The 72,089-nt window shown below is 40.4% G+C and overlaps 4 protein-coding genes across 4 annotated transcripts; 2 read left to right on the top strand and 2 right to left on the bottom strand.

The window, feature by feature from the left end:
* Positions 1–5,837: 5,837 nt before the first annotated feature.
* Positions 5,838–13,082, bottom strand: LOC138896182 (kinesin-like protein KIN-14N). The gene is made up of 2 exons (XM_070180969.1): positions 12,942–13,082; positions 5,838–6,644 (listed from the first exon to the last, which is right to left on the bottom strand). The coding sequence occupies exons 1-2, from the start codon at positions 13,080–13,082 to the stop codon at positions 5,838–5,840; spliced, it is 948 nt and encodes a 315-aa protein (XP_070037070.1).
* Positions 13,083–35,611: 22,529 nt separating this feature from the next.
* Positions 35,612–36,673, bottom strand: LOC138896181 (uncharacterized). The gene is made up of 2 exons (XM_070180968.1): positions 36,008–36,673; positions 35,612–35,662 (listed from the first exon to the last, which is right to left on the bottom strand). The coding sequence occupies exons 1-2, from the start codon at positions 36,671–36,673 to the stop codon at positions 35,612–35,614; spliced, it is 717 nt and encodes a 238-aa protein (XP_070037069.1).
* A 3,960-nt stretch (positions 36,674–40,633) lies between these two features.
* Positions 40,634–41,593, top strand: LOC138896180 (uncharacterized). Its single transcript, XM_070180967.1, has 2 exons — positions 40,634–40,735; positions 41,234–41,593. Exons 1-2 carry the CDS (start codon positions 40,634–40,636, stop codon positions 41,591–41,593), a joined length of 462 nt encoding a protein of 153 aa, XP_070037068.1.
* Positions 41,594–61,455: 19,862 nt separating this feature from the next.
* Positions 61,456–65,136, top strand: LOC104096960 (wall-associated receptor kinase-like 20). Its single transcript, XM_009603420.4, has 3 exons — positions 61,456–62,383; positions 63,806–63,862; positions 64,061–65,136. Exons 1-3 carry the CDS (start codon positions 61,594–61,596, stop codon positions 65,122–65,124), a joined length of 1,911 nt encoding a protein of 636 aa, XP_009601715.1. The 5' UTR covers positions 61,456–61,593; the 3' UTR covers positions 65,125–65,136.
* Positions 65,137–72,089: the final 6,953 nt, after the last annotated feature.

Genomic DNA, 72,089 nt, shown 5'->3' with positions numbered 1-72,089 from the left:
GGGACTTATGAGCAAAAGTGGTTTCGACAAGTATGCAGATCCCACAGAGGCACCTCGGTTATCAGAATATAACTTTAGCATAAATGCATCGGGCATTTTTTCGGCAATCGGAAGGATCAGAGATACTAGGTGGCCCAAACCCATACAAACCGATCCTTCCCAAAGAAACCCAAATTTGATGTGCAAGTATCATGGCACGCACGGTCACAAGACCGAGGATTGCAGGCAATTAAGGGAGGAGGTAGCCCGTCTATCCAACGAGGGTTACCTTCGGGAGTTCCTCAGCGATCGAGCCAAGAATTATTTCAGAGAAAGGGACGTCAATAGGAAAAATGAATAGGAGGAACCCCAACGTGTCATTCATATGATCGTCGGTGGGGTCGATATCCCACAGGAACCCATATTCAAACGCAATAAGGTATCAATCACTAGGGAAAAACGAACCCGAGATTATGTGCCCGAAGGCACTTTATCATTCAACAACGAAGAAACAAAAGGAATTTCTCAGCCCCACAATGATGCTCTGGTAATTTCTATCTTATTAAATAAAGTTCAAGTTAAGCGTGTTTTAGTGGATCAAGGTAGCTCGGCAAATATCATCCAATCGAGGGTCGTGGAGCAGCTCGGCCTACAAAGTCAAATCGTACCTGCAACTCGAGTCTTAAACGGCTTCAATATGGCCAGTAAAACAACTAAAGGGGAGATTATTCTACCAGTAAACGTGGCTGGAACCATTTAAGATACCAAATTCCACGTAATCGATGGTGACATGAGGTACAATGCACTGCTCGGAAGGCCTTGGATCCATAATATGAGGGCAGTCCCTTCGATTCTCCACCAAATGATGAAATTTCCGACGTCGGATGGTGTAAAGATAGTATACGGGGAGCAGCATGCTGCAAAGGAAATATTTGCGGTCGATGAGGTGACCCCGATATCGACACTATCAACCTCAGAAAGGTCGAGAATCAAAGATAAACAGAAAGTCAAATAGCAATCACAGCCACCAGCCTCGACCAAATCAGGGAAGCGGGAGATAAAAGAAGAAGAGGAGAATTTTTTGACCCCTCGAACTTTTGTTATTCCCAAAGATACTGATGCCACCAAATCAACGGTCAAAGAGCTGGAACAGGTTATATTGATCGAGTACTTGCCCGAGTGAAAGGTATACCTGGGAATGAGATTAACCCCCGAACTCAGGAAAAAACTTATCCAATTTCTTGTTGATAACATAGATTGGTTTGCTTGGTCCCATTTAGACATGACAGGGATTCCACCGGAGTTAACGACATATCAGCTAAGCCTGGACCCTAGATTCAAATCGGTGAAGCAAAAGAGAAGACCCCAGTCCGAAGTAAAGCACGCATTCTTAAAGGACGAGGTAACTAAACTTCTCTAAATAGGATCCATTCGGGAGGTGAAATATCCCGAATGGTTAGCCAATGTAGTTGTAGTCCCTAAAAAATGGGACAAACTTAGAATGTGTGTGGATTATAAGGATTTAAACAAGGCGTGCCCCAAAGATTCTTTTCCACTGCCTAACATTGATCGCATGATCGATGCCACGGCCGGCCACGCGATCCTTACTTTTCTCGATGCCTATTCCGGGTACAATCAAATCCAAATGAACCCGGAAGGCCAAAAAAGACTTCATTTATCACCAAGTATGGAACATATTGTTATAATGTAATGCCCTTCGGGCTAAAAAAATGCAGGAGCTACTTATCAACGCCTAGTGAATAAAATGTTCGAAGAACAAATAGGTAAATCAATGGAGGTTTATATTGATGACATGCTAGTTAAGTCCCTGCACGCAGAGGACCATTTGGCTCATTTGCAGGAAACGTTCGAGATTTTAAGGAAATACAACATGAAGCTCAACCCCGAAAAATGTGCTTTCGGGGTTGGTTCAGGCAAGTTCCTTGGCTACATGGTATCAAATCGGGGGATCGATATCAACCCCGATAAACTCAAGGCCATCGAAGACATCACCATTATGGATAGTGTAAAAGCCGTACAGGGCTAACTACCTTATGCCGATTCATTTTGAGGTCATCGGATCGAAGCCGCAGATTTTTCTCTTTACTCAAAAAGAATAGTGATTTCGCATAGACCCCGGAATTCCAACAGGAATTGGAAGAGTTGAAGTGATACCCATCGAGTCCACCACTGCTTCACACTCCAAAGGCATATGAGAAACTTTACTTGTACTTGCAGTATCAGAAATCGCAGTTAGTGGTGTCCTGGTTCGGGAAGAGCAAGGTGCGCAATTTTTCGTTTATTATGTAAGTCGAACCTTAGAAGAAGCAGAAACTAGATATCCACTCTTAGAAAAATTGGCACTTGCACTAATAAGCGTCTCTAGAAAGTTAATAACATACTTTCAATGTCACCCCGTATACGTATTAACTACTTACCCACTTCGTAATATTTTGCACAAACCCGAACTGTCGGGCCGATTGGCTAAATGGGTCGTCGAACTCAGTGGGTACGACATCGAATATCAACCCCGAATGGCTATCAAGTCTCAAATTTTAGCGGACTTCGTGGCCGATTTCATGCCAACCCTCGTACCCGAAGTTGAAAAGGAAATCTTGTTAAAATGGGGTACGTCATCGGGGGTATGGACCCTTTACACAGACGGTGCTTCAAATGTGAAGGGGTCCGGGCTAGGCATCGTTTTGAAGCCGCCCACGGGTAGCACTATTAGGTAATCTATCAAAACTTCTAGGTTGACTAACAATGAGGCCGAGTACGAGGCCATGATTGCAGGTCTCGAGCTAGCTAAAAGCCTGGGGGCAGAAGTCATTGAAGCCAAGTGTGACTCTTTACTGGTGGTGAACCAAGTAAATAAAACCTTCGAAGTTTGAGAGGATATAATGCAAAGGTATTTGGACAAGATGCAGGTAACTTTGCACCGTTTCAAGGAATGGACTTTATAGCATGTACCTCGAGAACAAAATAGTGAGGCCGATGCACTTGCAAACTTGGGGTCGTCGGTCGAGGAAGATGAGATCAGCTCGGGGACTGTCGTTCAACTCTCGAGATCCGTGATCGAGGAAGGCCATGCCGAGGTAAACTCTACAAGCTTAAACTGGGATTGGAGGAATAAATATATTGAATACTTGAAGAATGGAAAGCTCCCATTGGACCCTAAAGAGTCGAAGACCTTACGAACCAAAGCTGCTCGATTCACATTGGCTGAAGATGGAACATTATACAGAAGAACATTCGATGGACCATTGGCAGTGTGCTTAGGGTTAGGAGGCACTGATTATGTTTTACGAGAGGTCCATGAAGGCACTTGTGGGAACCACTCCGGCGCCGAATCACTGATTCACAAAATCATTAGAGCAGGATACTACTGGGATAGTATGGAAAAAGATACTAAGGAGTTTGTTTGAAAATGTGATAAATGTCAAAGGTTTGCACCGACGATCCATCAGCCCGGAGAACAACTTCATTCAGTCCTATCTTCATGGCCATTCATAAAATAGGGGATGGATATCGTCGGCCCCTTTCCAGCGGCGCCAGGTAAATCTAAATTCATTTTATTTATGACTGACTATTTCTCTAAATGGGTTGAAGCATAGGCGTTCGAGAAAGTGAGAGAAAAAGAGGTTATAGACTTCATATGGGATCACATCGTGTATCGATTTGGGATACCCACAGAAATAGTATGCGACAATGGTAAGCAATTTATCGGCAGTAAAGTGAGGAAGTTTCTCGAAGACCATAAAATAAAAAGGATATTGTCAACACCGTATCACCCTAGTGGGAACGGACAGGCCGAATCGACGAACAAGACTATCATCCAAAACCTGAAGAAAAGGTTGAACGAAGCTAAAGGGAAATGGAGAGAAATTCTACCCGAAGTCATTTGGGCATATCGAACAACATCGAAGTCCAGTACAGGGGCAACTCCGTTTTCCTTAGTGTATGGTTCCGAAGCCTTAATTCCAGTCAAAGTCGGAGAACTCAGCGCAAGGTTTCGACATGCATCGGAGGAATCGAACCGCGAGGCTATGAATACTAGCCTTGAATTATTAGATGAAAAACGAGAAGCGACACTTATTCAAATGGCTGGACAAAAGCAATGAATCGAAAGGTACTACAATAGAAGAACCAACCTTCGCCACTTCAGGGTCGGGAACTTAGTCCTAAAGAAGGTCACCATCAACACTCGAGATCCTAATGAAGGGAAGCTCGGCCCGAATTGGGAAGGACCCTATCAAGTCCTCGATATAGTCGGAAAAAGGGTCTTATAAACTCGGAACGATGGACGGCGAACCATTACCAAACAACTGGAACATATCACTTCTCAAACGATATTATTGTTAAGGTATGACTTTCTCCCTTCTTTCGTCTATATATATTCGGCGCTAACTCATTGCAGGAGTTCGACCAAAGACATCGAGACCTCAGGTTTTAAAGTACGCGTTGCACTCTTTTTTCCTTAGATCGGTTTTTATCCCAACTGGGTTTTCCCGGCGAGGTTTTTAACGATGCAACAATTATGTGCTACCTGAGGACAATTCAATAGTATCCAAGGCTTCTTTGCAATCAACCTCGAATACTGGAGGGCATCACCCTCGGATGTTGTGTTCTCGAGAATAGTACTTCATGTCAAAGGGCCTCGATAGGGAAGCTTTGTAATGGACCAAACGGTCAAGTGAACTGTATCCATATAAATTAGTTGAGCCCCGATGGCATAACATGTGCGCATGTATAAACTATTCAAAGAAGCATTCTCTCTTCATTTAAACATTTTGTGTCTCGAAGAAAATTATCTACTATACAAACCTCATGCTTATGATATTACGAGAAATGGCTCAAGAGCCAAAGTGCAAATATACACTCGGGGACTACCATCGATGATAGGCTTATTCGAGTTTTCTAAACACAAATGCATAAGACCTCAAAGAGGCACCCCTCGATCTATAGGCCAAGGCCACCATTCTCGGGGACTGACATTTCAAACAAGTTTGAAATGTTATTGGGAAATAAGCCTAAGAGGCATACCCGAAGGCTACAGCCAAACTAAAGGCTACGGTCAAAATAAAGGCGACAGCCTAAATAACGCGGTTCGGAGACGTCCGAATTCCGCAATAATGATAGGCCATCAAATTCTCGTAAAAACCGGTTAAAAAAGGCTACCCTCGGTAAATAATCAAAAGGGCTTCAATAAAATCAGCCCTCGAAAAACCTTAAGAGGTATCAAATTATTTTTAATACAAATGTGCTAAGGCACAAAAAGTAAAAGGGTTTCAACCGACATTGGACCATCAAAAGACCCAATGGGTAATAAGCCGAAAAGGGAAAATAATAGCTGTCTTTTAGAGGCCATATTGGCCCAACCTAAAAGAGCCTAAGGGCCAATACGTTTAGAGTTCGAGACTTTGTTCTCACTCAACCCGGACCTAAGGGTTCCACTATTCCGAGTTCAAATAAAGTTGATTTGAACTTAGCTCAAGGATCCGCCATAAAACCTTAAGGGGTATGTTACTATAAGTTCGAAAATTACCCATTATTTGATAAAAAACCTAAGGGTTTATTCTATTCTAAGTTTGAAACATACTCGAACTCAGTTATAAAAATAGTGCAGTCATGGCATCGATCAAGCCATCCGAAATCTCGAATATATTATTGAGCTCGGGGACTCGCCCTTGCATGTCTAAAAAACCTAAGGGTTTTGTTCTAAGTTCGAACTAGTGTTCACAAGGCAAAAGCAAAAAACACGTTTGAACATAAAATTGAGAAGACATTCAAAAGAAGTTTTCTATTATATATTAATAGAAAAGGTTATGTACAAGCCTTACAAAAAGAGAAACTAAGTCCTAACTACGGCCGGTTTCGACCTCTTCTTCGGGAGCAACTTCTCCTTCAGGCCCCTCATCGGATCCACCTCGACTGCCTTCTTCATCTTCGTCTTCGTTGTCAAAGGTGGCAAGCTGCCTGGCTTCAGCCTCAAGCATCTTGGCTCGGGCTATCTCCCCGGAGAGGTCAAAATCTCGAGTATGGATTTCCTCGAGGGTTTCCCTCCAGGATTGACACTTTGCCGAGTCAATGATCGATTGCTCTCGGTCAGAAGCCTCCCTTACCTGCATTTGAATAGCCTCAGCATCGGCCCGGTACATGGCAATGGACTTGTCTGCCATGACTTTTGTCTTCTCGATCTCCGCCTTGGCCTTAGCAAGCCCGGTTTCAAGCTCCTCGATCCTCTTGGCTTGGGCCAAACTTTTCTCTTTGATGCCCCGAAGTTGAACCTCGGCCGATGACAGTTTGGCCGAGGTAGTTTCTTTTTCCACAGCCAGGAGGTCCATATTCTCCTTCCTCCGATCACAATCGACCTTTACTTGATCGTATTCTCCCCGAAGTAGCTCAATTTTTTCAACCTTTTGCTGCAGCTGAGATAATGAAGTATTAACCTCCATAATTGGGTTGAGTCCGTACTTTATCAAAAGGATGCTCACCTGCTTATCTAGCTCGGCCTCTTCCTCATGAGCCTTGGCCAAATCCACTTGAAGGTACTTTATAGTTTCGTCTCTTTGGCCGCAAAGAAGCTTCAAAGCGTTCCTCTCCCCCGAGACCCTTTGGAGCTCGATTTCACACTGGCTAAGGTCAGCTCGAAACTTGGCGAAGGCCTGTACAAAAAAGGAAAATACAAGTCAGATTTAGAGAAAAAGAAAAAGAAGAGTAAAGAAAAGAAGTGCAGTAAACTGATTCTTGCCCGAGATAAGAGATATTGGGCCTCTTCTAAAAGAATAGAAGTATCACCGATATCAGAGGCATCATCGACTCCAGTAAAGCAATCTCGAAAGGGCTCCCCTATACTATAGCCTCCGTCTATATCAGGAGTCTTCAACTTTCGAGCTTCCCTTAGTGCCTCCTTAGAAAAGGTCGGGAGAGAAGGCAAGTGACCTGCTGTCATGATCCCGAGCAAGTCGCTCGGGACGCTCTGATCGATCTTCGGGGTCTCAGAACTGGCCCCGTCCGGTAAAGTTACAGATGGCCAAGAAACGATCTCGACCTCTTGTAATTCGAGATCCTCACCCGATTTCATTTTGTAAGCCTCCTCAACACGAGGCTTGATTTTAGCAGTCACCGTCGGCTCAGAAGTTTTGGTGACCTCGGTGGCTTTCCTAGGTCGGACTGTCAGTGCCGATGCATTTTCCTCTTCTTTTCTTCTTCTTCTTCTTCTTCTTCTTCTTCTTCTTCTTCTTCTTCTTCTTCTTCTTCTTCTTCTTCTTCTTCTTCTTCTTCTTCGTCTCTCAGTTTTTGGACCGAGTCCATCGTGAGAGCGATTACTTTCCTCCTCACCCTTCGAGATTTGGGCTTGGGGTCCTCATATTGTGATGCAGTTTTCCTCTTCTTGTCTTCCCTCGGCTTCAGAACCGGGGATTTGGTTTCTTCCTCGCCACTTGAAGGCCTCAAAATGGCATCCTTAGTCAGGCCTGCTTGAAAGAAAATTAATGATGAATGAAGTATAAAAAGTGTTTCAGAACATGAAAAAGGAGATCATTACCGTGATTCTTGGTCTCCCATCTGCCCTTTGCCAAATCACGCCATGCACGTTCGGCATATGTGGAAGTTGAGGCTAACTTCCGAACCCAATCTTCGAGGTCAGGTACCGCTTAAGCATCCAAGGAACAGCTGCATATCGAAAGGGGATGTCAGGCGAAGTCGAAGAAGGTATGAAGGGCAAAGTTTAAAAGATCACTTATGGTTGAAGTTCCACTCCTCAGGGAACATCATCTTCTCTTCTGGGATAATGTCGCAGGTCCTCACCCGTATAAAACGGCTCTTCCAACCCCGATCCTTGTCCTCATCGATTCTCGAGATCATGGCCTTCGTTGCTCGGCGTTGAAGCCTGATTAGTCCTCGGTAAATTCGAGGCCGGTACAACCACATGAGGTGATTTAGAGTGAACTCTAGCCCCTCGGCCTTGCTAGAGAAGAAGCGCAGCATGATTATTATGCGCCATAGAGAGGGGTGGATTTGGCCGAGGGTGACGTGATATCTTTTACAGAGATCAATAATTACTGGGTCGAGGGGACCCAATGTGAAGGGGTAAGTGTAAATACTTAAGAACCCCTCCACGTAGGTGGTGATGTTCTCTTCGGGAGCAGAAATTCGCACCACGACCTCGAGACCCCCAGTTGCAGTCCCTCTTCATGGCCTCGAGGTGATTCTTCGATATTGAGCATATGTACATCGACACATGCTCACATCGGCCCGGGATCGATGAAGGGTTTTCGACCTTGAAGTCAAATTTTAGAGTACACGGACCGAGAACATATTTATGGGGAAGCGGCTCCGCTGGCGCCTTGCCGCCGGACGGCCAGGAAGAAGAGCAAGAAGCTTTCTCCTTTTGTGGTACAGTCTTTGAGGTTTTCGCCAAGTGTATAAGTAAAACAGAGCGAAGAAACATGAAAAACTAGTGGTTTCGGTGCTAACGACGGTGGTTCTACAGACGACAAAAAGGAGGAGATGAAAAGAGTGAGAATACTTAGATGTTTGATTAGAGCAAAAGTAAAGTTTGATTCAATGAAGGAGCAGGTATTTATAGGTTCACAGCGACGGTTCGGTGGCGTTAGTGGCCGACCACCAACTGACAAGCATTAATGATTTGGGAAACTGAACTGACGGGATATTTCGATCACATCCGTCACTTACGTCATAAGGACGACGTCATGATCGAGGTTTCGAAAAATCAAGGCTCAAACCATTCCTTTTCATTTTATTCCAAGAAATACGGGGACTATCTGTATACGCTCGAAATCGGGCATGTCAGATTTCATAGGCACGAGGAGCTGGCTCGAGAGTAAGCTCGTAATAAATCAGTCTCTAGCTCAATGGCAAAGTACAGAGCACGAAGATCGAAGTGCTCGCTGAAGATCGAGATCGAGCATGACCGACTTCGAGTAAGGCATAATAACGGAATGGCGAGACATTAGCAACCGACCGAATATCTCAGCAAAAATCTCGGAACAGATCAAATCAAGCGGTTATTAACGTCAATCATGGGAATTATTTTCGTGATTAGAATTGTACCTTATTTAGGATTCCTCTACTATATAAAGAGGGACCCTATTCATTTGTAAGGGGCATGGATTCACTGATAAAGATATATAAAAACGCTGCTCTCTATTTTACTTACTATCCATTACTGTTCATCATTGTTCTTTATTGTTCTTCTTACCCAACTTTGAGACCATCTCGAATCGAGGTCGAAAGCGCTGCCAGAACACTGGTTTGATTTATTTTACTATTCTGATTATCTATTTCAATTCCTTGTTTGTCAATTGGTAGTTGATTAAATCACGTATTCTTAAAACCACTGAACAAGTTTAATTGTTACTCAAATTTTAGGGTAAACAGGTAGATTTATCACAATTTCTAATTCTTCTTTTTTTACATCTATATACATAGTGTATCGCCAACATATTTTTTTACTATTGTGTTTATATATCTTTATATTTATATACCTATATACATAAAGATAGTATAATATTGATAAAAGTGTACAAGCGTCTCTAGACGCGATATTTCCTACGATTTTCAGTTGCAATTCTTGTTTAAATTAAGTCCAAATCTCAATCAAATGACTTCAAAATTTGTAGACAACCTCCTAAGATTGTTTCTAACAAGTCTAAACATTACCCATTACCAAATTCTCACAAAATTAGATTTAAAATTTAAACCTACTTATTTAAACTTGTTCAACAATTGTAGATTACCTTTAAAAACTAATTTTTACCACCCAAATAGATTTGGTTAGTCGAACTAATATTTGAGCCACAATTGTTGATTCGAAGAATGGGTTAGAAGCTTGAGCTTTTAAAGAAAATTTTAATAGCGATTTCGAGAATCTATTTGGAGTTAAATGTTAAATCTTAACTTTTTTTTGGGTTACACTTTGTAAAGTTGTATATAGGCCACCTAGTTGTAGTGTATGTGTGTAGATTGTACTTAGGGGAAGCAAGCTGGCAGGTTGGATTGGATCGGATATGAGCGGGTTGGAAACGGATAATGCAAAAACTGATAAAACATATGACCCGAACTTTATTTAACATGAACATAAAATGGATTAATCGGAAGATAAAATGGATGTCTATATTATCCACGACTTCTTGAATATGATCACTTTTGGAAGAATTTTTAGTTTTCTAAACTTGAGAAAATCTCCACTTTGAGTATTTGTAAATATAAAAGTTAAACTCATTGGTTATCCATTGGTTAAGTGGATAGTATGGATCTTATCCATATTTAAAAAATTCATTATCCAACCCATTTTTTAGTGGATAATATAGATGGCTAACTATTTCATTTATCTAATTTGCCACCACAAATTATACTAATGTATAAATCTATGTATTATAAATTAATTTTTTTATTTTTTTCCATGTCACTACTTTTTAATTTCCGTTATTGCATTCAATAAAATCACATCTTTTCAACCAATAAAGAATTTTATTAACTAATTTTTCGGATTGAGTTAAATCTAAAGTCCATTTTTATTATCACGATATAAGACTATCATACTGAAGGCACTTAAGAATATAATATTAAAAGGTAACCTTAAAAAATATAATAGTAAAAGGTAAAAGGCTAATAAACTGTCGCCAAGCATAATGATGCCCTCGGAAAGGAAGAGAGTTTTCATTTGCAATCTCCTCCTCAAATTGAATCTATGTGATGATTATCGAGAGTAAATATAAATTAAAAAATCATTTATTTTTTTAAATAATAAAAATCATAGTATTATATTTCTAAACTGTGTGAGAAGTACATGTAGAATATATATTTTACAGTTTATGTTAAAACTTAAGAGTATAATATCAAAAGTATTGGTTTTTATCAAATTAAGCCGTATTATGACGATAAGGGTTTGATATTGACCCCCGTATATTAATAATAATAAAAGTCTTGTTAAAGATGAATTAGTTAGGAGTTAAGAAGGGATTAATATAGGAGTCTAACTTTTCCCACTAGAGCATTAAAACTTGAACTAATGTATATCCCACAACTTTGATGGATCACGTTCATTCAACCGATTGAGCAAACTGGGCTACAATAAAAGAAAGAAAAGTCCCTGCAAAATCCATGAGATGTACATTTAAATAAACGAAACTTGAGACTTAATTACAAGTAAAATTAGAAGGTAACGATGCAATAGCTAGGAGCTCCTATATTTCATCTTACAAATATAAGGTGAGAATAACGACAGTAAGGAACACATTTTTCGGTGGCGGAGCCAGGATTTTCATTAAGGGGGGTCAAAATATAAAAAAAATAAACTCACCAAAAAATCAAGGGTGTCAATACATAGTATATATACATATTTAAAAAAAAAATTACCTAACTACACAATATAATTTTATGACGAAGAGGTGTCCGTTGATACGGAGTGCATGGGGCGCCGCCATGATGCTTTTGTATGGCTAGTTGGCAAATACCATAAATGATTGGGCACACTGCGAGGTGACTTTTTCTGAACAAAATAAGAGTACGAGCACTAAAGTTATATTGTTGCTGCTTTCTTTAGGGATTTTAATATTCAAGATCCAAATCTAGTTCACAAGGGGTGAGGTTGCTTGTGTTAATTAACTGGGCAATACTCGTACCAAAATCTCCAACGGGTTTGTGATTATTATAAGAAAAAAGGCAGATTGAGAACATGCCGAAAATGTACAGTCGCGCATCGATCCGAGACAATTAGGCGGTGTCAAATGGGTGAATTCGGATATTATTTGAACGGATCAATATAGGCCAAATCACTAAATAAGAGGGAAGTGCATTGAAGTCTTATTCACACTGTACAAAAATCTTGTCTGAAATCGGTATATCATGAGTTCAACCATTTTTTGCCTGAAATTTAATTATTTTTTATCTGAACTTTAGTCATTAATTATTACCTAGAAACAAGTCTGAAGTTAGCTTGATAATACTTACTTCAATATTCATGTTTGAAGTTAAGCTTTCTGAAAGTTGTTTATCCGTAAAATGGTACAGTTGAATTTATAACGTAGTCTATAGACAAGCGAATCGATTTGATCCTCAAATGATAAATAAATTAAATAAATAAAATGTAAGACTTAGCATTGAAATCGAGATAAAATAGCTAATAGCTTGGCTCCGGGAGTAAGATTTCCGAAAGCAGCAATAAGAGTGACGTTAGACAGAAAATAAAGTATTATTTAGCTTGGAATAATGTGTAGCATAAGTTTGTCAGAATTTTCGTGTGTTACAATGGCTGTTGAAGTCACTATTTATAGCTATACCTAATCAAGCCCCTCTTAAATGACAATAATGAGGTCATTGATGAATATGTAACGACAAATTATGAATGCCAAAATTCTCTGTAACAAATGTGTATTTAATACTGAGGAATATTCTTCATTGAATGTCATCTGGTGGCAAATATTTATTTGCCCTCGTTGATAATGTTCCCTTCGGGGTCTACCCGATGCCAACCGAAGTTGTTATCCTCGGTCTTGGTTTTCACTCGCTTCGTCTTCCGTCTGTCCCCAGTTCCACATGTCACTCTGTCATTCGAGTATTTAATGTGAACCGATTTTACCCTATACAGATAGTCCCCCTGCTTTCCGGTGGCACATCTTTGTGTCACTGAGAAGTTGGTGAAGATTCCTTTCTTGGCGAGAAATTTTCTGAACCCTTCTGAAAAGTTTCTGACGCTTGATAAGATGCACGTCTCTTCGCATTTAATACCCCGAACACGTGTTACTCCACGATTTAACAATATTTTTGCCAGTTCTCAAGGTAATTATGTCCACGATTTTAGCCGCCTATTCCTTTACTTATACGCCTCATTCTTTTTCTTTTACACTTAACAGTTTTACAAACTCTCTCAACTTCTTTGCATTCAACTCTTTGTTGCTTTCATCTTTCTTTAATTTTCTTCAAAGAACTCTTATCACCTTCTGCTGATCATGGCTTCTTTCACTAACTCTTCCAAGAACTCCAGTCTTCTCTTTAGTAGAGGCCCGAAGAAGAGCAAAGACAAAGAAATCGACATTAATGTTGATCCTCCCACGGTGAGCACCATTATCCCCACACATCTCAACACAGCCAAGGACTTTGAAGAGAAGTTCCCTACTTTAATCCCTCGCACTTGGGCTGTTGGCAAATTCCCCTCTTTTTATTCGCCCTTCCAGCATCCCTGATGTGAAGGAGGACTGCGATTGCTACGACCTCAACATTATTGCTCCCGATCTGGAGGAGCGAGTAACCTTCACTAAGAAGGGCTTCACGTACGTTTACACGTACCCATTCACTTTGGGTGCATTTTCTTTGAGTGGGGGACTTGACCCCATGATTTTAGAGCTGTGCCACCGATACTAGGTTTGTTTGGCACCCTTCGTTGTGGCGAACGGTAGCATGTCTACGGAGGCTGTGCCAGAAAATGAACAAGGAGCTCTCCTTGGCTCGTATGATGAATCTCTACTCCCCCAAGATTTTCTGTGGGGGAGTAATAAATTTCAGCAAACATGGCCACCATGCTTTGTTCACCAGCAATATGGATGACGACAACGACCGTGGATGGATGGAGCGGTTCGTCGTCATTACCACCAGGGACATCATCCCGGTTACAACTCCGTCTTTCCCTGAATCCTGGACTCGTACACGTAAGTTCAAAGTCTATCATTTTTTTCTGGAAAAAGGTTGTTTCGTGTCATTGCTAATCCTTTTTCTTTCATTATTTCAGCAGCTTGGTAGACACCACCAAAGGTTGAAGGCTTGGACCAGTGGGTTCAGAAGATTCTGGATATCACCCCTCCTGAGACTCGCCGGTGGAAAGAGATGGCCCCCAAATACGGATGGAAGGACAAGAATCATGGTAAGCTGACTCGTAAAACCGATTCTGCCTTCATTTTATCTTTGTATGTAAGAAAACTGGTTAACATTACCTTCTTATTAGATTCAGGTCTCCCGCATAGCTCTGTTTCCATCCCCGAGGAGGACGTTTTGGCTGATTCTGTAGAGGCTGCGAGGTTGTTGAAGGAGGCTCTCACCCGAACAGGCACCATTGGATCTGCTTCAGGTACGAGCGCTTCCTCTAGGAGTCCCCGACCAGAGAGCAAGCAACCAAAAAGGCGGCGTTCTTCCTCGGCCGAGGGCAAGAATAAAAAGGTGAAGAAAGTCGTGCCCGAGCCAGCCATAGTCACTTTGGTTATTGACGATGATAGGGAAGCCAGTGATGATGGGGCTTCCCTACAAAGGAGACAACGATCTTCATCAGCTCAACAGAATGCTCAATCTGAACAGCTTATAACCCCAACAGAGGACGATGCCCAAGCGCTTTAGGGAGAGTTTGACTTGGTGGAGAATGCCAATTCAAAAAGGTTCTCCCTTTTTGGTACCAGTTGCTGCTCCCGGTACTATAAGGCCGAGTACCGGGCCTCTTTCATCTTCGGTTGGTGAGCAACCAACAAACAACACTACCTCTACCGTAGCTGTTTCTCAACCCACAACACTATCAGCTTTATCTCCTTCCACACTGGTCATACCTTCATCATCAGCGACTTCTACATCACCCCCACCGGCCGCAGACGCCCGAGAGGAGGATGTTTCTCCTCCCCTATCCCCCGACCATGGGAATTTGGGGCACAACTACTCGCCTCCTTCCGCAGATCCCTGAGAAGGAGGAGTGTCTCCCTCTCGGTATCTACCGAGTGACACCTGTTGTCCCAGCCGGTAGAACTCGCCAATTATCTGAAGCCGCTGGCGTCAGAAAAAGATAAGAAAAAAATACACTTTCTTTCGGGAGAGTGTTTGTTAAATAACGCCATGCACAATGCGGCAGCGGTATAGTACTTGTTCTCTTTACTACTTGTTTCTTTTTGACTTGTTATGACATGGTTTCGAATTGGGGTTTTTGCTTCGCAGGTGATAAATGGGGATTTTGTCAGCCTGTTAGCACCTTTTAGAGTTTATTTTAGTCTGAAACTATTGAATTGTGTTCCCGAAACTAATGAAATTGTGCAAATTACAGGAATGCTGGAAGTTTGGTCTCCCGTGATGAAATCTGACTCAAAAAGGAGTGTTTTAAAGCACAAGGCAATACAAGGCGTAGAAGCAAAGATGTGCGGTCCGCAGAAGAAATTGCTGACCGCAAAATTCCATCTGCGGCCGCAACCCAAACAGCAGAACCTAATAGGCTTTTCATCAATTTGTCGACTGCACATGAATTGTGCGGCCGCAAAACTGTGCTTCCACTGACAAAGATTCATAGTTCAGAGAATATGCAAGAAGACCAAGTCCTGAAGCCTTTGTGAAGTGCGGACCACACAAGAAATGTGCGGCCGCAAAAGTTGCCTTGCAACTGCAATCCAGAAATGTGCGACCGCAAAATCCTCCTTCCTGCCAACTAAAGAAATCTGCGGACCGTGTGTAATCATTAAAGTTATTCTAGAAGTAGAAATTAAAACTCTGTTGTGGAAGTGCAATTTAGGTACTCCATTCACTTGCTTTATATATATACTCCTGACACCCCTTATAACTCCCAATGGATTTGATCCCGGCTCATAGTTGGGTAATTATAATTGCATACGACCGTATCATATCTCTTATTGAGGTGTGTTGTGGACGTCATCAATTTTTGGCACCGTTGTCGGGGAGTTGAAACGGTTTTAGCTATATATTTGGGTTTGTTTTTGGAATATCTTCTTTTCCTTCTATGTTACTAACTTGTGCGAGAAATTGTAGGTACAACCATGGCGAACAATGAGCTCGAAATTTGCCTTTGGTGGATGTGGACGTCGAGGATGAGCACGTTGATGATGTTCCTCTTGAACCTCAAGCCAATAGAAGAGGCCGAGTGCTTCATGACAATGTCCCCGCTCCACCCCCACCTCCATCATGAGAGGCTCCACACCAGATATTACCCAATGAAGGATATGCAAGTGCAATAGTCCCTCCCCGTATTAGGGCTGACAACTTTCAAAACACCAATGTGATGCTCTCTTTGCTTGAGCAACGGGGTTTCTTCACCGGTGCTCCAACTCAAAATGCGTACAAACAATTGAAGGGGTTTGTGGATACATGTTGGGAGAGCAAACAAACAAATGTCTCCGAGGATGCATAGAGGCTAAGGCTTTTTCCATTCTCTCTACGGGGGAAAGCTTTAGATCGGTTGGAACGATTGCCGAACCATTCCATTCACACTTGGGATGAGTTGGCGGAAAAGTTTATTTCTAAGTTCTTCTCTCCGGGGCATATGGCTACACTTCGAGATGAGATTTTGGCATTCAAGCAAGAGCTGAATGAACCACTACACTAGATATGGGAATGTTATAGAACAATGGTTAAGGAATGTCCCAACAACGATATGACGGAGAACATGATTCAACAAACTTTCTATTGTGGGATTAACACAACCAACCAATGTGTATTGAATCAACTTGCCGGTGGGAACTTCATGACTACGCCTTATGCGAAGGCATGTGAGATTTTGGATGAGATGGTGGAAATATCATCGGCTTGGCAATCCCGGGTCAATGTTCCACATGGTGATCCAAACATGATCCACCTTCACAAAGAGTCGCAAGATCATGGGCAAGCCATTACCGAGTTGATAACCACCATGACACAACTAGCAAAGGCCAACTAAATCAAGTGCAAAATCCCAAGCAAGTCAATGCCATAGAGGGAGTGAACATTATGGTGAACAAGAAGAGGACAAAGGGTCCACAAGTACAAAATCGAGTGGAGAATTATGTGCAAGAAGATAGTGGTTTTGACCAAGATTATTCCTACAATGAACAAGAGGAGGAAGTGCAATATGTGAACAACTTTCAAGGCCCAAACCAACAACAATTGCGACCTCAAAACAATCAAGGCAATTGGAATTCTAACAATCAAGGCAATTGGAGCGGAAACAACAATCAAGGGAATTGGAATAACAACAATAATCAAAGAAATTGGAGTGGAAATAATCAAGGAAATTTAGGGGGGCGGGGGGTAACAATCAAGGCGGATGGAACAACAATCAAGGCAACCAGGGGTAGGGTTTTCAAAGGCCCACGATGTATCAACAACCGAGCAACCCGCCTCCTTATCCTTCATATGGTTCAAGTTCTTCAAACAACGAGATGGGGAGTATTGAAAATACGTTCAAGCAAATAATGAAAAAGAATACCGATTCGGATGCCCAACTTGCCTCACACAACACATCAATCCGTACCCTAGAAGTTCAAATAGGGCAAATCTATCAAGCTCTAAATTCTCGTCCTAAGGGGGCACTACCAAGTGACACGGTAGTAAGCCCAAAGGGTGGAAACAACACGGGGCATACCATGGTCGTTACTACAAAAAGTGAAAGAGGTGGGAATGCACCCACCTCAAGTGAAAGGCAACTTATTGATAATGAGCAAATGGTGCAACAAGAAGAGATCCCAAACAATGTGGTGCAACCTAATGATGAAGTTCGGATTGATATTGATGATAGTGTTGAAGAGACTCAAGAGGAGGTGAACCCATCTAGGGATCACATTATTAGCATACCGGAGCCAGTAGTGGAAAAGGCTAAGGCACCATTACCTAAGCCTCCACCTCCACACCCTCAAAGACTTGCCAAGAAAAATTGTGAGAAGAAATTCAAGAAGTTCATTCAAATGATGAAGAGTCTCTCAATCAATGTGCCATTAGTTGAAGCTTTGGAACAAATGCCCGGTTATGCTAAGTTTATGAAGGATCTCGTGACAAAGAAGCGATCAATGAATTTTGAAACTATAAAAATCACTCATCAAGTGAGTGCAATTGTGCATTCAATGGCTCCTAAGTTGGAGGATCCCAGTGCTTTCATGATTCCTTGTACAATTGGAAGTGCCGAGTTTGCTAAAGCTCTTTGTGATCTTTGGGCAAGTATCAATTTGATTCCCTATTCGATTTTAAAGACTTTGGGGATTGGGAAACCAAGACCCACCTCTATGAGATTGCAAATGGCCGATCGTACTATGAAGAGGCCTTTGGGAGTGATTGAAGATGTCTTGGTTTGTGTTGATAAATTCATTCTTCTGACGTATTTTGTCATTCTATATTGTGAGGTTGATTATGAAGTGCCGATTATTCTTGGGAGACCTTTCCTTGCTACGGGGAAGGCTCTTTGTGATGTTGAAACCGGAGAACTTACATTCCGGGTTAGTGATGAAAAAGTGGTATTCCATGTGTGCAAGTCCATGCAGCAACCAAATAGCAATGAAGTGTGTTGTTTTGTGGACTTGGTGACCAATGTTATTGTTGATGAAACAAGTGCTACAATCAATGTTGGTGATATATTGGAGGCTATCTTGTTCAACTTTGATGATGACGAGATGGATTGTTTCATGGAATGTGTGAACTCTTTGCAAGGAATAGGGTCATATAACTATGCACCCCAAAAATTATCTTTGGATCTTGAAAATAGAACAACTCCTCCTAAAAGCCTTCTATTGAAGAGCCTCATACCTTGGAGTTGAAGCCATTGCCTCAACATCTTCGGTATGAATTTCCTGGCCCTTGTTCTACTTTACTGGTTATTCTTTCCTCTTGTTTGACTAACGTGTGGTAGATTCCATATTGACGGTGCTACAAAAGAGGAAGAAGGCTATTGGGTGGACATTGGTGGATATTCGTGGTATAAGCCCCGCCTTTTGCATGCATAAGATCAAGTTGGAGGATGGTGCCAAACCATTTATTGAACATCAAAAGAAACTCAATGAGGCTATGCAAGAAGTTGTCAAGAAGGAGATTATCAAGTGGTTAAATGATAGGGTTGTCTACCCCATCTTCGATAGTTCGTGGACTTCTCCGGTTCAATGTGTCCCAAAGAAGGGGGCATGACGGTGGTCACCAATGGCAAGAATGAGTTGATTCCTACAAGAACGGTGACCGGATGGAGGGTGTCTATGGACTATCGCAAGCTCAACAAAGTCACAAGGAAGGATCACTTTCCACTTCCTTTCTTAGATCAAATGCTTGATAGATTGGCCAGCCGTGCTTTTTATTTCTTTCTTGATGGGTATTCGGGCTACAACCAAATTCTTATTGCTCCGGAAGATCAAGAGAAAATAACCTTTACATGTCCCTATGGTACTTTCGCCTTCAAGCAGATGCCATTTTGTTTGTGCAATGCACCAACGACTTTTCAAAGGTGTATGCTGGCTATCTTTACGGACATGGTGGAGGACTACCTTGAAGTTTTCATGGATGACTTCTCGGTAGTTGGAGATTCTTTTGATGATTGTCTTGCAAATTTGGATAAAGTGTCGGCTAGATGTGAAGAAACAAATTTGGTGCTTAATTGGGAGAAATACCATTTCATTTTCAAGGAAGGCATTGTCCTTGGCCACAAAATCTCAAAGCATGGAATTGAAGTTGACAAGGCAAAAATTGAGGTGATTTCTAAACTTCCACCTCCAACTTCGGTAAAGGGTGTGCGGAGTTTCTTAGGCCACGCGGGTTTTTATTAGCATTTCATCAAAGATTTCTCTAAGGCGGTGAACCCGTTGTGCAAGCTTATTGAAAAGGATGCTAAGTTCAACTTCAATGATGATTGCATGAGGGCTTTTGAGTTGTTGAAGTTCAAGTTGACAACTACTCCCATAATCACCGCTCCAAATTAGAGTGTCCCTTTTGAACTCATGTGTAATGCAAGTGATGTAGCAGTTAGGGCTGTTTTGGGGCAACACATCAACAAAAATTTTCATCCGGTATACTATGCTAGTAAGACCATAAATAGTACCCAAGTCAACTATACTATTACGGAGAAAGAGCTCATTGCCATTGTGTTTGCAATTGAAAAGTTCTGCCCGTACTTGATAGGTGCAAAAGTCATTGTCCACACGGATCATGCGGTGCTTCGTTATCTTATGAGCAAGAAGGACTCCAAAGCTCGGTTGATAAGATGGGTGCTTTTGTTGCAAGAGTTTGATATTGACATCCCAGATAGAAAAGGGAGTGAAAACCAAGTGGCAGACCACTTGTCTTGTTTGGAGGAGGAGGGGAGGCCGCATGATGGCCTTGAAATCAATGACTCCTTCCCCGATGAGCAACTCTTGGCTATTTCAATGTAAGGGATGCCATGGTTTGTGGATCTAGCAAATTTTCTTGTGTGTGGAATCATTCCGGATGAGTTCTCTTCAAACCAAAAAAAGAAGCTCAAACTGGATTGTCAAGATTATTATTGGGATGCACCATACTTTTTTCGGATTTTTACGGATGGGGTGATTAGAAGATGTGTACCGGAATAAGAGCATGGTGAAATTCTTGGGGCTTGTCATTCATCGCCATATAGTGGTCATCATGGTGGCACAAGAATGGCGACCAAAGTGCTTAGTTGTAGCTTCTATTGGCCCACTCTTTACAAGGATGCAAGTAAGCTATGAAAAGATGTGATGAATGTCAACGGGCCATTGGAATCTCAAAGAAGAATGAAATTCCTCTCACAACCATTTTGGAGATTGACATTTTCGATGTGTGGGGTATTGACTTCATGGGCCCTTTTGTGAGTTCTTGTGGAAACACCTACATCTTGTTCGCGGTTGATTATGTGTCCAAATGGGTTAAGGCCATTTCTTTACCCAACAATGAGGCGAGAAGTGTGGTGGCTTTCTTGAAGAAGAATATTTTCACAAGGTTTGGTACTCCACATGCTATTATAAGCGATGGGGGTCATATTTTTGCAAAAAGGCTTTTGATACTTTGCTAAGCAAGTATGGTGTTACTCACAAAGTCATGACTCCTTATCACCCACAAGCAAGTGGGCAAGTGAAAGTCTCCAATCCGGAGATAAAGAGTATCTTGTCCAAAACAGTGAATGTTAATCGGATGGATTGGTCCAAGAAGTTTGATGATGTATTATGGGCTTATCCGATAGCTTACAAAACACCTATCGAAATGTCGCCATACCGGTTGGTGTTCAAAAAATCTTGTCATCTTTCAGTGGAACTAGAGCACAAGGCCACGTGGGCTCTAAAGAAGTTGAATCTTGATTGGGATGTAGCCGCTAACTTGAGGGTTGCACATTTATATGAAATGGATGAGTTCCGGTACCATACTTATGCAAGTTCATCCTTTTACAAAGAAAAGATGAAATATCTTCATGACAAATACATTTGGAACAAAGAGTTCAAGGTGGGCGATCTTGTATTATTGTTTAACTCAAGGTTGAGGATGTTTCCCGGGAAGCTATAGTTTAAATGGAGTGGTCCTTTTGAAATTGTGGGTGTGACACCTTTTGGTGCATTAGACTTGAAGAACAAAAACAATGAAGTATTCCAAGTCAATGGTCTCCGGGTGAAGAACTATTTGGGAAAGATTGGAGATAGCCACGTCGTGGCGGTCATTCATTTCAATTGAGGGTATTTTGCATTGTGTCGTGACGTTAAATCAGGCGCTTCTTTGGAGGCAACCCATGTTTCTTTCCCTTTTTCTTTTTGTAGTTAGGTGTTATTTTTGTTCTAACTTGATTTGAAGTGTGCTACAGGGCTGAGTGTGTCTTGCATGAATTGTGTACCAAAAATTTGGCTAAGTGCTCTAAGAATTGCGGACCGCAGTTGATTAGTGCAAACCACACAATTATGGTTGCTGTAGCAAAAGTGCAATGCGGCCGCACAATTATCTTGCGGACCGCACATATGAAAAGTTGAAAATACCCACTCTCCGAAGTTTAGCCTATCAGAAAAAGGGTGATGTGCGACCGCACATGAAAATCTGCGGCCGCATACAAATTTGTGCGGACTGCAGATGAGATGCTGAGATGGATTCACCAGGTAACAGAGTGTGGTCCACACATAAAAATGTGCGGCCGCACTCGCTCTTCTTTCCCTTAGCCAACCAACTGGTATAAATAGAGGAATAGGGCCATTTGTACATTTTTCACTCATTATAATCCATGTGGGGGTAAATTTGTAATGGGTTAACTAATACATGCTCTATGAGGACTGGGTTAACATATTTTCATGCTTCTATGATATTGCCATGTCAAATTGTGCACGAAATTGAAAAACCTAGATAAAAAAACTGAAATGTTCGTAATTTTTGAATTTTGCGGCCGCACCTGAATTTGTGCGGTCTGCAGATTTTGATTTTTGGGCAACATAGTGAAAGAAGGGATATGCGGCTCTAAGATAAAATGGGTAGACCACAGATTTTCCATCACGGCCGCAGAACAGCCCTTTTACTGTCATCCGAGAGTCCCTACCTTGAGACTCCAATGTGCGGCCACAAGTTTAATTGTTAGGTCTCAGAGGTGCAGCCGCAAATGAAATTGTGCGGACTTCACTTCACTTTTGCGACTGCAAAACAAAATTGTGAGGTCCACAAGTCCTCATCTGCGGCTTCAGGAAACATTGTGCGGACCACAGTTCTTATTCCCTGCAAGCATGCTTTGATTGAACACCCTCACTGTGTACTCTAGTTATCCTTTATTTGTACATCTCTTGTGTATGTCTGAACATTGAATTACAACTAACAATCGCCTTTGTTTGATACAGATAATGGTTCAATCTAGAGGACATGACGACACCAGTCCCTTGGTACTCACTGATGGATGCGAGCAACCTGAAGAAGAAGTTCAGCCTCCTACCACAACAGGCCAGTCTGATGAGCCAGCACCAATAGATCCTGAGACAGTTGTTGTTCCATCCACTTTGGCTGAGCCTTCCTCTAGTGCCGCAACTATTCCTCCACCATCATCTACAGCCCCTACTGTAGCTCATGCCACAGCTCCTACCTCGGCTTTGAAGCCAGTGCCCGTGCCTACTCACCCACTATCTGCACTGCGAGTATCCCAAACATTGGCGAGTCTCAACAACTGGATGCGGACAACCACTGTAAAGCTAACTGACTTATCCAGTACTGTTGCAGTGCAATCCACCTCACATGCATCATATGTTCCTTTTGACATTGAGGAGACATTGAAGAAAATTTTAGAGAATCAGAAACTATCATGGACACCTTGGTACAACATGGATCAGTGATTGAAGAGTTGGGAAAGGAAGTAAAAAAGATGAGAAAGTCTCAGGCCAACAAGAAGTCAGTGGACAAGCTCCAAAAAGTGGTGACCAGGATTGCTACATCCGGAGATCTCCCCTTTGATATATTGTTTGACCCACACCATTTCGCCCTAGATCCTTCAGCACCATCTGCGCTGGTGGCACCAGCTGGACAGTCTGAAGAGCCAGACCTTGCTGCAGACACTACTGAGGCAGTGCGTCAGATATTCGCCAACCCAGCCACACCTAGAGTTGAGGATGGTGATATTCAGTTGGTTGATCCTGAGGAAGATGACATTGCTGGGGACACAGAGATGTCCAAGGAGCCATAGGGAGTTTTCTTCACTCTTCCCACTTTTACTCTTATTTTTCTAAGCATTAGGGACAATGCTTACTTTTATTTGGGGGGTATTCGGGGAGGGGGTGGAGTTTATTTGACACATTTGGTACTTTGATACATTTGGCCTGTAATAATTTGATGATATTCTCTCTTTTCTTATTTGTATGTATATATCTTCTCTCTCTCTTACTATGTATATTCATTCTATCTTTAGTAGTTTTGCTCATTAGTTTTTTTTATCTTTGTTTTTGCTTATTAGCTTCTTTTTATGTTTTAGTACCGTATTAGCTCTTGTTTTGTTTAGTAGCTTCTTTTTATATTTTAGTAGATAATAAGCTTTTAATTTTTTTAATGCCACGGTTCTTTCCAAAGGTATTTGTGTGAATCGGGTGACTCGTCCCATAGATGGATGGTGTGACACCTTCTTAAGGGAATGAGTCCGTTTTTGTGTTTAGGTAATAATAGTAGTAATAATGAATTAAATGACATAATTAAATCATACTCGAAGAGCCAACCACACTTCAGTTGGCACCAACAAACTTAACTACGTGCTTATGATTAGAGACAAGGTTTTTGAAAGAAATAGCTCTAGTAATGACTTTGCGACTCTTGTGTTGACTTTGGCAATCATCAAGTGGTTTAGTTGGACCATAGTGATCTTTAAACTTGAATGTGGTCGTTGTGGGCCCTCAACTCTGTCCTCTTTTGCAATAGGTTGCGTGAGAGGTGAGATGAATTGTTGCTAGTCCAAGTATCCGTGCGAAGGGTCTAGAACTTGTCCCGAATGTGTTTCAAGGCGAAATCCTAAGTTTTGCTTTGAGAAGTGATTGTAGGCTCTCCTTAGCCCGTTTGAGTTTTCTATTGCCAACCAATGTCACTATCCCTAGTCAACCCCTTTGAGCCTCTAGCCTTTCTCATTTGATAACCATGTTACAAGCCTTTACCCGTTTTGTCGTTACCATCTCTTGGCACCCGAGCTTTCCTTCACACTCTTGTGAAACAAATGGCTTAAAACGTAAGTTTGGGGAAGAGATGAGGAACTTGAAAAAGGTATCAAGGAACAAAAAGAGAAAAGAAATGATCTCTATGAGAAGAGAAGGCAAGAAAAGAAAAGAACAAAAACAAAAATGCAAAAAGTGAATAAGTGGAAGGGTTGAATGGATTCTAAGGGCGGCAATGATCAAAAATGGAGAAAAAGAATGAAATGATCAAGAAAGAGTGATGCTAAGTCTCTCTAGTCCCCAATGAAAAGAAAGTGCATCTAAGAATTGGCAAAGTGAGAGCCGAAAAATAAAATATGGAGTGCTTAAGGAAAGGTGTAACCACTTACCCATACGGTATCCTACCCTAACTCAAAAGCCTTTATTACATCCCGAAAGAAGTCCTACTTGATTTCAAACCGAGTGAACTTACATTAGTGGCGATCTACATGAGGGGCAAGCCTATGGTACTTGACGCCGCACTTGTGACATTCTCTTGAGAGAGATGAGTGAAACTTTCGTAAATATTTGGATTGAGTGCTAAATTTCTTAAGTGAGATTGGCAAATGGAAAGTAGAGGAGGAAGAGTTTGGAGTCCACCATGTCCTACATGATAGAGCAAGAGTCTTTGATGAGTAAAGACAATTCTTGAAGCTGAAATGTCACAGTAGAACTATATGTGCATGAATGCTTAACTTGTCGCCTTGTTGATAATGCATGAGTAGTGTGGGTAATGTTTGATCCCAATTGATGTGTGAATGGATCACCTTTGACTTGCATAAATGACCCTTAACTTTTGGAGGTGGGAACTAATTTATTTGCTTGAGGACAAGCAAAGACTTAAGGTTGGGGAAGTTGATAAGTGGGGATTTTGACTACTTATTAGCACCTTTTAGCTTTTATTTTAGTCCGAAAGTATTGAATTATATTCCCGAAACTAATGAAATTGTGCAAATTGTAGGAATGCTGGAAGTTTGGTCTCACATAATGAAATCTGACTCAAAAAGGAGTGTGATGGAAGGCTAGAAACCCATGTTTTTGCCGCAGTATTGTACTCTAATTATTGCATTTTATGTGTGTTTGAGCTTAATTGATAGTAAATTATACTTATTATGTGTTTTATGCCTTGTAGGAAATGATTCTGAGCTATTTAGGTAATTTGGAGCAAAATCGAACAAGTTGGAGCTTTGAAGTATGAGTAGAAGCCTAACAAATTAAGCTGGGATCACGTTCGGGGGTCGAAGACCAAGTCCGGATATCAAAAAGTGAACACGTGAATTTACTCTAAGAAAAAGGCACTACCTCGCCGTATGGGGCGCGGCGAGGCGCGGCGCGGCAGTGCAAAAGTAGTATGACAAGCAAAATGCGAGCTCTCTGGATTTCCTCACTAGTGCGCAGCATGGGGCGGCGCGGCGTGCGGCGCGACTATGCAAAATTGTCAGAGTGATTTCCATGTTCGGCTAGGAAAGGGTAGTTTTTTCCGAGCTTGTTTTTACATGGTATAAATACTCCAAACACACGGTTGTGAAGGGACTTTTGACCTACGAAAGATTGGAGAACCAACCAAGGCAAGAAGTCTCAAGAATTCATCAATATTACAACCTGCAATCGGTGCAGTACAGGAGTTTGTATCAAAATCATTAGCTTTGATATTTTCTTTGTTCTTAAACTTATTTAAGATGTAGTACTCCATTGTTATGGAGTAATTTCCATTAGGGTGTTGACAGATGCGGTGTTTCGATAATGTGATTAGGGATTCGATTCTTAATAATTGTTAGAATTAATTGATGGAGCTTTAATTTGTATTGTGAGTTATTTGTTGTTTTGCTTAATCGAAAGAGGAGTTTGATACTGAATTTCTTCACATCTTATGCTCTAGTTTAAATTCGTGATTCAATTAGGTAATCGAAAGAGCCTCTTGAATTGTTAATCGAACTAGAAAATAGGGAAATATTCGTGAGAAGTTACCCTTTAGATCATAACCATCATTTGATTGTTGCAATTATTTACCGTGCTTCAATTGGATTAATTACTGAATTAACGTTTAATCGAAAGAGGAACATCAACTTCAAGTGCAATCTGATTATCGGTTGAATTCGTGAGAATCAACCATATTATAGAGTGAATTAACTCAAGAATTGGATCCCGAGTCAGTCATCTTTCACCTATCTAGTCGAATACCCTTATCCCTCTCATTGATATTTTGTTGTTGCTCATATGCTCTCTTTTGTGTTCATTTGTTAAATTGTTATTTGCTTAATTTTTAGTAGTTCACCGTAGTAACAGTTATCAAATCAAGTGTTAATTTTCCTAGATAGTAATCAACTGGAGATTATTTGAATACTGTTTAAATCCAATCCCTGCGGAGATGATAATAAATCTATACTTTTTTTGACTAGCGAGCAGTAATTTTGTGTTGGGTTTTGCGCTTGTCAAAGTTTGGCGTTGTTACCACGGATTGGCAATCAATAGTGTTTAAAATAGTTTTCACTACTAATTTTGGAACTAATTTTTACTTTAGTTATTTACGTTTCTTACTTGTGTGCAGGATACAGGTTTGATTTCTCTGGTGTATGACTCGATCGTCTTCAAAGGAAGTGATACCATACGAACCAGAGTTGGAGAAACACTTGCGACAATTGAGAAAAGAAAGAGACTTAACAGAAAAATTCTTGGGTCAAACTTCGACTCAAGATACCATGACGAACAAAGAGAATGATGGAGTAGACTTAGCTGCAAGAGAGGCAGCACAACTAGAAGCTACACGGAGAATTGCTGATGAGACCGTCAACGATGATGGGGGTCGAAGATTCAATCTAAACCGACCCTTAGTTGAAGACCAGTTCGAGAATGCAGCACCCAGGCCTGGAAGATCATTGGGTGACTATGCTAGTCCAGTCTATAATCAAGGATTGTCAAGTGTCAGACCCCCACCCATAGCAGCAAACGATCTCGTCCAAGTTCACACCTCAATTCAAGGTTATGAAACGGTCGATTGCAATAGTAATACCCAATAAGGAGTCGGGGTCAAATTCTATAGGGAGCTATACGTGGGATTTAGGAGTATAAAATGCAGTGTATGAGTATGAACTATCTCAAATTACACTTCCAAAAATTGATGCTTGTTCTATGTCTATATCAATTTAAGATTGCAAGATTAAGTAATGAAACAAAGAAATTGTTTTTGTAGTTTTTCAAGTGATAAAAAGACCTAGGGCTATGACCTTCATCTAGGTATTTGCTTAATGGGTTGTAAGACTTAAAGCTTATTTTATTGGTCGGGATGTGTTATAGTTTTCAACACTCAAGTACTTACTCAATACCTCTCGGTCAAAGAGTGATTTTGCCAAATTTGGATTTTTGAAGTCCAAATAGGTATTGAACAAAGCAGTTGATAATAAGCTCAAGTCGGGTTTTACTATCTCTAGGTTCGACCCTTCAATTGGCCTTATCAATCTCTCGATTGACCCAATTTCTTGCTAGCCAAGTTTTCCTATACTAAATCTCTTTTTCTCAAGTAGAGACCAAGGCAAATAGACATGAAATAATATTTGCAACCATTAATTCTTAAAATTAATGCAATAACTAGGCTAGATAATTAACATCCAACCATAAACAAGCAATAAATCAAACACCCGTTAAGTTCACACGCTAGGGTTGGGTCACAACCCTAGTGAAAATCTAGCTACTCATGCTTAAGACAGAAGAAATAGAAGAAGAAATGATAATTAAACCCATATTGATAATTAGAATAAAGAAATCTATGTTCAAAAAGCTCAAAATGGAAAAAACTACTAAAGAGAGTAAAGAAAAACGACTACTGTATCTACTGATGTCAAAACTTCACCTAAAAAAGTGAAACTCTTCTATTTATACAGAGCTGGAATTTTCAGACAAAAATGCCCTTTCGGAGGTTCTGCGGCCGCACAATTCCATGTGCGGTCCGCACTTTTTCTTCAACTTGACAGGATTGGAATATTGCAGCCACACAATTCTGAATTGCAACTACATCTCTCTCTTTTTGTGGTCCGTACATTTCTGAGTGCGGCCGCACATGGCTCTTTTGCTGACCGCACAAATGCAACTGCGGCCGCGTAGGTGATCTTCTATGCCGCACAATAATTGTGCGGTACGCACTTCCATTGACAGGTTCTCTGAACTTTTGCTCTTGCCTAGCTTCTTCGGCCGCACATTTCATGTGTGGACCGCACTTCTCACAGATCTCTGATAAGTTCTTCTGCACAATCTGCGGTCGCAGATGATATTCTGCGGTCCGCACTTTAAGCTTTTGTGTCTGTTTTTGTCCTTGAATTCAGATCACTCCTTCTTGAGTAGGATTTTATCTTTGAGCCTCATTTTCCAATATTCCCGCAATTAAGCATATTTCATTGGTTTTTGGGAACACGATTAAATGCTTTTGGACTAAAATGAAAGCTAAAAGGCGCTAATAAGTAGTCAAAATCCTCACTTATCAACTCCCCCAAACTTAAGCCTTTGCTTGTCCTCAAGCAAATAAAGTAATTCCCACCTCCACAAGTTAAGAGCTATTCTAGCTAATCAAAGATGCATCAATCACACATCAATTGTGACCAACAATTACCCACAACACTTATGAATTATCAACAAGGCGATGAATTGAGTTGTTAAGCGCAAATAGTTCTAATGTGACACTTGAGCATCAAGAGTTGACTTTATTCATCAAGGAAGCTCGCTCTTTCATGTAGGTCATTATGGATCCCAAACTCCTCCTCCTCTACTCTCAGTTAGCATAACTCACTAAAGAATGTAGCACTCAATTCAAAAATTTGTGAAAAGTTCGCTCATCTCTCTCAAAGGAATGTCACAAGTATGACTCTAAGTACCATATGTTTGCCCCTCATGTAAATCACCACTAATATAAGTTCGCACGTCTTGAAATCACGTAGGGCTTTTTCGAATGCAATGAAGGCTTTTGGACTAAGGTTGGATATGCTATGATAAAACGGGTTCATCTTTCCTTAAGCGCTCCATTTTCTCTTATCGGCTCATGCTTTGCCAACTTTTTGAGGCTTTTTCTTTTCCATAGGGGGATTGGAGAGACTTAGCTTCACTCCTTATCGGCAACCTACTGCAAGTATAATGAATGTACATAATGAGGGAGGAGAAGAGAAAATATATATACATCAATAGAGAGAGAAAGGGGAGAATCTATACATGATAAAAAGAAAAAGGAAAATGTTATCAGTTATTACAGACCAAATGTCAAATCATCCAAATATCCAATCAACTCCACCCCCCGAATAAAAGTAAACATTGTCAATGTCAAATCATCCAAATATCCAATCAACTCCACCCCCCGAATAAAAGTAAACATTGTCCCCAATGCTTAACAAAATAAGAATAAATAGGGGTAAGAGTGAAGTGGACTCCCTATGTGGCTGTGTCCATAGCAACGTAACCGTCCTCAGTCTCCTCTAACTCGATCTCATCATCCTCGGCTCTGGGAGTAACTGGCTGGGTGAACATCTATCGCACCGCCTCAGCAGTGTCGGCAGCCATGTCTGGCTCCTCAGACTGGCCAACTGGTACCATTGGAACAGATGGTGCTTCTGGAGCTGCTGATGCTGGTGGGTCTGACCCTATGAGCAAATCGAATGGAAGCTCACCAGCTGCTGCTATCTTGGTCACCTCTCTTCTCTACCTGTCAACTGATTTCTTGGACGCCTGGGATTTTCTCATTTTTTTTACCTGCTTCCCCAGCTCCTCAATCACTGATCCATATGCTACCAAGGTGTTCATGATGGTGGCTTGGTTTTCCAAGATCTTCGTTAATGTGTCCTCCACAAACGGAGGAATCAGGGGTGCCAGGGTATATGATTGTGTTGCAATAACACTGGATAAGTCAGACAGCTTTGCAGTAGCTGTCTGCATCCAGTTATTGAGGCTCGCCAGTGTCTGGGAGACTCGCAGCGTAGATAGTGGATGAGTGGGAATAGGTACCGGACTTAAGGTCGAGGTGGGGGGAACGGATATTGAAGGCTCTGAAGAAGGAGGTGGAGGCATGACAACTGCACTGGTAGAAGGCACTGCTGAAGTAGAAGGCATGTCGGCTGACTCTGCAGCTACCATCAAAGGCTCATCAGACTGGCTTACGGTAGTAGTCGGCTGACCCTTTTTCTTTGGGTTTCCACCACCCGTCAAAGAATACCATGAGAAGGTCTTCTTCGCCTGCACCTTGGTATCAAAATCCCTCGGCTCTACCCCCGCATCCGTAAGGTACTCAGTGATAGTGTTAGGATACAGGCAGGAGGTGTCACCTTGTCTGGCGTCCAAAGATATGTTGGCCGACATTACGGCACCCACATTGATTGGGTACCCGACCATGATAGAGGCGACTAGCACTGCCTGTGGGATTGGGAGATTTGTTTCATTTCGGCATGGGTCTATTCTGCTACACACAAACGTCTGCCATCCCTTTGCCTCCAAATTTAGGGTGTTCCGCTGAATAGGAACCCCTACTGTGATCCATGGTGTTGGTGGTCCCGGAGATGCCAGAATCTCAGCTAGCCATAGGCGAGCTGCATCGCCTATAGCTAGCCTTTCCAAGTATTGCACCGGCTCAATATCCTCTAACCCTAAATATGTGTTCAAGGTGCTCTGGTCAAACCTCACTTTCAGATTCCTCACTTTCGTCCAGGTACTTTTTGGCATCTACCACATTTTGAGTGAACCATGTCCCCCCCTTCGGCCCTCGGAATTGTCTCAACACCACCAGGTTGTATTTACCAAGATCTTTCAACAAGAAGTGATGCTCAAGAGTAAGCGATCCCGACGGCCACCACTCTCGGAAACCAATGAATGCAGTTAGACTAACGAACTTATCTTCCTAAATTGCTTTCTTCTTCGACCTCTCAAGGCCGGCAACTCTGGTATCACCCTCTCAGCCATCATCAGGGATCTCATCCACATCCACTGTAGTAGCTGGTGCATCAGGGGCATGTGTAGATGAAGGCTCTGAAGCCTGACTGTTACCTTCCGACCCCTTAGAAGTGCTCTCAGAAAAGGTAGGCTCGTTTCTTATTTGGTATCTGTCCTGAAGTAGCTGTGGCTGTGATTGCACAATAGGCCGCTCTTTCACTGGGTTGCCCTCCGATGCTTCCCTAGACGGGGAATATGAACTTGATTCGGAGGGCTCGGGTTGTCTTCGTCGGTCTGCTGTGTCTTTCTTACTGATAACTCTTTGGAGGGCGAGGGGTAAATTGTTTTTGCCTCTGCCTCTAGAAGGTTCACCCCTCCCCTTTGATATATCACCACAACCATGGGATCTAACCATTTTCTGCAACAAACAACAGCAGGAGTTAGTTCTAATTCAATTGCAGATAAATAGAAAGTCACAGAACAAAACATATTGCAGGGTGGGGAAATGCGGTCCGCACAATTGCTTGTGCGGCCACAGGTTGGGTTGTGCGGACCGCACAATTTGAAAGTGCGGTTGCACAGATGAAACTGCAGTCCGCACAATTTTTAGTGCGACCGCACATCTGAAGTGTGGACCGCACATTTTTGAGTGCGGCCGCACAGTGAATACCTTAAAAATGGCAACTCTCTGAAGACAGTGAATGCCCCGATCTGTGGCTGCACACACTTTTCTGCGGCCGCGATTGAATTTTTGCGGACTGCACAATTTCAAGTGCGGTCCGCACTTTTGCCTAACCAAATGACCTAAGCACATAATTCTATAGTAGCAATTAAACATGATAAACCAAATACCCATTCCCCAAATAGCAACTAGGAGTGGTGTTAAGGAAATTGACAAATGGCCTAAAATAACTAATAAATAGCCTAAAATGAAATTGACAAATGGCCTAAAATAACTAATATGAAATTGACAAATGGCCTAAAATGACTAATAAATTATAAACTAACTAAGAAAATTAAAGAATTTTAGAAATGATTTGAACGTACCAGTGATGAAGTGGTGTTAAGGATTGATCAAAGATGCTCAATTAAGTGGCAGATAATTGACTCAGTAGTGTGCAAGATTTTAGCCTTTATTTTAATTACTCAGAGAGTGTAAAGTTTCAACAGTAGCCTTAGGGCTACTATTTACACTATACGGGATTGGCTAAGGTTTCAAGAGACGAGTGCGGCCGCAGAATTCCTTCTGCGATCTGCACTTTGTTACCTGTTGTTCAATTTCCCTCCGTTGATCTGCGGTCCGTAAAATTATGTGTGCGACCGCAAGTTTTGGTACAGACTGTAGATTTCCTTGTGCGGCCGCACTTTGACTATTTCTCTGACAGACAAAATTCAGAGAGTTTGCAATTTTCCATCTCAGTTTGTGTGGTCCACACAAGAATTGTGCGACCATAGTTGACTTCTGCTATAACATTCAAAATTGTGCGGTTCGCACATGTGCGGTCCGCACTTTTTCCATACTTAGCCAATTTTTCTAAGCACAGTTCCTGCAACATACTTCAAAATCAGTTATCACAAAATAAGACCTATCTAAAGAAAAAGAAGCATGGGTTCCCTCCCAAGAAGCGCCTGATTTAACGTCGCGGCACGACGCAGATTACCATCATTTGAAACGAATTACTGCCACAACGTGGCCATCACTAACGTTTCCCAGATTATGCTTCACCTAGTGACCATTGACTCTAAACACCTCATCATTTTTATTCTTCAAGTCCAAAGCACCAAAGGGTGTCACACCCACAACCTCAAACGGGCCACTCCATTTAGACTTTAACTTTCCGGAAAACATCCTTAGTCGCGAATTGAACAACACAAGATAACCATCTTTAAACTCTTTGTTCCAAATGCACTTGTCATGAAGATATTTCATCTTCTCTTTGTATAAGGACGAACTTGTGTATGCATGATACCGGAACTCATCCAGCTCATTCAAATATGCCACCCTTAAGTTGGCGGCGATATCCCACTCAAGATTCAGCTTCTTTAAAGCCCACATGGCTTTGTGCTCAAGTTCCACCCGAAGTTGACATGCTTTTTCGACCACCGACTTGTATGGAGACATTCCGATAGTATTTTGTAAGCCGTCCTATAAGCCCATAAAGTATCATCAAGTTTCTTGGACCAATCCGTCTGGTTAGCATTCACAACTTTGGACAAAATACTCTTTATCTCCCGGTTGGAGACTTCCACTTGACCGCTAGCTTGAGGATGATAGGGAGTTGTGACTATATGAGTGACACCATACTTGCTAAGCAAGGTGTCAAAATCTTTGTTACAAAAATGCGACCCCCCATCGCTTATGATAGCCCACGGAGTACCAAATCTTGTGAAGATGTTCTTCTTCAAAAATGCCACCACACTTCTTGCTTCATTATTGGGTAGAGCAACGGCCTCAACACATTTAGACATATAATCAACTGCGACCAAGATGTAGGTGTTTCCACAAGAACTCACAAAAGGTCCCATGAAGTCAATACCCCACACATCAAAAATATCAATCTCCAAAATAGTGGTGAGGGGCATTTCATTTTTCTTTGAGATTCCACCGGCCCTTTGACATTCATCACAATACTTGACTAGATCACTTGCATCCTTGTAAAGAGTGGGCCAATAGAAACTGCAACTTAGCACTTTGGCCGCCGTTCTTGCTCCACTATGGTGACTACCATACGTCGAAGAATGACAAGCCCCAAGAATTTCAACTTGTTCCTCCTCTGGTACACATTTTCTAATAACTTGTACAAATCCAAAAAAGATACGATTCATCCCAATAATAGTCTTGACAATCCCGTTTGAGCTTCTTCCTTTGGTTTGAAGAGAACTCACCCGGGGTGATCCCACTTATAAGAAAATTTGCTAGATCCACGAACCATGGCACCTTTTTCCCTTGAAATGGCTAAGAGTTGCTCATCGGGGAAGGAGTCATTAATTTCAAGGCCATCATGCGGCCTCCCCTCCTCCTCCAAATGAGACAAGTGGTCCGCCACTTGGTTTTCACTTCCTTTTCAGTCTTGGATGTCAATGTCAAACTCTTACAACAAAAGCACCCATATCATCAACGGGCTTTGGAATATTTCTTGCTCATAAGGTAACGAAGTTCCGCATTATCCGTGTGGACAATCACTTTTGCACCCATCAAGTATGGGCGAAACTTCTCAATAGCAAACACAATGGCAATGAGCTCTTTTTCGGTCATAGTGTAATTGACTTGGGCATTATTCATGGTCTTACTAGAATAGTAGACCGGATGAAAGATCTTGTTGATACCTTTCCCCAAAACTGCTCCAACCGCCACATCACTAGCATTACACACGTGCTAAAAAAGAACGCTCCAATTCGTGGCGGTGATAATGGGAGTAGTTGTCAACTTGAACTTGAGCAATTCAAATGCTCTCATGCAATCATCATTAAAGTGAAATTTATCATCTTTCTCCAAAAGCTTGCACAAGGAGTTCACCACCTTGGAAAAAGCCTTTATGAAACGCCGGTAGAACCCTGCGTGACCCAAGAAACTTCTCACACCTTCACGGATGTTGGAGGTGGAAGTTTAGAAATCACCTCTATTTTCGCCTTGTCGACCTTTATTCCCTTCTTTGAATTTTTGTGGCCAAGGACAATACCCTCTTCGACCATGAAATGGTATTTCTCCTAATTCAACACCAAGTTCATTTCTTCACACCTTGCCAAAACATTATCCAAATTTGCCAAGCAATCATCAAAGGAATCCCCGACTACCGAAAATTTATCCATGAAGACTTCAAGGTAGTCCTCTACCAAATCCGTAAAGATCTCCATCATACACCGTTGAAAAGTTGCCGGTGCATTGCATAAGCCAAATGGCATCGGCTTGAAAGCAAAAGTGCCATAGGGACAAGTGAAGGTTGTTTTCTCTTGATCTTCCGGGGAAATAAGGATTTGATTGTAGCCCGAATATTCATCTAGAAAGAAATAGAACGCCCGGTCGGCCAACCTATCAAGCATTTGGTCAAGAAAGGGTAGTGAGAAATGGTCTTTCCTTATGACTTCGTTTAGCTTCTGATAGTCCATACACACTCTCCACACGATCATCGTTCTTATTGGAATCAACTCGTTCTTATCATTGGTGACCACAGTTATTCCCCCTTGTTCGGAACACATTGCACCGGAGTAGTCCACTAATTGTCAGAAATGGGGTAGATAACCCCGGCATCTAACCACTTTATGATCTCCTTTTTGACCACGTCTTGCATGGCTTCATTAAGTCTCCTTTGATGTTCAATGGAAGGTTTGGCATCCTCCTCCAAGTTAATCTTGTGCATGCAAAATGCGGGGCTTATTCCCCAAATATCCGCCAAAGTTCACCCAATAGCTTTTTTCCTTTTGTGGAGCACTGCCAATGTAGAGTCAACCTGCACATTAGTCAAAAAAGAAGAAAGAATAACCGGTAAAGTAGAGCAAGGGACAAGGAATTCATACCTGAGATGTGGATGCAATGGCTTCAACTCCAAGATAGGAGGCTCTTCAATTGAAGGCTTTGTTGGAGGAGATTTCCTATTTTCGAGATCCAAGGAAAGTTTTCGAGGTGCATAATTGTTTCACCACATCCCTTGCAAAATATTGACACTTTCCATGAAGCCATCCATTTCATCATCATCAAAATTTAGCAAAACGGCCTCCAACATATCACCCACATTAATCGTGTCACTTGTATCATCAATAATCACATCAGTCACTAAGTCCACGAACGAACACACTTCATTGCTATTTGGTTTCCTCATAGATTTGCACACGTGGAACACCACTTTTTCATCACCCACCCAAAAAGTGAGTTCACCGGCTTCCATATCAACTAGATCCTTCCCCGTAGCAAGAAAAGGTCTACCAAGAATAATAGGTACCTCATAATCAACCTCACAGTCAAGAATGACAAAATCTGTCGGAAGAATAAATTTATCAACACGAACCAATACATCTTCAATCACTCCCAATGGTGTCTTCATGGTACGGCCGGCCATTTGTAATCTCATAGATATGGGTCTTGGTTGCCCAATTTCCAAAGTCTTGAAAATTGAATAAGGCATCAAATTGATACTTACCCCAAGATCACAAAGAGCTTTTGCAAACTCGGCACTCCCAATGATACAAGGAATTGTGAAAGCGTCGGGATCCCCCAACTTGGGAGCAATTGAATGCACAATTGAACTCACTTGATGACTCATTTTTATAGTTTCAAAATTCATCGATCTCTTCTTTGTCACTAAGTCCTTCATAAACTTTGCATAACCGGGCATTTGCTCCAAGGCATCAACCAATGGCACATTGATAGATAGGCTTTTCATCATGTCAATGAACTTTTTGAATTGATTCTCGCCATTTTGCTTGGCGAGCCTTTGAGGATATGGAGGAGGAGGACTAGGCATTGGTTCCTTATCCTTTTGCACTACCGGTTCCGGTATGTCAATGATGTGATCCCTAGACGGGGTCACTTAATCTTGAGCTTCCTCCTCATTATCATTAATATCAATCCGCACTTCCTCATTTGCTTTCACCACATTGTCCGGGATCTCATCTTCTTGAACCACTTGCTCTTCATCTACAAGCTTCCATTGATTCGAGGTGGGTGCATCCCCACCTTTTCCACTCCTTGTAGTAATGTCCATGGCATGTCCCGTATTGTTTTCACCCTTTGAATTCACCACCGTGTCACATGGTAGTGCCCTCTTAGGACGAGTGTTTAGGGCTTGAGAGATTTGTCCCATTTGGACTTTCAAGTTTTGGATAGATATATTGTGATAGGCAAGTTGGGCATCAAAGTCGGCATTTTTCTCCATCATTTGCTTAAACATGTTCTCAATTCGTCCATGTCATTGTTGGAAGAATTTGGACCATGGGAAAGATAAGGAGGCGGGTTGCTCGGTTGTTGATACATCGGGGGCCTTTGAAAACCCGACCCCCGATTGCCTTGATTATTATTCCATCCCCCTTGGTTGTTGCCTCCCCAATATCCTTGATTATTGCCACTCCAATTGCCTTGGTTATTACCACCACTCCAATTTCCTTGAGTATTGTTACTATTACAATTCCCTTGATTGTTGCCACCATTCCAATTACCTTGGTTGTTAGAATTCCAATTCCCTTGATTACCTTGAGGTCGCCATTGTTGTTAATTCGAGCCTTGAGAGTTGTTTCTTTTCCCTTGAAAGTTGTTCACATATTACACCTCCTCCTCTTGTTCATTGTAAGATTCATCTTGATCAAACCCACTATCTTCTTGCACATAATTCTCCACTCGGTTTTGAACTTGTGGACCTTCGGGCCTTTTTTTGTTCACCATCATACTAACTCCCACCATGGCATTGACTTTCCTCGGGTTTTGCACTTTTTGAATTTGAGCTTTTGCTAATTGATTCATTGTGGTGGTCAACTTTGTAATGGCTTGCCCATGGTAATACAACTCTTTATGTAGGTGAATCACGTTCGGATCACCTTGAGGAACATTTTCTCTACTTTGCTATGCCGAAGAAGTATCCGCCATTTTATCTAAAACCTCACAAACTTCGGCATACAGCGTTGTCATGAAATTTCCACCGACAAGTTCATTAACCACGCACTGATTGGTAGTATTGATCCCTTGATATAAAGTTTGTTGAATCATAGCCTTCGTCATGTCATTATTTGGGCACTCTTTTACCATAGTTCGGTACCTCTCCCATATTTCATGCAACGGCTCATTGGGCTCTTGTTTGAATGCTAGAATCTCGTCTCTAAGAACTTGGAAATAAATTTCTCCGCCAATTCATCCCATGTATGGATGGAGTGATTTGGCAATCTTTCTAACCAATCCAAGGCTTTCCCCCGTAGAGAGAAAGGAAATAGCCTCAACCTTAAAGCATCCTCAGAGACGTTTGTCTATTTACTCCCCCAACAAGTATCCACAAACCCCTTCAAGTGTTTGTATGCATTTTGACTCAGAGCTCCAGTGAAGAATTCCCGTTGCTCTAACAATGTGATCATTACATTCGTGATTTGAAAGTTGCCTGCCCTAATGCAGGGCGGGACAATGGCACTTTCATTCCCTTCATTTGTCAACACTCGGTGTTGAGCTACTCTTGGTGGAGGTGGAGGTGGAACTGGACGTTGTCTTGAGGTGCCCGGACTCTTCTATTTTCTTGAGGTTCAAGAGGAACCTCTTCAACTTGGTCATCTTCAACGTCCACATCCCCCAAAGGCATGTTTCCGAGTTGATCGTTGTTATTTTCCATTATGGTACCTAAAGTTAATTCACACAAATCAATAACAAGGAAGGAAAAGAAGACAATTCACACACAAAACCAAATATATAGCTAAATCTGTTTTTTATGCTCCCCGGCAACGGCGCCAAAAATTGATCTCGTCGAAGTTCACACCTCAATTCAAGGTTATGAAACAGTCGATTGCAATAGTAATACCCAACATGGAGTCGGGGTCGAATTCCATAGGGAGCTATACGTGGGATTTAGGAGTATAAAATGCAGTGTATGAGTATGAACTATCTCAAATTACACTTCCACAAATTGATGCTTGTTCTATGTCTATTCCAATTTAAGATTGCAAGATTAAGTAATGAAACTAAGAAATTGTTTTTGTAGTTTTTCAAATGATAAAAAGACATAGGGCTATGACCTTCACCTAGGTGTTCGCTTAATAGGTTGTAAGCCTTAAAGCTTGTTTTATTGATCGGGATATATTATAGATATCAACACTCAAGTACTCACTCGATACCTCTCGGTCAAAGAGTGATTTTGCCCAATTTTGCTTTCTCAAGTCCAAATGGGTATTGAACAAAATAGTTGATAATAAGCTCAAGTCAAGTTTTAATATCTCTAGGTTCAACCCTTTAATTGGGCTTATCAATCTCTCGATTGACCCAATTTCTTGCTAGCCAAATTGTCCTAGACTAAATCTCTCTTTCTCTTATAGAGACCAAGTCAAATAGGCATAAAATAATGTTTGCAACCATTAATTCTTCAAATTAAAGCAAGAACTAGGCTAGATAATCAACACCCAACCAAAAATAAGCAATAAATCAAACACCCATTAAGTTCACATACTAGGGTTGGGTCACAACCCTAGTGAAAATCTAGCTACTCATACTTAAGACAGAAGAAATAGAAGAAGAAATGATAATTAAACCCATATTGATAATTAGAATAAAGAAATCTATGTTCAAAAAGCTCAAAATGGCAAAAACTACCAAAGAAAGTAATGAAAAACGGCTACTGTATCTGCTGATGTCAAAACTTCACCTAAAAAAGTGAAACTCTTCTATTTATACAGAGCTGGAATTTTCGGACAAAAATGCCCTTTCGGAGGTTCTGCGGCCGCATAATTCCATGTGCGATCTGCACTTTTGCTTCAACTTGACAGGATTGGAATCTTGCGGCTGCACAATTCTGAACAGCGGCCGCATCTCTCTCTTTCTGCGGTCCGCACATTTCTGAGTGCGGCTGCACATGGCTCTTTTGCGGACCGCACAAATGCAACTGTGGCCGCATAGCTGATCTTCTGCGGCCGCACAATAATTGTGCAGTTCGCAATTCCGTTGACAGGTTCTCTGAACTTTTGCTCTTTCCTAGCTTCTACGGTCGCACTTCTCACAGATCTCTGATAAGTTCTTCTGCATAATCTGTGGCCGCATATGATATTCTGCGGTCCTCATTTTAAGCTTATGTGTCTGTTTTTGTCCTTAAATTCAGATCACTCCTTCTTGAGTAGGATTTCATCTTTGAGGCTCATTTTCCAATATTCCTGCAATTAAGCATATTTTATCAGTTTCTGGGAACACAATTAAAGGCTTTTGGCTAAAACAAAAGCTAAAAGGAGCTAATAAGTAGTCAAAATCCCCACTTATCAGCAAACAACTTCGAATTGAAGCAAGGCTTGCTTCAAACTATCCAAAACAACTGCACTTTCAGAGGGAAGGTGAATGAAGATCCTAATACTCGCTTGATGGACTTTGAAGATATCGTGAACACCTTCCAATACAATGGAGTATCAAAGGATGCAGTCTATTTAAGGGCATTTCCCTTTTCATTGAAAGATGATGTGAAGAAATGGCTTCGTAGCTTAACCGCAGGTTCTATCAGGACATGGGAAGATATGGCCAAGAAGTTTCTTGACAAGTACTTCTCAGCTGCAAAAAACAGGGAAGTTGAGAAGAAAAATCCACAATTTTTGCCAGAAGGAGACAAACGGTTTTTGAAGCTTGGGAACGATGCAAGGAGATAGTCAGAAAGTAGCAGCATAATGGAATCGATTTGTGGATGCAACTCCGGGATTTTTGGGATGGACTGACACCGTCCTAGCGATGAACTCTGAATACTGCAGGTGGAGGTCCACTAATGAAGAAAACACCGGAGGAGGTTGTCTTAATCCTTGATGAATTATCTGAGGATGCTAATCAGTGGCTAACTGAGAGTAATGACAGAAGAAACTCAGTTGGGGTTCACTAGGTAGACTCTAACATATCCATGCAAGCCTAGCTAGACACCATGGCCAAGGAGATAAAAAAGCTGACATTGGACAAGGTACAGAATGAGCCGCAAACAACATGTGACTTTTGTGGATTGGGACACCCTATACATGAGTGTCAAGCATTAGCTAAGGAAGTCAACCCAGTGGGGAATTTTAATAGAAGAAACTACCAAGGTGGGAACAACTATAATGCTATGGATCAAAGACATCCAAGTTTTTTGTGGAGTTCACCTAGTGGGAGCTTGAATTCATGGTAGCAAAATAATTTGGGACCCCAGGGTCAAGGACTACCAGGTTTTTAGAACCAACAGAGGCAGCAATACTAGCCACAATAGTCAAATCAGTCTAGTATGGAAGACCTCATGAAGGCATTCATAAATAAATCAGATGAAAAATTTGAGACTTAGGGCACAACCATTAGAGAGTAGGGCACGTCCATCCGTAATTTAGAAAGAAAATTGGGACAGATTGCCAATTTGTTATGTGAGAGGGCTCCTAAAACTTTGCCCTCTGACATTGAAAAGAACCCAAATGAAACAATCAAAGTTGTATCTCTGAGAAGTGGCAAAACCTTGGCTGATCCAGTGGTGAAAGCTAGATTCGAGATGGTGAACAAAAAGGTAGAGACACCAGCAGAAAAAAAAGGTGAAGAGCAGAAAGGTCAGAGTAGTGGGGTACAAAAAGAGATTGAACAAAGTAGACATATGCCAGCTCTACCATTCCCTCAAAAGATGAAGTGGGAGAAACTTGACAAATGTTTTGGAAGATTCATGGAGATGCTCAAGCAGCTTTATGTAAATATTCCCTTCACAGAGATACTCACTTAGATGACGGCCTGTGCAAAGTTCATGAAGGAAATTCTTTCTAGCAATAGAAAAATAGAGGAAACAACAGTGGTCAAGCTAAATGCCCACTACAATGCCATATTACAAAATACAATTCCCCAAAAGTGTGGGGACCCAGGTAGCTTCACCATACCATGCTCTTTGGGGAGTGAAAAATTCGACAAGGCCCTCTATGATTTTGGTGCGTCGATAAATCTAATGCCTCTGTCTATATTCAGGAAACTGGAAGTTGAGCTCGGAGTAATCAGATTAATACCAGTGTCCCTACATCTGGCTAACCAAACCACCATTCTACCTGAGGGAATCATTGAGGATATTCTAGTGCGGGTGGACAAGTTTGTGTTCCCAGTGGACTTTATTGTGGTGGATATGGAGGTGAACAAGGCGGTGCCTCTAATTCTAGGGAGACCATTCTTATGTACAGGCAGAGTTATCCTTGATATCTATGAGGGGCAGCTTATGCTCAGAGTGAGCAACGAAAAAATGGTGTTCTAGATGAAAAGGACGATGAAATATCCCAGTGATGAGGCGTCCACCTACTCGTGTTTCAAGCTGGATGTTATTGGAGAATTGGCTGAAAAATACAAGTTTGACAAGCTTGTGGGGGATACTCTAGAGAGGTGTATTACCCAGTCTAGCACAGTAGAGGATGAAGATTCTGAAATAAAGAAAAAGGATGAAGCTCTTGAAACTGAGGATCAAGTAGTTGATGAGGAAAAACCAAAAGAGGAGGCTTCTAAGCCTAATGTGGAATTGAAAGTCCTACCTCACTCACTTAAAATATTCTTTTCTTGAAACTAATAATTTTTATGTGATTATTTCTGCTGACTTGACAGGTACACAGGAGCGAAAGCTGGTGGAGCTGCTAAAAAAACACAAGAAGGCCATTGGCTGGAGTATAGCTGATATTCAAGGAATCAGTGCAACTATTTGCATGCACAAAATTCTATTGGAAGAAAATAGCAAGCCAGTGGTGCAGCCCCAATGAAAGCTCAACAAAAATTTGGAGGAGGTAGTGAACAAGGAGATCATCAAATTGCTAGATATGAGAGTGATTTTTCCGATCTCTGATAGCCAGTGGATTAGTCCAGTACAAGTTATACCTAAGAAGGGGGGCATGACAGTAGTGAAAAATGAAGATAATGAATTGATCCCCACAAGAACACTCAATGGGCAAAGAATGTGCATTGACTATAGAAGGCTGAATGATGCAACAAGGAAGGACCACTTCCCACTCCCCTTTATTGATAAAATGCTAGAGAAAGTGGCTGGACATGGATGCTATTGCTTCTTGGATAAGTACTCAGGCTATAATCAGATACCCGTTACCCCAAAAGATGTTGAGAAGACCACATTCACTTGCCCGTCAGGTATTTTCGCTTACATGAGGATGTTGTTTGGGGTGTGTAATGCACCTACCATTTTTTAGAGGTGCATGGTGTCTATATTAACTGATTTAAATGGGAAGTGTCTAGAAGTATTCATGGATGATTTCACCCTCTTTGGTGATGACTTTGAGGACTGCTTGAAGAATTTGGAGTTCGTGCTTGAACGTTGCGAAGCCACGCACTTGTTTCTTAACTGGGAGAAGTGTCACTTCATGGTGAATGAGGGAATTGTCTTGGGCCACAAAGTAACTGCACATGGAATTGAAGTTGACAGAGCCAAGGTGGATGTAATTGTTAGACTCCCTCCACCAACTTTGGTGAAGAGCATAAGGAGTTTCTTGGGACATGCTGTGTTCTATAGGATGTTCATTAAAAACTTCTCCAACATTACCAAATCGTTGACTGCATTGCTAGTGAAGGATGTCAAGTTTGTTTTCAATGTGGAGTGCTTAAGAGCATTCGAATTGATAAAGAGAAAACTTGTAAGTGCTCCTATTATTATGACACCTGATTGGAGCTAGCCATTTGAGATAATGTGTGATGCCAGTGATGTAGCTGTGGGGGCAGTTCTGGGGCATAGAAAAGAGAAAATGTTTAGGCCCATTTACTATGCAAGCAGGATGTTGAATGATGCTCAAGTCAACTATGCCACTACTGAGAAAGAGTTCTTTGCCGTGGTCTTTGCTTTTGACAAGTTTAGATCATACCTGGTGGGAAGCAAAGTGATTGTACACACGGATCACTCAGCCTTGAAATATATGTTGAGTAAGAAGGAGTCCAAATCGCGTCTGATGCGGTGGGTGTTATTGCTCCAAGAGTTTGACTTGGAGATCAAAGATAGGAAGGGCACAGAAAATCAAGTTGTTGATCATCTATTTCGACTTGAGAGACCTCTGTTTGAAACAGTTGACGTAAGAGAAGAGTTACCTAATTAGCAGATTTTCTCCATTGCTGCAGTCTCCGAAAGACCGCCTTGGTATGATGATGTAGCCAACGTTTTTGCTAGTGGATAGTTGTCGCATGACCTCTCTCGTGATCAAAGAAGGAAGATTCAAGGTGAGGTAAAAAGTTATTTTTGGAATGACCCTTTCTTGTTTAAATTGTGTGCAGATGGTGTGATTCGAAGGAGAGATGGCAATCATTCTTTCTCATTGCCATGATGGAGCAACTAGAGGACACTATGGTGGAAATCGCACTCCATTCTGGTATGTGAAATTTTTGACGTTTCGGGCATTGACTTCATGGTTCTGTTCCCATTATCTTATTCATATGAGTATATCCTAGTAGTTGTTGATTACGTCTCTAAATGGGTCGAAGCAATCCCTACTAGGACCAATGATGCTCGGGTGGTCTGTGAGTTCTTACGGAAGAACATCTTTACCCGATTTGGAACGCCTCGAGTGATTATCAATGACAATGTGTCACACTTTGTAAACAAGCAATTTGCTGTACTGTTGTCCAAGTATGGGATCACACAGAAAATAGGAACCCCGTACCATGCCCAAACTAGTGGGCAAGTTGAAGTGGCTAACCATTAACTTAAACGAATTCTTGAAAAAATGGTTAGTGCTTCTCGTAAGGATTGGTCTACAAAGTTGGATGAAGCTCTATAGGAGTATAGAACTGCGTTCAAAACAATCATCGGGACGTCACCATTCATATTAGTGTACGGAAAATTGTGTCATCTACCTGTTGAGATATAACATAAAGCTTATTGGGCAATTAAGATGCTTATTCTTGATCTTAGTCTTGCAGGTAAACACAAGTTGGCGTAGATGAACGAATTAGAGGAGTTTAGACTGGATGCGCATGAAAATGCGCGAATTTTTAAGGAAAAGACAAAGAGGTGACATGATCATCTGATTAAGCCAAAGGAGTTTCATGAAGGGGACAGACTCTTACTATACAATAGTAGACTCAGGTTGTTCCCCGAAAAATTCAAATAAAGATGGACAGGTTCGTATGTGGTGAAACACGTCTTACCGTATGACGCCATTGAAATACAGGATGAAGAAGGGAATGAAAGTTTTAAGGTGAATGGGCACAAGTTTAAAAAGTACCTTGTTAGAGGATTTGACAAGTAATCCTCCAGCATCGTGATCAAATGAGACTAAATGACGGAGTCAAGCTGACGACTATAACTCAGAACTACTTCTAATCCTCTTTATTTCTTTTGTAGACTAGTTAGATAATGGTAGTTTAGGATTATTAGAGTTTAGGAGTTTTGATAATTGTTTGAATAGGTATGAGCATGAATCAAACACATAATAAGTACAAAATAGAGTCAGGGTGCGACCCGTAGGCTAAAAAGTGAAAACAAATCGGGACTCTGAGAAAAGTGGCCTACCGCGCCGCATACTGCGCCTCATGGGACGCCGCACTAGGCCAAACAGGCAAAATCTATCCGAATCGACTTTCTGGAAAACTCCACTACCGCGCCGCACGCAACGACGCGCAAATTTAAAAATAAAAAAATTAATTTTTTTCTTAATGTGAAACTCTAACACCCAGACCCCCTTCCTTCTTTTCCCCATTCTTTCATTTTACTGCTTTCATAATTATTCCCTCTCTCACCCCAAATCCCTTTCTTTTTCTTCAATTTACTTCCACTTCAACTCCCCACCTTTACCTCTCCAATTTCAAGGTAAGTTCTCCTTCTCTTTTTTTTAGTATTTAATTGTAGATTTTAGTTAATTTTAGTTTAAGTTCTCTAACCCTAGGTATTTTATTTTGTGCTAATCTTTTAGCTATTTTTTCTCCTATTTGGAGTTTTCATTGTTCTAATGATTATGGGTGATTCTTGGTGTGTTTTGATGGGTTGGAATTAATTTGTGTTGAAGCTCGGTGGGGGTGCCCAAGTGGCCAAAAATTAGTGAAGTTTGTGTAAAATTTATGCACTTGGTGCTATTGTAAAGATGTGGTGATGTTGTGGTTGTGGTGCGTGGTGTTTTTGATGTGGTTGTATGATGATTCTACACCCTCCCCCCCCCCCCGAATTGAAATAAGAAGGTGAAATTTATGCCCACAATATGTTTGTTGAAATACTTTAGTGACATAATTGTGCAGTGTTGCTAATTTTGAAGGGATGTGCTTTGTGGGATGTGATGCTAGATGATAAGTGTGGGGTGGGAGGTCATGTTCGTTTGTTGTGAAACTATAATTTGTTAGCCTCGAGTACTAATTGATTGACCACCCCATACTAATGTGTTGCTAGGTGCTAAATGGGGTGTCCGATTCATGCTATGTACTTGTGTAGTGTTGTATTGTATCTTAATTTTGTTAGTAGTGAATTAGACTAACTTCTTTTTCTTCTTTTCTAATTACTAGTTTAGCTTCTTAATTTTTTCTTTTACACTAGTGTAGTCCATGGTCATGTTGTTGTAATGTTATGTTGGTGGTCGAGTAGGTTGTTGATTACTCGTGGTGTGCTTTCAAAGGGGTAGTCGGAGTCCCCGATATACATTGTACTTGTGAACATGCCAATAACATAATTGTGGGGTGGTTACCCCGTTTGGTCCTGTTTATGTTTTAAGTGTTATGGCTAATATTGTTCGTCTTTTGCAGGTACAATGTCTTGCCGTCCTAGCAAACGTTCTAACACAGGTACCTCAGAGGTTGCCTCTAGTAGCCATCGAGGAGGTAGGCAGGCACCTCCCCCCGCCCCAGTGGAGGAGGAATAGGAGCGCATTGATCCTGATGCGGATGTAGTGCTAGGCTGCAAGTATGGCATTCGTGCTTTTCCAGCTCATGCTAGGATGTGGTACCGGACCTTTGTTCCGGCGGTGAGTCCCGACCCGGAAGTTGGCATTGATGATGGTAAGCTAGCCAGGAAATACTCGGGGATTTACAACAACATCAGATACATGGGTTTTGAAAGCTTGTTCCATCCCGATGAGTCGGTGAACGTGAACATGGTTAAGGAGTTTTATGCTAACTGGCAACCTGAGGCCAGTTTAGATGCAGTGTATGAAGTGGAGGTACGAGGCAAGATGATTCCATTTTCTTTCCGGGTAATAAATCAGATCATGGGATTCACGGAGCATTCGCATAAGTTGTTCTTGAGGTTGTTGCATTGGCCCCTCTATCCTGATATTAGATGCCAGCTGTGTGGCGCGAGGTCTCTTGCCACATGGATGCGAGATTCTAATAAGTTCCACAAGGACATGAAGAATTGCCATTTCCGGCATCCCTCCAGAGTCGTTCTTCATTTCATTAGTGCAAATATCATGCCTACCCAGAACGACACTGATGTCTCCCAGTTGAAGGTGTGTCTCATTTATTCTATTTTGACCCGGTTGAATTTTGATCTGGGTAAGATTATGCTTGAGCACATGTCTCGAGTATGACCACTTGGGGCATGCTGCCTATATTTCCCGAGTATGATCACGTGGCTTCTGAGGACCCACCAAATAGAGGAGGAGTTCCATTATGATCGGGAGATTTTGGTTTTGCGGCCTCTTAAGCCTTTTGATGTCACAGCTATGACAAACCCTCCTGTGGTTATTGTTTCTGTAGATCAGAGATTTGTTCATGTTGAGGAGACACTACAGCTGCTATTTGCTGATATGCGCCTTTGTGCTTCTCGGGGGGAGGTTGACTTGGCAGAGCTGCAGGAGGACCATCCACTCTCTGCAGTCACACAACAGTGGTTGGGCTTAGCTGCTAGAGTACATAGGCCTGCAGATGAGGACGCCAACTTTGTTCCCTCTAAGGATGAAGAGTACCTGCGCACTTTTGAGGGTATTGATGAGGAGTAGGCCATGGGCCTCAGGGAGTTACCTTTTCACTCTTGTTTTACTGTTTTGCATTGGGGACAATGCAATTTCGTAAGTGTGGGGTGCTCCTATTTGATTGTATTTGTACTTGTTTTCTATTTGCTAGTTAGTTTTGTTTGATTTGTTTCTTGCTTTCATAGACAATATGGTTTATAATCATAACTCTAAATTCTATCGGCCTATAATAGTTAGTAATTAACTGTTTACTTTCGACTCTTCCCGACGATGGATTTCGTCAACTGCTTCTTGAGGGATTTAAAGTCGAACGAGAAAAATACAAAAAAAAAAAAAAAATTTGAAAATCCAAAAATATTTCCTTTGTTTTATTTTATTCTATTTTATTTTACTTTCTTAGGTAGTGTAGTAATTCTCCCTTGGTTTTTCTTTGTGTCGCAGTTTATTTTCAAGGATTTTACTTGAACCGGGTTTAGTTAGTTTTTTTTGTTTTATAGGAATAAAGAATCTTGAGTCATAGTTCTAATTTGAATCAATTTCCCTTGACTACATATGCCTTGAGAGTGGTGGATGCCTTAGTTATGACGCCTAGGCTTAGTTCTTGACTCTTAGATAAGTGCCTTAAATTGCTTGATCGTAACTCTACTTAACTGCTTTGACTAGAGAGTCAGGAAAGATCTGCTCCTAAGTGAGTTATGTGCCAATATGTGAGTGAGGATTTTTTTGATATTATGTGCATGCCAGTTGATGTCTAGAATTTGCCATGTGTATTTGCAAAGTGAAATAGCAGTGTTGTTCAGTCTAGGAAGTGATATAGGCATTTCTTTGTTGAGCCAAATATATGCTTTTTTCCACCTAATTAATGTTTATCTTAAGCCCCTTTGAGCATGTAATCCTATTTCTTTGGCAACCACACTACAAGCCTGACCCCTTTGTTTGAATTGATTATCTGTTTGAACCGTTGACCTCTCTTGAGTACTTGAGTTTGTTATGAGCTTGTAAAAGCTAGGTGGAGGTATGGTTGGGTTTTGAGTGGAACTATAGAAAAGGGAAAGGTGCACTGATGGAAAAAAATTATGAGAACCACTTGTAGGGAATTAAAAAAAAAGAAGAAGAGAAAATTAGAATTTAGAAAAAGTAAAAATGTTGGTGTTTGTATATATTATAAAGAAAACTATTCCTTGCTAGTGGTAAATCTTGCTTTGTCTATGCTTAAATAAATTGAGAGCTTGATGTTAATATAATGTGAAGGTTGGGGTTTGGTTCAACATAAGTGTGAGGTTGGAATTATTAATGTATATGTATTAAAGTGCTTAGGGATGTGTAGTCACTATATCCAAATGTATCCTACCCATCCCGCAACCTACATTACAACCAATTAAGTCATACTTGATCCTTGACTGAATGAGCTAAATTAGTAGAGTATTACACTACGAGCAAGCATATGGTACGTCTTATGTGGCGCATGAATTTTATTTCTGAGAGTGAGTGAATTCTTTCTATCTTGAGTCCTAATTGCTCTTGAACTTTATTGTATATTGAACTGCTCTTTATTGTTTGTGTGAGGGCACATGACTTGTGAAGATAAGGTAAAGTCTTTGACCTCTGTGTTAGAGTAAGTGAACAGGTTGTGAAACATGCGTGGTGCTTTTGAGTCAAGCCCTGAGGTCACGATGTTATGATAGGGTGCTTAGCCGACTTTAAACATTCTTGGCATGATGTGTTAGGGATGTTGTTTAATGAAAAGGTCATCCCTAGGTGAAGTGCAGTTTGATTGCCCGAGGACGAGCAATAGTCTAAATGTGGGGTGTTGATGGTAGGCTAGAAACCTGTGTTTTAGCCATAGTATTGCACTCTAATTATTGTATTTTACGTGGGTTTGAACTTAATTGATAGTAAATTATACTTATTACGTGTTTTATGCCTTGTAGGAAATGATTCAGAGCTATTTAGGTAATTTGGAGCGAAATCGAACAAGCTGGAGCTTTGAAGTCTGAGTAGAAGCCCAAGAAATTAAGTCGGGATCACGTTCGGGGGTCGAGGAGCAAATCCAAATATCAAAAAGTGAACACATGAATTTACTATGAGAAAAAGGCACTATGGCACCGCATAGGGCGCCGCGAGCGTGGCACGGCAGTGCAAAAGTAGTCTGACAAGAAAAATGCGAGCTCTCTGGATTTCCTCACTAGCGTGCCGCATGGGGCGACGTGGCTGTGCAAAATTGTCAGAGTGATTTCCAAGTTTGGCTAGGAAAGGGTAGTTTCATCCGGGCTTGTTTCTACACGGTATAAATACACCAAAAACATGATTTTGAAGGGACTTTTGACCTACGAAAGATTGAAGAACCAACCAAGGCAAGAAGACTCAAGAACTTATCAATATTACAACCTGCAATCGGTGCAATATGGGAGGTTGTATCGAAAACATTAGCTTTTATATTTTCTTTGTTCTTAAACTTATTTGAGATGTATTACTCCATTGTTATGGAGTAATTTCCATTAGGGTGTTGACAGATACGGTGTTTCGATAACGTGATTAGGGATTCAATTCTTGATAATTGTTAGAATTAATTGATGGAGCTTTAATTTGTATTGTGAGTTATTTGTTGTTTTGCTTAATCGAAAGAGAAGTTTGATATTGAATTTCTTCACATCTTATGCTCTAGTTTAAATTCGTGATTCAATTAGGTAATCGAAAGAGCCTCTTGAATTGTTAATCGAACTAGAAAATAGGAAAATATTCGTGAGAAGTTACTCTTTAGATCATAACCATCATTTGATTGTTGCAATTGTTTACCATGCTTCAGTTGGACTAATTACTGAATTAATGTTTAATCGAAAGAGAAACATTAACTTCAAGTGCAATCTGATTATCGGTTGAATTCATGAGAATCAACCGTATTATAGAGTGAATTAACTCAATAATTGGATCCCGAATCGGTTTATCTTTCACCTATCTAGTCAAATACCCTTATCCCTCTCATTGATATTTCTTTGTTGCACATCTGCTGTCTTTTGTGATCAATTGTTAAATTGTTATTTGCTTAATTTTTAGTAGTTCACCGTAGTAACAGTTATCAAATCAAGTGTTAATTTTCCTGGATAGTAATAAACTGGAGATTATTCGAACACTGTTCAAATTCAATCCCTGTGGAGACGATAATAAATCTATACTATTTTTGACTAGCGAGCAATAATTTTGTGTTGTGTTTTGCGCTCGTTAGAGAGTTCCGAAACACAAGGCAATAAACGAATCAGAAGCAAAGATGTGCGGTCCACTGAAGGAATTCTGCGGCCACAACCCAAGTAGCAAAACCAAACAAGCTCTTCAGCAATGTGCGGACCGCACATGAATTGTGCCGTCATAGATTTGGTCTTTCACTGACAAAGATCAAAAGTTCAGAGAATGTGCAAGAAGATCATGTCCGAAAGCCTTTGTGAAGTGCGGACCAGACAAGAAATGTGCGGCCGCAATCCAGAAATATGCGGCCGCAGAATCCTCCTTCCTGCCAACTAAAGGCATCTGCGGACCGCACATGGAATCGTGCGGCCGCAGAACCTCCTGAGGGGCATTTTTGTCTGTAATGTTTGGCCATGTATAAATAGATGAGTTTCACAAAATTAGGTCAAGTTTGAACATTAAAAGCTGCTGTAGCCATTTCTTTTTACTACTTTAGGAAGTTTTATATTATTTTGGTGTATAAACATTAGATTTCATCATTTTAATCTTTCATTATGGGTTTAATTAGCTTTTCTTCTTTATTTTCTTCAAATCCCATTATGAGTAGCTAGAGTTTTACTAGGGTTGTGACCCAACCCTAGTGTGTAAACCTTATGGGTGATTAATTTTATGCTTGTTTATGATTGGGTGTTGATTATTTAGCTTAGTTCATGCTTCAATTTTAGAATTAATGGTTGCAAACATTGATTCATGCCTATTTGACTTAGTCTCTACTTGAGAAAGAGAGACCTAGTCTAGGATAACTTGGCTAACAAGGAATTGGGTTAATTGAGAGACTGATTTGACTAATTAAAAGGTTCAAACTAGAGATAGTTAGAACCCGACTTGAGCTCATATCAACTATTTTATTTGATACCCATTTGGACGTGAGAAAGCCAAATCGAGTAAAATTACTCTCTGACCGAGAGGTATTGAGTGGGTAACATAGAGTTAAAATCTATAATACACTCCAATCAACAAAACAAGTATTAACGCCTTTATCCCATTAGGCAAATACCTAGGTTATGGTCATAACCCTAGGCCTTTAAACTACTTGGAAAAATATCAAAACATTCATCTCTAGTTTATTTACCTTAGCTTGCAGTCATTAAAGTTATACTAGAAGTAGAAATCAAAACTCTGTTGTGGAAGTGCAATTTAGGTAGTCCATTCACTGGCATCATATATATACTCCTGACACCCCTTATAACTCCTAGTGGATTCGATCCCGACATATAGTTGGGTAATTATTACATACGATCGTATCATATCTCTTATTGAGGTGTGTTGTGGATGTCATCACCAGGCCAACTTCCTTGCTTCCCAGGGTCTTTAGAAATTGATCCTCGATAAAGAAGGACTCCAGTCCGAGCGGGACCAGTTATTGGCCGAGAGGGACTAAATTGTTGCTCACCTCCGGATGCTGGAAGCAAAAGTTGCTAAGGCGGGTAAGTTAGAGGCTCGGTTGCAATAGAGTGAGCAGGAAGTGATGGCCCTCAGCCAAGAAGCCTCTCAGCTAAATGTACAGTTTCAAGAAGCCAAGGCTAAATGGTCTGAGGTCTAAAATTACTCGCTGCTACCGAGTGTGAATCTGCCTCCTTTGAGAGAGCGAATAACTTGGAGGCAACCTTGAACTCCAAAGCTGAAGAGGCTACTGTTGGCGAGGAGAAACGTGCCCAGATGGAGGATAGGTATAAGAGTATTATGAAACATAATAAGGTTCATATAACCACTATCCGTGATCTTGATCTTACCCTTAGCGCTCCGAGATTTGAGCAGGATGGCCTTTTGACCGAGGTTGATCGGCTTAAGTTAAAACTCTAGCACCGAGCGGGCGTCATTGATATTGACGATGAAATCGCCAAGGCCCGAAAGATGGAGTTAACTGCTCGAAGATGCCTCATGGCTCAGCCTTATGCAACTGACTCTTCTGGTTTCGGTTTCGAGTTCTCAGGAACTGAGGAGGAACTTGAGGAGAATAATGATGAAGGCCATGATCCCAAGCTAACGGCAGATCCGCCTACTTTTCCCGGCGGCGCTGATGCTCTTCTTCCCCCGTGGGGGCAATATAGTTTAGCTTTTTTTCTTTCTTTTCCTTTGTTGTTTTCTTTTTGTATTTTTGTACTTGTGCTGCTTGGCACGTTTGATAAATAAAAGAGCTTTTTGTTTAAGCATTACGCAAAGTTTACTTTGTTGTGTCGAATTATGCAAGGCTTTGAGTGCATATTACCCCGATAGCATTTGGGATCCGGGCATAAACTCTTCCGGAACCAACCCTTTACTGTGAGGGTTTCATGAGAGAGGCCGCTTATATTTACAATGCTCTTGAAGAGGACGTCTCCTGTTCATTCCGGCACTAGCATTTGAAATACTTAGTTAACTTTCAAATGATAAAATCAATTCATCGTTTGGACAAGAAACAAGATAAAAATAAAAGGACTTTGTTTTATTCTTTCTATCTTCAAAAGTATATAAGCATTCATTTTTCTAAAAGAAAAGAAATTACCATTACATGTGGCTAATTTGTACAACTTGTTTCTACGGGGCTGGTTGTGCAGTCCCCAGTCCCGATGAGACATTTTTGTTCCCGGATTTTGTAGTCCCCGTTTCTGTGGCAATCAGGTTGTCGTATTCTCATATCATCCCCCCAGTGTTCGAATGCGAAGAATGCGAATTGGAACACTGGAAGTCTTGCTCCTTTGAGGATGCCACTAGTGAATAGTTGGAAAATCTTTGGTCCGATAGCAAGCTTTGTTCCCTGTTAGGAACTTTGTCATCGATCCAAAGATTATCTAACCACCCCCAGTGACTCATAGGTAAAACACTTGTAAATGGTTGAATAGCTTTGGTCCGGTGGCAAGTTTTTCTTCCCATTAGGAATTTGCCATCGAGCCAAAGACTATTTAACCATCTCGCAGTGGTTTGTCGTTTTGATGCCTTGTCGTTTAAAGGTCTTATTTTTGCTAATGGAGTTTCCTTAGTAGTATGCTTTCCATTGCTGCCTCATTAAAAACCTTGCCAGAAAAACCGAATTAGGACAAAAACTGGACGAAGGAAAAAATACAAATGCAGCACATACTTTCAGTATAAGCGGTGCTTATCAGCAATAATACCTTTTTAGGTAAGTCACGTTCCAGTTGCTCGGAAATTTTACCCCGTCTTGATTTTCTAGTTCATATGATTCTTTCCCGGTGATAACTGAAACCCGATAAGGGTCTTCCCACGTCGGACCCAATTTTCCTGCGTTGAGCTCCCAGGTGTTTTGAGTCACTTTTCTTAAAACCAAGTCTCCCGCTTTGAAATAACAGAGATTGGCTCTTTGATTGTAGTATCTTTCAATTCTTTGCTTTTGGGCCACCATCCTTATGTGCGCCAAGTCCCTGCGTTCGTCAAGCAGCTCCAATTTAACTAGCAATGCTTCGTTGTTTGTTTCTTCGTCCGCACGGAAGTACCTCAAGGTCGGTTCTCCTACTTCTATCGGGATCAGAGTTTCTACTCTGTACATGAGAGATAAAGGTGTCTCTCCCGTGCTTGACTTGGTCGTCGCCCGGTATGCCCATAACACTCCCGGTAACTCTTCAGGCTACTTGCCTTTGGCTGCTTCCAATCTCTTTTTGAGGTTTTGAATAATCACCTTATTTTTTGATTCTTCCTGCCCATTTGCGTTCGGATGGTATGGCGAAGATGTGATTCTTTTAAGTTTCAAGTCTTCAAGGAATTTTGTGACCTTTGAGCCTATAAACTATGGTCCGTTGTCGCATGCAATCTCCTTTGGTATTCCGAACCGGCAAATTATGTTATCCCATAGAAAATCGACCACTTCGCGCTCGCCGATTTTCTGAGAAGGACCTGCTTCAACCCACTTTATGAAATAATCAATTAAAATTAAAAGAAAACTTACCTTCCCGGGAGCTGGTGGCTGCGGCCCGACTATATCCATCCCCTATTTCATGAATAGCTTTGTGGATAATACCGAATGCAGCAGCTCTACCGGTTGGTGCACTAATGGTGCATGGAGTTGACACTTGTCGCATTTTTGAACGAACGCTTTAGCGTCTTGTTCCATCCGGGGCCAGTAGTATCCTACCCCAACTAATTTTAACACCAACGAATCTGCACCTGAATGATTCCACAAATTCCTTTGTGAACCTCTCTCATGACGTAATTAGCCTCGGTGACTCCTAAGCATCGGGTCAACAGGCCTTGGAAACACCTTCTGTATAACTGTCCTCCCCAGAAGCTGTAGCGAGCTGCTTTGGTGCGGAGTGCCCGAGATGCCTTCGGGTCTTCGGGCAGCATGTCGTGCTCAAGGTAGTCGATGATCTTACTCTCCTAGTCCCAGACTATATTGGTTGTATTTACTTCATAATAACTATCAACATCCAGTACCGAGTGCATGAGCTATACGACCGTACCGGAATTTGATCCCTTCATTTTTCTTGGACGAGCCCAAATTGGCCAATGCATCTGCTTCTGCATTTTCTTCTCTCGGGATGTGGGTGATGGACCATTCCCTGAACCATAACTTTCAGCACATATTGTTGCATGCATTCCTCCTTGGTGTCGAAGATTCCATATACTTGATTTACCACCAGTTGGGAATCACATTTGATTTCAATGACCTCGGAGTCTAGTCCCCCCGGCCAGTTCAAGTCCTGCAATCAAAGTTTCATACTCGGCTTCATTGTTAGTCAAGAGAACAATTTTTATGGCCTGCCGCAGGACTTCTTCCGAGGGCGTGATTAAGACTACCCCAAGCCCAGACCCTTTCACATTGGAAGCTCTGTCCGTGAACAAGGTCCAAACTCCTAATGTCATTTCCGACACCATCAACCCTTCCTTTATGGCCAAAGCCAACAGTTCGGGACTGAAATCTGTCAAAATTTATGATTTGATCGCAGTCCTTGGTTTATATTCAATATCAAATTCACTAATTTTGACTGCACATTTGTGAAGTCAACCTGACAACTCAGGTTTGTGAAGGACATTCCGCAGGGGAAAAGTTGTCACCACGGCTATCGCGTGGCATTGAAAATAACGCCTAAGCTTTCGAGCGGAGACTACGAGAGCTAAGGCCAATTTTTTGAGTTGCGGATAACGAGTTTCTACCCCCGACAAAATTCTGCTAATATAATAGATAGGAGATTGCGTACCTTCGTCTTCCCGGACCAGAACACCACTTACCGCTATCTCCAAGACCGCTAAGTATATTAGCAACTGTTTGCCTTCCTCCGATTTTGATAGTAACGGAGGGCTTGATAGATACTGTTTCAAGTCTTTTAGAGCCCGTTGACATTCTGGAGTTCGCTCGAAGTTGTTTTTTTCTTCAGAAGTGAGAAGAAGTGATGGCATTTTTTCGAGGACCGAGAAATGAACCTGCTTAGAGCGGTCAGTCTTCTGTTTAGTCTTTGGACTTTTTTTTATGTTTGTCAGCTGGTCTAGAATGACCTTGATGGCTTTAATCTTATCGGGATTGACTTTGAACCCCCTATGTGACACCAGGAAACCCAAAAGTTTTTCGGATCTGAGTCCAAATGCACATTTTTCGGGGTTACGCTTCATGTTATGCTTCCTTAGGATGTCAAAGGTTTTTTGGAGGTGTTTCTGATGGTCACCTGTGTTCAAAGACTTAACCATCATATAATCTATGTAAACTTCCATTGTTTTCGCTTTTTGCTTTTCGAACATTTTGTTCAGGAGCCTCTAATAAGTGGCTCCGACGTTCTTAAGCCTGAAGGGCATCACATTGTAGCAATATGTGCCAAAGTTCGTTATAAACGAAGTTTTTTTCCTGATCCTCCGGGTTCATCTTAATTTGGTTATATCCGGAATACGCATCGAGGAAAATCATCAACTTGTGTTCGGTTATCGCATCAATTATTTGATCAATGCTTGGTAGTTTTTTGGGCACGCCTTATTTAAATCCTTATAATCTACGCACATACAGAATTTATTATTCTTTTTTGGAATTATGACTATGTTAGCTAGCCAGTCGGGGTACTTTACCTCCCGAATTGAACCGATATCGAGCAATCAAGTTACTTCTTCTTTAACAAAATTGTTTCTGACCTCGGCAATTGGACGCTTCCTTTGCCTTACCGGTAGGATGCTTGGGTCCAGTCTTAGCTTGTGCATGGCCACCTCTAGCGGGATACCTATCATCCGCATGTGACCATGCAAAACAATCAATGTTAGTTTTAAGAAATTCAATAAATCCTGACCTAAGCTCGAGGTTTAGTCCTATCCCCAAGTGGAACTTCCTCTTAGAAACTTTTCGAACAATGTCACTTGTTTGAGTTCTTCCATCATGGACTTGGTCGTATCCGTTTCTTTCGGTACCTGAAAATACCTTGGTACCTGGTGGGATTCCGACGGCTCCTCCCCTTTGCCGGCTTCGTTTTATTTGGGAGAAGGCTTCGGTTCCTGTAATTGCTATGTTATGTGTTCCTTCCCTTTACTGCTGGAAACTGAGACTGCATTCATCTCCCTTTCCGCCGGTTGATCTTCTTTTATTTGTTTGATTCCCTCTGGAGTTGGGAATTTCAGCAGTTGGTGATATGTTGATGGTACGACCTTCATCTCATGTAGCCATGTTCTGCAAAGAATTATGTTGTAACCCATTTCCCTGTCTAATACATCAAATAAGGTAGTCTTCATGACCCATCCGGCATTATTGGGCAGCAAAATCTCCCCTCGGGTGGTCACACTTGCTAAGTTGAACCCGGCGAAGAGTTTTGTTGCCGGAATGATACTTTCGGTTAGCTTGGCTTGCTCCAGCACCATCCATTGAATAATGTTGGTTGAACTTTCTGGGTCCACCAAAATACGTTTAATTTTAAAATCTAGAATGTTAAGAGAAATTACCAGGGCACCGTTGTGCGGCACTAGAATTCCATCGACGTCCTCTTCTGTGAAGGTGATGTCGTCCTCGGCGACTGTCCGGAGTCTCTTGCTATGAGCCACCGATACTTTTATCATTTTTTCTACCGAGAAGGTTACACCATTGATCTCGTTTCCCCCAAAAATCATGTTGATGTTTTGCAGGAGAGAGTCTTCACCTATCTTCGAGGGCTCTGCATTGTCCTGGCTGTGGCTGTAATTGTTTTTAGCCCAGTCGCTTAAGAACTCTCTGAGATGGCCGTTTTTTAACAACGTTGCCACATCCTCGCATAGATTTTGGCAATCCACAGTCCGGTAGTCGTTAGTCCCATGATACTGGCACCATAGATTAGGATCCCTCTGCTAGGATAAGATCTCATCGACCTCAGGAACTGTGCTTCCTTGATGTTCCTCATCGTCGATACTAGCTCCATTACGCTGACATTAAATTTGTACTCGGACAGTCTGGGATAGGCAAAATCTCGGGAACCCGATACCTCTTTATCTTGCAATGACCTGCTATTCTAGTCGCGGTAGGTTTTTCTATCGGGCGTGAACCTATCTGCCGACCGAAACCCTATACAACGTCCTTCAGCCCTTTCGTAAGGAAAAAACCGACCTTTTGAAAATTGTCGTTCTACGTCAAAATCATCCTTTAACTTATCCCTATTCTTTTCTCGATCCCGACCCTCAGTTGATGCCGAGAACCCGAGTTGATCATTTTCTATTCTTATCTTTGATTCGTAACGGTTATGGACATCTACCCATATAGTTGCCTGGAACTTGAGCAGGCTTTCTTTCAGTTTTCGGAAGGCGTCGGAGCTCCGAGGGTTCAACCCTTTAGTAAACGCCTCAGCCACCCATTCATATGGCACAACCGGTAGCAGCATCCTTTCTTTCTGGAACCTAGTCACGAACTCACACAGCAACTCAAATTCTTCTTGCAAAATCCTGAATATGTCTGCATTCCGGGCCTGGACCTTCTTGGCCCCTGCATGGGCCTTAATGAAAGAGTCTGCGAGCATCTCAAAGTTATCTATTGAGTGTTCGGGTAAGAGTGAGTACCATGTTAGGACCCTCTTCATGAGGGTTTCTCTAAACTTCGTTAGCTGGACTGACTCAATCCCGTGTGAAGACAAGTTATTTCCCTTCACCGTTGTTATATAGGTGGTGATGTGTTTCTGAGCGTCTGAAGTCCCATCATATTTTGGTACATCTGGCATTTTGAACCGCTTCGAAATTAACTGTGGTGTTGCACTCAGTTTGAACGGCAACTGGGTGTATTTCTTCGAGTCTGGGCCCTTCGGCACTGGTGGTGCTCCTGGAATTTGGTCCATTTGAGCGTTTATTTCCCACATAAACCGCATGAGCTCGGTTCTGAAGGGATCATTACTGTTGTCGTTACCAGAGCCGTTATCGGTCGCCCCGGCCTTGTCGAAGCAGACCTCACCCCTCGGAGTGTTGTTATCAACCCTTTGTGCTGTTTGATTTGTGGGAGATCGGGAGGAACTGGGCCTCTTCCATTCGCGTTGTTGGAAGCACCCGACAGTGCTTGCCTTAGTTTTGTCATGGCCTGGTCTTGCCCTGAGAGATGGCCCATGATGGCCTTTTGCAGTTCTCTCAAGATCCTCATAGTTTTCGCAATGTGCTCATCTTCGGCATCATCAGGAGTCGCCTCCCGTACGTGCCGAAGATATCACACATCGTGAATCGGCATGGCTACATCCTCTTCGTTGCGAGTTTCGCTGATCGAATCCTCGTGTTGAGGTAGATTCTCTTGTGCCTCAACGTTATGTGTGATGATGACATCGTTAGCTGCCATTGTTTTATGATTTTTGCTAAGAAACAAAGAATCAAACAGATTAGTAATAGATGCAAGGATCAACTCAATTACGCAACTGTCTAAGTCCCAAGGTGGGCGCCAAAAAACGGTACAGTTAAATTTATAGTGTGGTTTATAGACAAGCAAATCGATTTGATCCCAAAATAATAAATAAATTAAGTAAAATGAAAGACTTAGCGTTGAAATCGAGATAAAATAGGAGACAACTTGGCTCTGGGAGCAAGGCTTCCGAAGGCAGCAATAAAAGTGATGTTAGACAGAAAATAAAATATTATTTAGCTTGGAATAATGTGTAACATAAGTTTGTCAGAATTTTCGTGTGTTACAATGGCTATTGAAGTAACTATTTATAGTTATACCTAGGGAACAAGGTCCTAGGATCAAGCCCCTCTTAAATGATAATAATGGGGGTCATTCATGAATATGTAACGATAGGTTATGGATACCAAAATTCACTGTAACGGATGTGTATTTAATACTGAGGAATATTCTTCATTGAATGTCATCTGGTGGCAAATATTTATTTTTCCTCGTTGATAATGTTCCCTTCGGAGTCTACCCGATGCCAATCGAAGTTGTTGTCCTCGGTCTTGGTTTTCACTCGCTTCGTCTTCCGTCTGTCCCCGGTTCCACGTGTCACTCTGTCATTCGAGTATTTAATGTGAACCGATTTTACCCTATACAAAAACCCAACTTCAGATGAACCTGGGCACCGGAAGCATCAGATGAGTACATCCATTACAAGTGCTAGAAAAAAGATAGAGAAACATCATGCCTTCTTTTAGGATTCGAAGAATATATGGAGGTTACTCTTACAATTGATTTTCTTCTTCTTCGATTGGTTTAATTATATACAAATATTTTTTGTTTAATATGTCTATGAGAACCAAAAGACTTTAAGTTAGTGTCTGCAGCATGTATGAAGTTCTCAAAAATTGGTATCAGTTAAAAGTTTTAGAAAAAATGGATTTGGGTTAAATTGGGTAGGCCAAGTAGGTTGCCCCGTAAATGTTTTGCATAAATAAGCAGTTAAAATTGGTTATTCGGGCTAAGATAAGTAGGGTCAAGAATAAGCTAAATAATGGATCTTGATCCAGCTCATACTCTAATCATATTATATATAATTTCTTTGTTTATAATTATCAAATAAGACTTTATTATATATCTAACATATCAAACAATAAATTTTTTAAGAAAAATATTTTGACAAGTTTTTTATGGATCAATTTTTGATACATATTTAGCCCAAATCAAATTGACTGACTTGAGTTGTGCCCAAACTGACACTGCCATAAAAATATGTCCAACCTATATTATGGGCTAATTTTTCTACCCACAGTATAATTTTCCAACTGGCAAGCCTCTCTATTTCTTTAGCCAAATCCCATCCTTCATTTCTCAACATGATATCAGATTTTGTACCTACCACTACTTATATGATACATCACAAAAGAAGAAGGGTTATCATAACTCCTTTGATGCTCATGTGAGAATAATAGATCACCCACTAACACCACAATAGATCACATGCATATGAAAGTTCCAATGCTGTTTTGAAGAATATACTAATGTACAATTATGCCATTATATAATGAAACTACCATATGTTAATGATCACATTCTGATCCTCCGATCTTCCTCAGAAATAGTTGTCCCGTTTGTAGGAAACCTAGACACAAAACTACTTCAACTTGACGATTTTCAGACCTATGTTATAAAACAAACTAGTGTACTTTTTACGTATGTCGGCCGTCTTGTTTTCGAGACATTGATATTCATAAACATACTCCTATTCCCCGCTTGTTAAGTAGTATACGACGTTAAATCTTGCCAGCTTCTATGTATGTCTAAATAACTCCCAATAAAAAGTCTATAGAATCACCAATATTTTTCACTCACATAATTCCTTCATTTTGCTCTTCAATGGAGAGAAACTCATTACTTATCATCACATTTTTCGTTATGATAATAAATACAGTACTCTCCTACAAAGGTACAACGCCTGGACTTATTTGTGGCAATTGTGGCAAAACTCCAGTGCCTTACCCGTTAAGCACGGGGCCTAATTGTGGCGATCAATCGTACAAAGTCCGGTGCAGTGCAGGGACACTGTGGTTCGATACTAAGGGAAATTCATCGTACGTTATTACATCCATTAGTCCACAAATCCAGAAAATGGTTGTTAAAACACCAACCCTATATCCCAACACATGTTTATCGTCCGATTTTTATTCTGAGGGTATCCAACTTGATCCAAATCTTCCTTTTAACATCACGGGGAGTAACACAATCTTGTTGCTAAATTGTACGTACAACATGTTGCACTTGCAAGCACCGATAAATTGTTCATCTACGTGTATTTGTCACCCTTATGTGAATAAAATTCAAGAATTTGCTGCATGTAGACGTCAAAGTTTGTGTTGTATTTTTAGGACAGGAGGGTCACAAAATGAGTATATGATTAGGTTAAATTCTAATGGGTGCATGGCTTACCAAAGTTTTGTGGGGTTGGATACTTCTTTGCCAGTTGAAAAATGGCCACAGCCTGGGCTGGAATTAATGTGGCAAATTCCAGATCCACCTGCTTGTAAGAATGAAGTGGATTGTAATGTCTTGCCATTTTCCAAGTGTTTAGGGGATCCTAAAAATCCTGGAAAGAAGAGGTGCGTTTGCAAGTCTGGCCGCTATTGGGATGCACAGGGATATTGTCAAAGTAAGTAGCTCATTCTTGATATTCCCTCCGCTTGCACAGGAAAGTTACTAAAAAAGAAAACTTAGGCCAAAAATGAAAAATCTATGTGCATATCTTTCTATCTCTTCCCTTATTCTACTTCCTTTTATATTGATAATTGTTGAGTAACGCCAACATCCTGCCTATAGCAAGGCCCACGAGAGGGTTATGGTAGCTCGGGTCAGTCATGATCGAACATGGCGCTTGCTTGGTAGACTTAGTTAAGAAATTAAGTTGTGCAAATGCTATCAGCTATAACTTTTGGTATGATGGTAAACGCTTGATCCTAACATGAAATCACCAAGATTCAACTGCACGAACTGAATTCAATTTTTCATTTGCGAAATTGCTTGCCAACTTATAATTAAAGGTTGAATAATTTGTTCATACCAAATGCTCAGTACGGGTCCTCTTGAACGAGATCAGAGAAAAAAGAATTATCTTGCACGAGAAGAGAGAAAAAGATTAGATGGACTTCCATTTGCTTATCCTAATGATTTGAGCTATTACCATAGGCTAGAGTGAGAAATATATGGAAAAAATAAACTTGGGGATCCGATGGGCATAGAACATGGATTTGTTTTAGATTAACTCCAACATTGCTGATTTCGGTGTGTATTCCTAAATCCTAATTTATCTAGACACACCAATGTATATATTTAAAATAAAATAAAAAGGGTTAAATACCTTCTATTATAGGTTCAATGTAAAAAGTGTACATTTTGTTAATCTTTCATTATAAAAAAACAAGTTTGAGGATCAATTCAAGACTTAAGTTGTTCTATTTTGTTCTATATTATATTCTGGAGTATAACCATAACTTTGCTACCTAGGGAAGTACATAACGTAAATTGAAATTTGCATTAAAACCTTCGAAACAAAACAAACTTCTCAACTGGACCACATAGTTTTACCGATATATTCTTGGATTTCAAAAAGAAAGAAAATGATTTGTTGTTCATTTGCTTCTCTGCTTTAATTAGCTGTTCCAAAGAAGAATATGATAGTATAAAATTCGTCTGACTGGACCATCGGCTATTGTTTAGGGATTTGCAGTAGATACTGTTATAAGCTACTTTCTTCGTTCCATTTAATGGTTGCTTTAGCTCAAAATATTTATCCCAAATATAATTGTCACTTTTTAGGAATTCAAGATTAAATTTATTAGTTATTTTCAATAATACCTTAATATTAAAGTAATAGATCTTTTCAATAATATTCAAACTCAAAAAGCATTTAATAGGGGTAACTTAGCAAATCATACCTTATATTTATTATTTTTATTATACTGGACGTGGACAGTTAAATACAATGGAAGATGAATTAATTTAATGCTTAATTAGCTTCACACTCCTAAGAGTTTATCTTGCATTAGCTAACTGCTCTGTTTCTTAATTCGTTCAGAGTGTCGACATGGCACTGCCTGTAAAATTCAAAGGAACAAAGCGCCACTTATTGCAGGTTTGTTTCTTTTTTACTCCAATAAATTGCCCAATTATAAAATAATGTATACCACGACAAAATAATTGTATCTAAAAGTGAGATTAGTAATGTGAAAATAAGACATGTTACCTGCCACGACAATAATATACGTGTGTAAGTTTAAACTTTCTATTTTAACTCTGCCTAACATGTTCTAATTTTTCGTTTCAATCTCAGTTGCTGTTGTCTCAGTGCTTCTCATGCTCTTAGGTGGATTTCTAGTCCACAGACGTTACCTCATAAAAAGAAGAACTATAAGGTTACTAGTTAAGGAAAGAGAGGAAATATTAAGTGCCAATACAAGTGGAAAATCAGCTAAAGTTTTCTCAGGCAAAGAAATCAAAAAATCAACCAACTATTTCGACAAGGAAAATCTTCTTGGCTCTGGTGGATTTGGTGAAGTTTTCAAAGGCACTTTAGATGATGGAACAATAGTTGCAGTTAAACGTGCAAAACCTGGAAATGCAAAAGGCACGTTACAAGTCCTTAACGAGGTTCGAATTCTTTGTCAAGTTAACCATCGTAGTCTTGTACGATTACTAGGTTGTTGTGTCGAGCTCGAATTACCTCTTTTAATTTACGAGTACATTCCCAATGGGACACTTTTCGAGCACCTCCACGGGTTCCGTCTTCGCGAGTGGGCACCACTTAGTTGGTTAAGGCGTCTCGTGATTGGTCACCAGACCGCAGATGGCCTCGCGTACCTTCACTCGTCAGCAGTGCCGCCAATTTATCATCGTGATGTCAAGTCAAGTAACATTTTACTAGACAATAAGCTCGATGCTAAGGTTTCTGATTTTGGACTTTCAAGATTAGTCGAATTAAGTGAAAGTGAGAATACTCATATTAACACGACCGCTCAAGGCACATTGGGATATCTTGATCCCGAATATTATTTGAACCTTCAATTGACAGATAGGAGCGATGTTTATAGTTTTGGAGTTGTTCTATTAGAACTTTTAACGTCTAAAAAGGCGATCGATTTTAACAGGGATGAGGAAGATGTGAATTTGGTTGTGTACATGAAAAGGATAATGGATCAAGACATATTAAAGGAGGTGATTGATCCTTTTATTAAAGAAGGGGCAAGTAAAGTGGAAATGGAGACAATTAAAGCTGTAGGGAATTTAGCTGCAGCTTGTTTAGATGATCGGAGGCAAAATAGGCCATCAATGAAAGAAGTAGCAGAAGAGCTTGAGTATGTTATTGGTATTGTTACTGGTCAGGCTTCTAAAAGTTAGATTAATGTAATATTGGTATAATTAATAGAGCATTGCTCATCTTTGATTTTGTTCCAAGATGACTTAGTAAACTAGAATGTGCCTTAATTTTTGTTTTGTTACATATTCAAAATCGTTAATTAATAACCGCAGAAAGCACAGTACAATCATCCCCTATATATTCACATATGTTTAGGTCACCTGTGGAAAACGCACAGAATTGTGTCAATGAACGGAAACGAAAGACATTAAGAGATCGAGAGAGACCAAAAAATAGGCCTCCACTGAACTTCTGGGAGTAGCTGAAACTTACACAACCATATTTCCTCAATTATCCACCTACGGCAAAAGACCAAAAAAAGTCACTTGGGGAGTGAACAAATGAACAAGAAAAAGTACATGCCAGTTTAAAACATTAATTCGAACTCAAGGATTACGAATGGCCCATGCAGGTCTCCAACCTATAGCACGACGCTCTAACCAGCTGAGCTAATAGGCCAGTATGCTTCACGTCTTTAATCCTTTAATAACATTTACTAATACAATCACTTTACCCAAAATAAATTTCCTTCGAAATAAACAAAAAGAGCTTTATTGAAAGTCCATATATTAGAGTTTTGCTGGTCGCGATCAACTGGTTATCATCTGAATTAAGAACTTAGGTGGTAGAAAACAAAAAATCAGAGTTACTAGTTGTTTATTTGTGTTTGCTTTTAATTAGAATTATTTCTTACTTATTTGATAACAATTAGTGCAAAAACTTAATCTCTGTGAAAAAGGACGATAACTTTCCTATGTACCTAGAAGAAGAAGAAGGAGGAGGAGGAGGAGGAGGACAATGTAATAAGAAACTAACAATACCAAATTCTTAACTTATTTTTTCACATAAGTTATAATAAGATTGATACATAGCAATGAGACAATGAACTTGTTTTATTAAAACACTAGTATATTTGTGTGTGTGTGTGTATATATATATATATATATATATATATATATATATATATTTCTAAAAATCAGAAATATTAAAAATTGAATAAAATCATAAATATTAAGCATTTTCAATGACAGTTTGTCATGGAAGGAAACAATTGTTCCCACATCTATAAGGGATTAATCTGTATATGTAAAGTTGATATGTATTTGATACAATTGTTCCCACATCTATAAGGGATTAATTTGTATATATAAAGTTGATATGTATTTCTTAATCAATTATCTCTTTGACTTTCTAAAAAGTTGAAGAAGTTTAAGAAATCTATCTTCTTTTTAATAGAATAATAAATGTCTTTATTTAAAATATACATATCTAAGTTTATTTGTTTTTTTAAACCTTGTTCGGATGTTTATCCTTATATAAAAGAGAATGTAAAATTATAATATAGACAAAAAAAATTTAAATACAAACAAAGAACTTTGCACATGATAAAACAATAATTAAAAAGAAAAGGAAGGAAGTTTCACCCATTTGGGCCGTTGGCCGTTTCTATCTGAAAAACACAACGATTTTATAGAGGAAAAGATGATTTTTAGATGTGAACATCTCTGTTAAGGGACTTGTAAACTCAATTATTGTCCTTGATAGTCGCTTGAAGATAGTTTTGCTTAATATATTCAAAAAGTGTTGATACTCAATTTTTTCCTCATATTTTTTAAAATACATATGTACTTTCAAAATAGTATATTTTCATCATCATTTAGTTTACAAACCTATACAAGTATTTTTTTCATAATTTTTCATAATTTTTAGAGCTTTAAATTAATTTTCTTATATTTTTATTATATAAATATCTAGTAATTATCCTTTAAATTATTTTGTGATGACTTAATTACCCAAAATTATTATTTGCATCCATAATACATGTTTCAAACATTTCTATTCTATTTTTTATAATTGTATTAGCGTTTTAAGTTAATTATCTAATTTTGCAATAATGGCATATATTCTACAAATAATTACGTTTATTATGTTATTTATGCCAAAGTATCATTTTTATATTTTTATAATATTGAGTTATTATTTTCAGTCATCTTATTGCACAAGTAGCATTTTATTATCTATTAGTTACTTTATAAATTATTTTTAAAATAATTATTGTGTATTTAATAGCTGGCCCAAAACATGCCAATTTTCGGACCTAAAACTACCCAGACCTTAGCCCAATTACCCCAAGCCCAACACAAATAACCCACTAACCCCAACCCAGTTGGTACCCGCTTTACACGACCGCCCCAACTTTCTTTTAATCCTAGCCGTTGATCTCTCAAGATCAACGGCCCACAATTAAAACCTCCCTTTAACTAACCTAACTCTTAACGCTAACCCACATTAACCCTTTGCCTGCCGCCTCTGTATCCTCCCATCTCCCTTCTCCCTCCTTCAGAAACCCTAGCCGCCTCCCCCATCTTCTCCAAATTCGAGTAAATCATGGACTCCCTCTATGATTTACTTACCTTTTATGTGTTACCTCGTTATTGTCTGCAAGATTATGATGTTATATGGTACTTGCCCTAATTTTGTCAAGTACCAGTACCCAAACGGGATTCCATCGCCTTCAATCTATGAGATTTAGACGATATTTCGTCTATATGCACTCTATATGGTCCGATTCAGCGAGATCCTCGACTATCTATGCTTCCTTTCGAACTATGGTTTGGATATTTCCCTTGTTCCTTACTGATTCTTGACTGATACTTTTCCTTTTCCGTGTTTGACTATTCTTTTCTTTATTTTTGTTTAATCTGCCATGTTTCCCTATTTTCTACTTTATTTTACCCTAAATCTGACTCTAAATGATTTTTGGTATGATATTTTTCTTATTCTCTGTTTAATCTTCTGTATTCCTTTATTTTTTGTATTATTTGCGTGATAATTGCTATTCCCTGTTGATTTACTGAACCACTTTGTTTCACGCTCTAAAAACTGATTCTAATTGATTCTAGTATATCTTTCCTTATTTGTATTTGAATAATTTGCTTTTCATGTTTACTTGGTTGAATTCTACACTATATAAACCCCTCTCATGAAACCCCTTAAGGGAGAGATTTCTTAACCCTAATTTCGGCTACTGTTTTTCACTACTCGCTCACTCACTCACTGTTAACTTAAAACACTCTGAAATTATTGAATAACCTCCTCTGGTGCAAGCACTACTCTGAGCTCATTTTCAAGGCTCTTGCGAACTCTGAAGCATCGGGGATTTTGGGTTTTTTCTATTACACTCTGTACTTTTTTAATTCTTCTATTGGTTAGTGTTTAAACCCTCATAATGTTTACTTTCTTACCTTCTTTCTGCACATGTATCTAAAATTTGGTTCAACTATGATGGTGTTCAACTTGATGTCATTCTGTATTAATTGACGCATGAGAGTAGTGTACTGTTCATGTCATGACTCACTATGATTTGTACTCTGCAATTCCCTGTCTCCTAAGACTAGTTCTGCACCATGTAACATCTTTACATGTTAATTTTGAACTTTAATATTGTGATTGTATATTGTTTTTGCCTATTGTATTTAGATAATGCCCTAACTTTTACTTGAATGAACTTTTACTAAGCCTTGTGTATGTTGGAGTGCTTTTTGTAATATTGCCCAAAAATTAAACTTGTGTCTTACTACCCTAATTTTCTAAAGGCAGACATTCTATTTCAACTGACTAGGACCTTGCTCCTAGGTTAACATGCTTTTTCAGTATGCCTTGGTTCACTTGATACTTTCTCCTTTCTGTGATAATCAATATATGTATACCTCCATTATGTCCAAGTATTGATATGGCCTTAGGTTAGACTTAACTTAATTTAGGCTCTTAAATGCCAACTAGTGCAATCTAGGTATGTTTGCAAACTTGTTTTCCTTTTCCTATGATGTTTCTCTATGTGATGCTTTGCTATTGAACTTTGCTGAATTTTGCTGGTCTACCCGACCAGTTATGTTGTATGATCACTCTGGAAAATTCTGTCCATTCTCTTTACTTGTTGCTTTGGTATTCGAAATTTCTATTCTTAGCCGGCTAAAATCCAAGGCTACCTAGGTTCTCTGTTGGCCTCCCTAGTGTAAGCACTGATCAGGGTCCAATTGAGGCCCTTATGAACTCTGACAAACTAGGGGCTCGGCCTTAGTCACTCCTCTTAACCTCCAAACTATCCCTAATGCTCTACTTCCCTATCATGTACTGTATTCTATGTTGCTTGCTCCAAGTGATGCAATATTTGGTGTTATGGCTCATTGAAAAGGGGTCTGAACTCCCCTATGGACCCGTAATCGTGTGGTTCTTTGTTGAAGGTCTAAGTCTGCTATGCCATAAGTTTTGAAGGCCCAGTAAGGATAAGTATTTAGTTATTCTATTTGGGCATGCTATAGGCCTGTCTATTGCCATATAATATTACTACTTTATTATTAATTTGGGTCTGTAATAATAATCTTTGTATAAACGATTGGGGTATTAGTAAAAGGGGATGGGGTAGATTTTAATATTAACGTATGATGGGTAGAAAATATCTCTATAGGATTGAATGATGCTTTGCCTTATGTTATTCATTCTCTATGTGCATTGTAGAAAGCATGCCATTAGGGAAACACACACACTTGCACTACTTGTTTATTAGTAAAGCCAGACTCAAATGTCTCAATATCTTTGTAGCTATATGTTGATTAGAGAACCTGCCCGTAGGAAATATTGTTGAATTTCCTATTAATTCGCATTACTAGAGATCGTGCCTATAGGACTCTAATCATATCATTTGTTATGGTATTGCATATTTCACCTAGAAAAATCTGCCTATAAGGTCTAACAATAAAATCAGACTCCTCAATTGTTAATCGTTAGAAATCTTGCCTATAAGACGCCACTCCTCGCCTTAATAACTGGTAATGACGCCCTTTAAACATTGTTCATCACTCACTTAGGCCATTATCAAGTGTATGAGTAATTCTGAATTTCCACTCCCTCTATCACATAACTCACCTAGGCGTAACAATTATAGGGATAGTAATTGAGGAATTTACCTTCTCAATAACCAGTGTGTAATAACCTATGCAATCCTGTCTATGAATCTCGTTGGTTCCCAAATCTGCTTGCGTGCCTTTATGCCTATCACCTAGAAATCATGCCTATAGGGAGTTAAGTTCCTTCATTCTGAATTGCCTAGGATGAAAAACTTGTTTCACGTGCATTTATTGTTTAAGTGTGGAGGCAAACCTGAGCATTAAATTGCCATACTTGAAGTCCAATGTATTTTTGTATGTCGCTTAGTTTTAATATTTTTGAGCAGCCTAAGTGAGGTCAGGAACTACCCAAAATAGAGGTCCAATACCTCCTGGACCATAGGTAGGGGACGGGTAGTGCACGCATCAGGTACGACTTATAATTGAATTAGTGCGCTTTAGGTAACAACTTTAACATAGTAATCGGGTAGCAGGAGATGATAGTATGTGCCTGCTGAATAATATGAGTAACACCCCATCTTGAGGGAGTTACGAAGTATTATTTATGTTGTACGAGGTGATCATTTAGGCTAAAACACTTAGGACCCCCCTCCTCTTTATATGTTGTTATTAGATCTAAATAGTTGTATCCCTATGTTCGCACTAAGATCTGTATTAATCATGTTGTAATAAAGTTATGTGACTTCTAAACTCCCTTTGTTTATTTGATCACCTAACTTAATCATAATTCACATAATCTTAAGTTCGGCCGGGACCCACTGTTGTGGATCTCGAGGAGTGCCTAACACCTTCTCTTTGAGGTAACTTGAGCCTTTACCCGATCTTTGGTGGCGTTGACTAGTCAAATAGAGTTATTTGCATAATAGGTGCCCTAACGCACCTTAAAAAAATCGTTAGGTGGCGACTCTTCTCCTTTAGCACTCTATCTCCCATTCTAAAAAGGAGTTGTCATAACGTCGAAGGCCGTTTTTCGCGAGAAGAAAAAAAATGGGGCGCAACAGCATGGAGACTCTGCTGGGGATTTACACTTAGGCTCTTACCATAATGAACTTGGCTTATGTGGATTAGTTTTCTTTGTTATAAAACGCACATTCCTTTTCCATCTTTATTTGTTAGATTTTCTATAACACGCACATCCTTTTCCCGTTTACCTTTACTTGTTTAAAACCGTTATAACATGTACATCCCTTCCTTTCTCTACCTTTATTTGCTTAAATTTGTTATAACATCCACATCCCTTTCCATATTCGCCCTTAGTTGCTCTAACTGATATTTATTAGCTATATCATGTCTCTCCCACCCCTACTCCCCTGTTTACTTTATTATACTCCCTATGTTCCACGAACTAACTTCTTCTTCTGTCTTTCATTTTACGTCCTTTATGTCTTATCTTAATACTGCATTTATTGCTTTCACATATCTATCATGCAAATACTTGGCAATGTGTTATTATTTTTGCATAAAGCATGCTCCACATCATATTCCACTCGTGCCCAACTAATACCATAGCGACACTTGATGAGTGTCCGCGCTCTTCCAAAATTACCCTTTAAATTGGAAAGGCTTATTTGCGGTAAACTAGTCGATCAGCAGTGCAGTCGACGGTTCCGTGCCTTTCCCTCTCAAGTTGTCCATTTGAGGGTATCGGTCTAGACCCTTCTAGAAACTTCACTCCAATATCAACTGTGCATGCATCATGTCAAACCTAGTAGGGTTAGAACGTTGTCGACGTGATAATCCACTAAGATAAGCCTTGTCCAAAGTCCGACGGGATTTCCATAATCTTAATGGACACCATCACGTTATGTGCATTACTTGGAGAAAACATGCCGATATGTTGATCATTAATGTGTAAATAGTCAGACCCGGAGGGGGAAAGGGCTAACTCTATTTGTTTTGCAGAAAATGAGGCACGAAGTTCCCAGGTTCGGCATGGTTCAAAAAATCCCACCTTTGCTGCTTGATTAGTGGAACAACCTTTCACCTAGTGACAAGAATCATGTGAAAAGGGTCCTCGAAAATTTACCTTCCTTATTGGA

Source organism: Nicotiana tomentosiformis, chromosome 7 (assembly GCF_000390325.3).
Source record: "Nicotiana tomentosiformis chromosome 7, ASM39032v3, whole genome shotgun sequence".
Lineage (NCBI taxonomy): Eukaryota > Viridiplantae > Streptophyta > Magnoliopsida > Solanales > Solanaceae > Nicotiana > Nicotiana tomentosiformis.
Note: the sequence above shows the minus strand (reverse complement) of the source record. Positions and strands in the feature narration are given on the sequence as shown.

Bases quoted from the DNA above. Each gene is read 5' to 3' on its own strand.
- LOC138896182 (XM_070180969.1), bottom strand. From the start codon at position 13,082: ATGTGTGGGGATAATGGTGCTCACCGTGGGAGGATCAACATTAATGTC. The intron at 6,645-12,941 runs GTGATAAGAGTT...TTTTTTGTACAG, and splicing joins GAAGCCATGATCAGCAGAAG to GCCTTCGCCAAGTTTCGAGC.
- LOC138896181 (XM_070180968.1), bottom strand. From the start codon at position 36,673: ATGCCTAGTCCTCCTCCTCCATATCCTCAAAGGCTCGCCAAGCAAAAT. The intron at 35,663-36,007 runs GTGTGTTCGTTC...ACTAATGTGCAG, and splicing joins GGAAACCAAATAGCAATGAA to GTTGACTCTACATTGGCAGT.
- LOC138896180 (XM_070180967.1), top strand. From the start codon at position 40,634: ATGAAGAAAACACCGGAGGAGGTTGTCTTAATCCTTGATGAATTATCT. The intron at 40,736-41,233 runs GTTCACTAGGTA...AAATTGGGACAG, and splicing joins ACAGAAGAAACTCAGTTGGG to ATTGCCAATTTGTTATGTGA.
- LOC104096960 (XM_009603420.4), top strand. From the start codon at position 61,594: ATGGAGAGAAACTCATTACTTATCATCACATTTTTCGTTATGATAATA. The intron at 62,384-63,805 runs GTAAGTAGCTCA...TAATTCGTTCAG, and splicing joins TGCACAGGGATATTGTCAAA to AGTGTCGACATGGCACTGCC. The intron at 63,863-64,060 runs GTTTGTTTCTTT...TTTCAATCTCAG, and splicing joins CAAAGCGCCACTTATTGCAG to TTGCTGTTGTCTCAGTGCTT.